The following is a 72,089-nucleotide window of genomic DNA, read 5'->3' on the forward strand; positions in this document are numbered from 1 at the left end:
ATATATAGAGTTAAAGGTAAACACTAAAAAAAAAAATTTAGGGAAAATTTTATATGCTTATTTGCATAATTAATTATGAAAACAATATAAACAATTAATTTTTGTCTTATATATTTGATGCAGAAGTACATGAAATTGCTGATAGTACACTTAATTGTATGTAAACTCAGATGCACCCAAATATTCGGAATTCTACTACACAGTCTGCTTGTGTGAGTGGCTGTATAAAAGAAAACATAAAGTTCAAGGAACCCACACTTTAATATTTTGAACTTGAATAAGATAAAGCAGATAGGCTAAAACCATGTAATATTACAGTTTTAAGTAGTTTTAGTATAATTCTTAATTGACCATCCAGTGTTCCAACTTACCCCATACCATGTTCCAACTTACCCCGATATGGGGGTAAGTTAGAACGTTTGCGATGGTCTTGTTAAAGGTGGATTTTTTCAGTAACCATAATTGAGTTAAAAGTTTTATGGCGTACATTTGAAGCCCTGCGATATATGCTTCAAGCTGATATACTGATTGTTTCTCGAGTAAAGTCTATTTGGATTTTACCGCTATTTTTGTCAAAAATGTTCCAACTAACCCCGGTCTCCCCTACCCTTTGGGATAAATTCCTGAAGTTAGGAGCATGCGCAGTATGGTCTAATAAGCAGGCAAGGCGCGAGATTCAAAACCACTAGCCCAGCAGCCACCCACGGCGCCCGCGCCCAACGATACGCTGGGCTAAAAGTTCCCGTAAATTGCTTTCACATTGCCAAAATACCTGCGACCTTGGAAAAATCCCCGCGAAAGTTCTCGTAATTTCGCCAAGTACCTACTGTTTTAATAGCGGGTATTTTCTTTCGGGGAAATTACGCGTAGTTTGCTTTCACATTACCAAAATACCTGGTATTTTCTGATCGGGTAAATTTCCCGATCAGAGAATACCTGGAACTGACGAACTTCGAGGCGGTCTGAAACCACCTTATGACTACATGATGGTACTTCTGGGTGTTTTTTCATTATGGAGAGGTTTACATTTGGCAATCTCATATGCTGGTATGATCGAGGACCTTTTCAAGTAGTAGATGTACTTTTGTGACTTGCATGACACATTTTGAGGGTGTTTTTCAATTTAAGATATTGTCAAGCTCGATTAAAAAAGTGCCAAGACCCCCCCCCCCCCCCCCCCGGGGGGGGGGGGCAGTCAAATGTATTGCTGTACACAATCATGGCCAAATTATTTCCAAACACCCCCTAAACAAGTCTTTCGCTGGCTTTATTTAAACATTTTGCCAGAATATGACACCGGGGAAAAAGCTTGGGGGAAAAAAACATACCTTATAAAACACGTTTGGCTAGTACATGCACGGCCCGCATCCAAAACTGAAAAAATACCCCTTTAAACGCATTTTTTTGGTCACGCGTGTGTACAGCAATATATTTGACTTTCCCTTGTATCATCTTAATCATCTACATGTAGCAATGTGTTTTTCTTTCTTTTAAGAATTTAATGTCTCATTACATATTTTACAGTACATTAATAGTACATTCAATTTGAAGAAAATGCAATTTTTTTCTTATTGTTTGCCTCTCTCTACCCAGGAGTGATGATGGAGAAGATGATGATTCTACATCAGCCAAGCTATCAAGGTTAGTGAGGAATGCTGTACATATGAATGTAAGGTGTTCCATAAATCTGTTAAAACAATGCTATATTAAAGCAAATGGAAGGAAACAGTGTTTGTGCACTTTGATGTTTTTGAAAATTTGCACGCTGACTGTCTACTCCCTTTTAATGAGTTATAAAGTCTGGTAGAAACTGGCAACCCATCAATTTTACATGATATGATGAAGGTATAAACAAATGAAGTTCGATATTTCATGAAGATAATGTTTCATTCTGTCATAAAATTTATTCAATAACTGTCAACTTTGATGTTCATGATGCAATGTAAATATTTGTTAGAAAGGTTTGTGAGTAATATTGGTCCTTTTCACATATGAATCTTGAATCATCATTTTAATGATGATTGCAATTCATCTTTAATATCATTGGACCTTTCACATGCTCACTCGAAAAATGTGATCTGAATTTGAATTCCCAAGCGAAGGCGGTATGTGTCCTTCGTGACTTGTCAAGCAAAGCACTGCATAGCAACAAACTACGATGAGTTCATGACAATTGTATTGTATACGGAAGTGCTTAAAAGGTCACATAAGCTCCGCCCCCAAAAAAGATGTTTTGGAGGTCAAGCCTTTCACACGCAAAATTCATACTGTAATGTGAGTGAAACTTATTCCTGGAATTCACCTCTGGAGTAGAATTTGAATTCGTGATTGTGATTAGCGTGTGTGATTCCAATAATGTTCTAGTTTGGTTTCACACATGCTATTGAATTCGTCATTAGCCTTATTTTTCACTGGAATCATTATTAAGTTATGATTTTTTTTTTACCGTGTGAAAGGGCAGATTGTTTCTAAGGTGCATTATAGATGCTAGGATCATTGAATTCAAAATCTTCAGTGACAATATTTATTATTTTTACTTGTTATTGTTAGGATGGAAGATGACAAGCCTGACAAGGAACGATTTGCTCGGTAAGAGTGAAAATAGATTTGGCTTGATTTCACTACCAAATTTTCAAACTCTTTATCTAAATCTGAGCTTACCTTTCTTGAGTTTAGAAAATTTTAATAATTCATACGGAACTTTCAGTAGCAGTAGAAATTTTTCCGGCAGTCTGGACATTGAAACTATTTTTGAAATAAAAATCACAATTTGTATCACACAAGAAGAATATTTGTAGGAAGTTGACATTATTTTTTTTTACTCAAGTTTATTATTTTTGTAGTGCAGTCTTGATTTGAATCAGTATCTTTCAGTGGTTTGATTAGATTAAAGCGATTATGTGGAAGCGTTGTGATGTAGCCTTTGGGACTCTTGCCTTGTATTCAAATCCCACTATGGCCTAGCGTCCTTTGGCAAGGCATTACTTTGCGACTCTCCACCCAGGTGTTAAATGGGTACCCGGTAGGATGTGAAAGCCTATATAATATGCCTAGCAAACGAGTCTTGGATCCCGATAACTTTGGTAATAATAATTGCAATGTACCGGTAAAGCACTTAGAAACAAAATATATTGAGTGCTATTTAAATAATTATTGAGTGTTGCTCATTCTTTAAAAAGGGAAGCAAATAATGACACCCTGTGTCATTGACCTTGTGTTATAAAATAGCTAGTCTTGTATACCTTCCAAGATAGCAATTAATAGCTCAGAGAAAAAATTAGTCAATAATAAATATTGAGAAACAAAAATGTTTTTAGAGGGATAGTACTTGTTTAGCTAGTTGGTTAGCTACGTGTTATTTGCGGTATAGATGTATTGTGTAGTGAATTAGTGTATAATCATTGAAATAAGCTTACATGTATATTACAAGAATACATAGCTCAAAATGTTGCATTATGAATGATCAATTTGACCAGATTTAAGTCTTTAGGTGGTGGTATACAAGACTGCTAGTTCTCATTTGCTTTAAAAGAAAATTTCTTAGGATTTTATGAATATTATGATTTCTTGAAGAAAACTTTCCACTGCCAGTTTTTACCAGATTTTTTTCTCCTGAACATGCATGAAAGAAGTTTAGTCCTAAAATTGAATTGAATTTATTTGAATGTGAATTTGAATCCAAATCTGAATCTGAATTTGAATTTGAATTTGAAATTTGAATTTGGAATTTGAATTGGAAATTGGAACATAAATTGATTGGAATTAGTATTGAATTGAATTGAATTGAATTTATGGTGAATTTTGGATAGTGTCACATTGGTATCACCAGTAATTTTGCCAAGTTAATATGTTTTGTTTACATGTTTTTTTATGAAGCTCAATGATAAATCAAATTAAAGAGATGTTTATTTCAAAATTTGTTCTCTTCCTGACAGAGAGAATCATAGTGAGATTGAAAGAAGGAGAAGGAATAAGATGACGGCTTACATCACTGAGCTGTCTGACATGGTACCATCGTGTAGCGCCCTTGCTCGTAAACCAGATAAACTTACAATTCTACGTATGGCTGTTTCACACATGAAGTCTCTTAGAGGTATTATTAACAGCCTCTCCCAACCACCCACCCCCCCCCCCCCCCGGAAAAAAAATCAGTCTAGTATGTATTTATATAAAAATAACTGTTCCCCTAATCTATGAAAAAAATTAAATTAGATGCATTGTTCAAGGGTATAGTTCTCAAACTTGGCATTTTTATTGCAGTTCTTTATTCAGTATCTTTTGCCACACCTCCATAAATCTCATTCACGAAATCTATTCTTCTTTCGTGTCTCTAATACAAACCTTTAAATTGAATTTAAAAAAATAATACTCAATTTTTATATAGTGCAGATTACAATTAAGCCTCTTGGCGTTATAACAAGTTTTTGTCTTTGAGCAGGCAACTAAAACATGACAAACATGCAAGTATGCAACCATTGTCTGCCCGGAGAATACATACCCATATCTGGTTATGACATTTGACCCTTATCAAAGCACATTGTATGAGGGGAATACTGCTCTGTGGTCGGATGTCATTCCGGTTTGAGCTGACAGAAATGTCAATCTCAGAAATGTAACTACAAACAATCTGGTTTCATTGAAATGATTGGGTCAAACAATATTAAAATTTATGGGAACTTTCTGCTATTTTGCCCATATATGTATCTAGCCTCAGAACTGAATGATTTGTATGATAGGAGTAAGCTTTGACTATTTAAAGTGAGATCACTATAAAGAATTTTTAATTTGCATTTTTTAAGCATCTTATCTCTTCAGGGTGGTAATCAAACTGAACCATTTTGAAAAAGACATCTCTAGCATTGGCATAATGGATGAGTTAATTTTCTCTTTCCCAGTAACATGACCCTCATGTATGTGGACAATTTAAAATTTTTTATGCCTTTCTTTGTAACCTGTTTGACCCACCTCTCACTAATTCTCTAGTTATTCATCCCTCTATCACTGTTTTGTTCCAGATCCTGTTTGATGTTGCCTGCCTCATTATCTTAATCCCTCTTGGCCTTACTTACACTAACTTCCCTTTGTGTCTGCCTACTCCTTTTCTTTCATCCCCTTCACTAACCTGATTGGTCTTCTCTACTCACTAATGCCCCTTTTGTCTCCTTGTTTCTAGTGTTGCTGTAGCTTGTTTGTGGTCTATATTATGGTTGTTCCACTTAATACGTTTGTCATTTTGCCTCCAACGAAGATTCTGCTAGGATCGAAAGCTTAGGCCCCTTTTTGACTTTCTAATTTAAAATTCAAATAGATTTAGTGATTACAACTTTTTAATCTTTATCATTGTCTTATTTTGTTCAGACTTACATGTATTTTTCGTCTCTTATTTTTGTTTTCTCTTTTTAAATAAATTTCCATTTTAGATGAATTCCCCACTACAAAAAGTGTAAATAAAAGTCATGATAAATAATAGCTTCAGATAATAAAAGAGGGTCAAAATATATCTTTTTGAGAGGGGGTCTAAACCAATGTATTCCTAAACCAGACAGAATGAGAACCATGGAATTATTTAACTCCATGGAAAGACCAATTGTTAATTTTAAGTGATATGGGAAACGTTCCGGAATAGCATAGGTACATATTACTGTACTATGTATCATTTCAATACACTTCAAATGTACATTTCCTTCTGCATCAAATAGGAATAAGATACCTTTATTATTTATAAGAAATGCGCAGTCAGATTATTCATTTACTCTATGGCATGGAATAATATTAATCAATGAGTTTGCCTTACTGCTATGTGTTTTTTAATGTTTTTTTCTCATTCATTTGCAAATTTTTACTTAAACTAAAAGATTGGAGTCTTAACAAGCAATTATTTCTTGAAAAAGTCTGTAAAATCAGTTGTCACCATATTATCATAGATCTAGATCTAAAAGATTAACATCAACTTAACCTTGTAAAATCATGAATCTTAGCTAAATACTTTCCAGTCTGAAGATCACTAATATAACACAGAAAAGCATATATATGTGAAACAGTGGTCTGATATAGCTGGGAAAAGACACAACATTTTAATGAATGCCATGCTTTTTTCTAATTTCTCAACAATTACACATTTTCTTTGAGAGCCATTTCGCACATGTTTTTTTTTTTTGCATACAAAAACTTTGGTGGTCATTAATATAAGATTTTGTTCAAACACATTTTTTTATTGTTAGGATATGTTTGTCTTCATGTTGTTGGGAATCCATTGACAACAGTATCTTATTTTACAGATGAAGGGGGCCAGCTAAAATAACACAAATTAATAAATATGCCAGATGATTTATGTAATTATGTTTTCTGTTTGACCTGATACATGATACGTGATAATTTCTTTCTTTCTTTTTTAGGCACAGGGAATACAAGCACAGAGGGAACATATAAACCATCATTTTTAACAGATCAAGAACTAAAGCATCTTATTCTAGAGGTAAGTATTCTTGTCAAGGATCTAATTATAGTGTTATTCTAAAGGTTAGGTTGATAGTACGAAGGTTTGTTAGATTCCAACAGTTTTTGTCTCACCTGCGAAGCAAAGTGAGACTATAGGTGCCGCTTTTCCGACAGCAGCGGCGGCGTCAACACCAAATCTTAACCGAAGGTTAAGTTTTTTAAATGACAGCATAACTTAGAAAGTATATGGACCTAGTTCATGAGCTTGCCCATAAGGTTAATCAAGTATTACTGAACATCCTGCCTGAGTTTTGAGTCACATGACCAAGGTCGAAGGTCATTTAGGGTCAATGAACTTAGACCATGTTGGGAATCAACATTAAAATCTTAACCTAAGGTTAAGTTTTTAAAATGTCATCATAACTTAGAAAATATATGGACCTAGTTCATGAAACTTGGACATAAGGTTAATCAAGTATCACTACACATCCTGTGCGAGTTTCAGGTCACATGATCAAGGTCAAGGGTCATTTAAGGTCAATGAACTTTGGCCAAGTTGGGGGTATTTGTTGAATTTGCATCATAACTTTAAAAGTTTATTGGTCTAGTTCATACAACTCGGACATAAGAGTAATCAAGTATCACTGAACATCCTGTGCAAGTTTCAGGTCACATGACCAAGGTCAAAGGTCAATGGACTTTGGCCATGTTGGGGGTATTTGTGGAATTACCATCATAACTCTGAAAGTGTATGGATCTAGTTCATAAAACTTGGACATAGAGTAATCGAGTATCATTGAACAACTCATGTGAGTTTCAGGTTACATGACCAAAGTCAAAGGTCATTTAAAGGTCATTGAACTTGCTGTCATAACTTTCAACGTATATAGATTTAGTTTATAAAATGTGGATATAGGGGTAATCAAGTATCACTGACAAGTCTTAGGTTGCATGATCAAGGTCAAATGTCATTTATTGTCATTGAACCTTACTCTAGTATTCTATCATTATATGAATGGTGTGTTTTTGTGAATAATTATTTTATAGTAGTTTTCAAAGTCAGCACTGCTGCTATATTGAATCGCGTGATGCAGGTGAGACTGCCAGGGGCGCTCCACTTGTGTTAATCCAGGTTTGGCAGGCTGAAAAATAAAGTAAGGTTCATATTATTCATTGAATATTTAGGTTCTAACAAACCTCATTTCATTTGAGACTATCAAACTTTCAAATAATGAACCACATTTCTTTTCAGGCTGATGAGCCTTCAAAATAACAAACTCTATTTTTTATTGGATTAAAAAACTTTGGAATAATGAATCTTCATAATAATGCCACAAATTTTCAGAACAACCAACCCTTTTACTTTTTCAGACTAACAAACGTTTGGTATATGCAATGTACATGTATCTGTTCCGGAATAAGGAACCTTTAGAGTGAAGAACCTTCAAATTAGTTGGGCCTATCCATTGCCAACAACTATAGAGCCGTAATATCTAGAGCGCTTTATTGCTTTGATAAAGGTTCAATGATAATATGAATTATATTCTCTGTGATAATTTGAATGGTATGTTTGAAAAATCTTTAGTGCTCTCTTTTCTTCTCTCTCTCTCTCTCTCTCTATTGGTAATGTTTTTATTATTCTTACAAAAATGACCCCTTGATCACTCATTTTACATGGTTCCCAGCCATCAGGGAAATCAGGTATAATTGTTTCACTTTTTTCCAGTCAGGGAAAAATCAGGGACCTGATTTTAAAAATACCTCAAATCAGGGGAAAATGCCTTAAATGAGGGAAAAATCAGGAAATTTTGATCAGCCTAAAAGTCGACTGCACGGTAGTCTGTTATATATATTTTGTTGCATATCAAAACAACATCCATTGAATGACTGGTTATGGTGGTACTAATTAGTTTTACATTATTGTTTTTATACTGAAAATACATGTAATTCACTGCAACAACTTAGAAAACTTGCGAAACTGGGAATGGGTTTAAATAATTATCTGGGAATTTTTAAACTTCATCAGGGAAAAATCAGGAAATTTGGTTTTCTTGAAAAGCTGGGAACCCTGTAATACCAATTTAGTGATTGCATATCAGAAAGCTAGAAGCAAAGAATAAATCTTTAAACATTCAGCCAATTTCATGCTTAAAGATTATTTTATTATTAGTATTGGTTTGCTCTTTAAGGAGTAGCAGCACCATCAATTTTGAAAATAGGGTGTTAAGGACAACAAAAACATATCTTAAAAAATGAAATGTATTTATTGTTTGTTTTTTTGTATTTATTTCCATATAAAAATAATAAAATATATACATGTTCAAATTTAACGCATACAATTATGAAATATGGAGGATAGCCCATTTCAGCGGTATTTACAAAATACCACTGTTCTTCCATGGGGTCCTTTATGTAACAACTTTAAGAAAATATGCTGCACTTTATTCAAAACCCATGTCATTTTCATCAAATTTTGCATGGTTGTAGAGAAAGGTATACTGAAGAGGTGTGAACGATAAAAATTGGGGTTTCATGTGCTTGTTTTCAAACTATCGGCACTTATCTTGGTGCATATGTGCTTTTAAAAACACAAAAAACTTGTCAAAAGGCTTGTATCTACATAAAGAAAAATTCTACACAATTATATCATTTAATCGAACTCGAGGTCATATTCATCATACTTACATGTAGCAGTGCTGCAGAGTAAAGTATTCTATAGAGATAGAGCCGTTTAGATTATTTTCAGCTCATAGCTTCGTAAAATAAAGACATCAAGATTAGCTGTAAGAGTACAGATAACTGGAAAATATCAGCTGATACCTGTAGCTGATTACTCACCTGTTCATTAATTGTGACGTCAACGCACTTGGGGAACGTCCTTAAACTAATATAAGTCAAGGTCATACTGGTATATTAAATTGCATAATGCAGGCAAGATTGCCAGAGGCATTCCACTTGTTTATACTACATAAGGACTCAAAATGAAAGTTTTTATTTTGATATTTCAAATAATAAAATGCATTAGGTTTGGATGGTATCATTAGATTCCACCTCATTAAACATAGCACTGTTGTGCATACATTGTATTGGTAAAACAATCAAAAATCGAAAATGTCATAACTTTGTTGTTTTACATCTGATTAATGAAATCTTCAGTTTTATAAATGTTTTATTTTTTCATTATTTTTATTAAACGTAACTTTTAGTTGAGATGAACTTACATGTACCTAAGAAGGAATGAAGACTTGAAACTGATGATAAAATTACTTATGCCTTAATTCTACACAGATTTGCATGCACTGCACACAGGAAAGCATGTATATGGGTGGGACTACACACTCACTTTCAGCTATATTTTGTGTTGTTATGAACATTAGGGCATTTGAAGAGCAACCCTTTGCAGTGCATCATTTTTTTTCATATTCTCTGTAAAATATTGATGGAAGTAATTATTTTGAATTCTCTGAATAACAATTTGCATTTTTTCCACCAATGTGCCAATATTTTTTCAAGATTTTCCATGATATTCTCTGTGTAAAGTATGATGGAAAGACTTAATTTGATAACTGTTTTTCTAAAATGATTTGCATCTCTGTATTATATCTGTATGTAGGCTGCTGATGGATTCCTCTTTGTAACCTCATGTGAGAGTGGAAGGATTATTTACGTCTCTGATTCCGTTACTCCAGTCCTCAACCAACCTCAGGTAGAATAATCCCTTCATTTAAAGGCACATTCCCAGCTGTATGTATGGGTTGAAGGCATGATGTCATTCATCTGAGCTAATGTCATCTTCAAAATTGATTCAGCATGCATATTGGAGATCTGATTATTTTTATGCCTCCTCCACAAACTATGGATGGTTGCCAGAAGTATTACGCTTTTTGGCCATCCCTTCATTTTTGTAGTAACTCAAGAACCAATTTTAACGGACCAACTTGGTGCAAGTATGCATATAGGAGGGATGGTGATCTTGGATTGGAGGAGGGTAACAAGGTCAAAGGTCAGAAGTCACAGTGGTCATTTACCAGAAAAAAATATCTAAGGAACCATTGTTGAAAGAATTCAACTTCAAACTTGGTTCATGTATGCATATGAGAGTGAAGATGATCTGATTAGATTCTTGTTGTCATTAGGTCAAATTCATTGAAAAAAAACTTATTCTCATGATAACTGGAGAACCTGTTTAGGGATATAATGGTCATTCTAAAGAACCATTGGAAGGGATAACTTCAACCTTAGCTCATGTATGCATATTGGAGGGATGATGATCAGATTATATTGGGGGTCATGAGGTCAAAGGTCACTGTGGTTATTACATACATCCAAATATCTTGGGGATCAGTTACATACTTGGCTCATGTATGCATATGTGAGTTTAGATTATGTTTTGGATGGCATTGTCAAATATCACAAAGGTTATTATTTAGTTATTTAAGGAATTGAGGTGTATATACCTTCTTGGTCTGGCAATGGAGGAGACATTGTGTGCAGTCATGAATATGTAGATTGAGTCAGTGTTAAATGCCTCAGAGGTCACATGGTCTGATTTTTGTCCCTGCACAATGATATTAAGAATTATTTGCATATAAAAGAGTCAGTGCAAGGGATGCAACCTCCTCTCTGTTATTAAATCAATCAAATTAAACAAGTCATCTTACCCTTGCAATCGAAGTACCTTGTTCATTCCCTCTTATATTTGTCTCTCCATATTGATCTTGATATAGAATGATTGGATAGGTGGGTCTATCTATGATCTTGTTCATACTGATGATGCTGACAAAGTTCGTGAGCAGCTATCAACCTCCGAACCACATAACAGTGGGCGTATCTTAGACCTCAAGAGTGAGTATGATTGGTCAAACGATCACCTAGCTTCATATACCATTCATTTTTCAGGGTTTTTTTACAAATGAAATTTGGTACAAATGTGTTATAGATGAAATTGAGTTCAGGTTTTTATACCCCTCCAAATGAAGTTTGAAGGGGGCATATAGGAATCAGCGTACGGTCGGGAGGTCAGTCGGTCTGTTGCAAATCTTGCGCATCGAACTTTAACCTATTCTCATAATATTCTGCTCACACATAGGTCTTGAGTAAAGATGGGCAAGACATATTTTTGCATGGCATGTGTTTAGAAAGATATCTGAGTGGGGATCAGTTACTTTTGAACGATAATCTCCCTCAATATCTGAAAATGTGTTGGGTTTTTTTCTTCCCTGCGACATTGATACATTGCCTTGGGGTATGATCTTTGGGAGGCTTTGTAGCAAATAAGACCAATTTAGACAAGTTTATTTGTAAATTCTAACAAATTATAGAAACAAACTAATTATCAATGTATGTTTGATGTCTCTTCATAAATTTGTGGCAATTTTGAAAATCTTTGTGCCAGGCATATCATGTGTTACCACAAGTATTTTTTTTCTTTGTATTCCCAGCGGGGACAGTGAAGAAAGAAGGTCATCAATGTAAGTATTGTTTTCATCAAGAATTCTGTTTAGGATATCTCAGTTTCTGTTAAATATTATATCTGATTTTCATGTACAGTACTTTATGCATGCTGTATTTGGTATTACCAATCAAAAGTGTAAATTCCTTTCATATGTTACAACAACAACAAATGTTTTTTGCATTATTATAGCACCAAATTCAAAATGAAATGAAGTTGACCCTGGGATAAATATCTCTTGCTTAAGATCAGTTTTGTAAATTGAAGGTCAAGTCCAACCCAGAAAAAGGTAAATTTCAATTAACAGAGAAAAATCAAACAAGCATAATGCTGAGAATTTCTTCAAAATACGAAAGTTCTGACATTTTGAAGTTTTGCTTTTTTTAACAAAACTGTTATTAGCACAACTCGGTGATAAGCAAATGAGAGAGTCAATGATGTCAATCATTCACTATTTCTTTAGTTTTTTTATTTTATTTTATTTGCCTACTTTACCCGGGGTAGCCTGTTCATTGATGAAAACACTGTTGTCAACCAGGGCCCTGCACATACATATATACATAGAACAATCATGAAGGCATAACAAATTTGTGTGCAATTTTGTTAGCATATACCTATTTTGTTTGAATTATACAATATATCAATTTCTACAGATTTGACAATAAGGACCAACTTCATTAAACCACCAAATGTACTAATGGTATTTTCACATGTTCAGAGAAGAATAAAACTTTGTTTCTCATGACAATGAGGAGAAAATTCAAATATTTCAATAAAATACAACTGAAATACCGTAAGTAACGGTCTATTAACCGCACCTTTTTCTCGGCGGGATAGCAGCAAAAGTCGGGGGTGCGGTTTATCCATGGTGACGGGTCTGAGCCAGCCCGCCGTAACCCCTCCCAAACATGTAAGACGTCTGCCAGTTCACAACACATTGAGTGGCCGGGCGTAGCCGCCCAGGGCAATGTCGTTTAGAGGGGTATGAGCCGCGGGTAATGAGAAGCGATTATTACGATCTTATCAAATATTGTCCATAACAAACGCACCCACCTTCATGACACTAATTTCGACTTTATTCTCGGTTCAAAGCAGCGAAGTTCCCTGGCTAAGTTCAAAGAGAAGCCAAGCATACTCGGTAATATTTTGTCACAGCTGAGCGAGCGCTAGAGTTGAGTTAGCTGAGCTAGCTTGCGTTGTATTGTGGTTATAGTGCGACTTAAGCTGGCGTTATTCATTTTAACCCTCGATCCCCTCCAAAGTCCCGTTTCGCGCCAGCTTATTTTTTCTTTCCCGTTTGCTTTTCATAAGATACAATGTACACCACGCAACGAGAGAGACGGCACGAAGCCGTCAAAACAACTGTAAAAAATGGCAATTTCTTTGTTTCTTGAACCTTCCTGTAATCCCATATCCAAAATTCATGCTAAGACATCGAATGCTAGACAAATTCTGAAAGTGATTGTGAGTTTGTGATGCAAGAAATGTGAATGTTTCTTCCTCCTACGGCGGGAAAGACACCGATCATTATTTGATAAGGTGTACTGGTACCGTATCGTAGTTTGCAATGTACAAGAACGGCAGGGCTGTGTGTGTGTACACTGTGACTGTGAGGTGAGTGAGTGTGTAAGTGGCCAATATTGTCGGGACCTTTCTTTCTTGCAAACATTTGTAGATGAATTGATCAAGAACAGCAGATTTCCGCATACCGGTAATCTCTTTGGATACTTCGAAATCTTTAACTTAGTTTTTGTTTCTTCGTACCTCAAATATAATGTGAGGATTTTTTTTTTTTTTTTTTTAGTCCAAAGTTGGGGGTGCGGTTAATCCACGGGTGCGGTTTATAGTCCGTTACTTACGGTAGTGAGTGGGTGATGTCATCAGACCCCTCATTTACATACTGGCCAGGAACATATAACTGTTTTGTGAAATTAAGTGAAACTTTAAAGTGTCATATAACTTTCTTATATTACATCTGATTTTGATGAAATTTTCAGTGTTACGCTTGTTTGATATTTCTCTTTTTATTCAAATCAGCTTTTTGTTGGGATGGAGTTTGTCCTTTAATGTTAGGTATTGAGGCTAGAAAAGATTTAGCCCCTCACACCAACATTAACACTCAACACTGGATTTGAAATCAGCCAATTGGTGTTATTCTTTGACTATACACAGATTTTTCTTCTTCAAATGTTCAGAACAAGGAAAGGTAAAAGTTTACAAAATTAAGTGATTGAAGTGACCAAAGTGATCATGTTGTCATTTTTTGTGTACATTTTTTGTCTCGCCTGCATAGCAGAGCGAGACTATAGGCGCTGTTTTTCCGACGGCGACGGCGTCAACATCAAATCTTAACCTAAGGTTAAGTTTTTGAAATGACATCATAACTTAGAAAGTATATGGACCTAGTTCATGAAACTTGAACATAACGTTAATCAAGTATTACTGAATATCCTGCCTGAGTTTCAGGTCACATGACCAAGGTCAAAGGTCATTTAGGGTCAATGAACTTAGACCATGTTGGGAGAATTATTTTCAAAATCTTAACCGAAGGTTAAGTTTTTGAAATGACATTATAACTTAGAAAGTATATGGACCTAGTTCGTGAAACTTGGGCATAAGGTTAATCAAGTATTAGTGAACATCCTGCCTGAGTTTCAGGTCACATGACCATGGTCAATGGTCGTTTACAATGTAAGGTCAATGAACTTTGGCCGTGTTGGGGATATTTGTTAAATTACCGTCCTAACTCTGAAAGTTTATGGATCTAGTTCATAAAACTTGGACGTAAGAGTAATCAAGTATCACTGAACATCCTGTACGAGTTTCAGGTCACATGACCATGGTCAAAGATCATTAAAGGTCAATGAACTTTAGCCGTGTTGGGGGTATTTGTTGAATTACCATCCTAACTGAAAGCTTATGGATCTAGTTCATAAAACTTGGGATATAAGAGTAATCAAGTATCACTGAACATCCCCTGTGAGTTTCAGGTCACAAAACCAAGGTCAAAGGTCAGTTAAGGTCAATAAACTTAGTCCATGTTGGGTAATTGTTGAATTGCCATCATAACTTTGAAAGTTTATGGATAGAGTGAATGAAATGTGGACATGGGTGTAGTTGACAAGTCTTAAGTCACCGTTCAAATGTCATTTATGGTCAATGAACGTGGTATGTCATTATATGAATGGTGTTTTTGTGAATGATTATTTTATACTAGTTTTCAAAGTTAGCACTGCTGCTATATTAAATCGCGTAATGCAGGCGAGACTGCCAGAGGCGTTCCACTTGTTTACATTTGAAACTTGGTGTATCTTTTGCAAACTTTGGGCTGAAAATTGGGAAAACTTGCTATAAAACAGGAGGTTTGAAAATATCTGGAGGATGGGGCAACTTCCCAAGCCCTGCTGCATACGGCCAAATTTTATTCAGGAACAGATAGGTTTATGGTATGATAAAATGAAATAGGTTAGTGAAACAGCACAAGAATTATGTAAGACTGGGAGAATAGATTTATGAGAAAAGAAACAATGGTGTCTTTGTTCCTTGTTTTTTATTTGGTGGCAGGGGGTGTTGTGTTTTTGCTCTCTTTCGTATTAGAATTGGAATGAAGTTATGATATTATGACTTATAAAAGTGCCAAACTGGCTTAATGAACTGCTCAAGGTGCATTTTAACTCTTTGTGCGCTGGGCCATGAACCCCCTCTGTGCTGAATTGTTATCAAGGAGACATCAGGAGAAGTAAACAAAATACACTTGCTTACTTCAACTTGCTATAACTTTTTACTCCAACATTTTTATTGAAAATGCTTCACAGCAAAATTGTAGAAAATTTCACAGGCTTTCCAACTGTATCAAATTTTTGGGGGAAATTGGTATATAATCCATAATTTTATAGAAAGATGATTCTATTACGGTAAAGGATGTTCAAAGCCTAGAATTTACGTAACCATGTGTTCAAATAAAACACTGTCCTTATAGAGTGGATCATAAGCTTTCCATTGATACCAAACATATACCATGTTTCTAAAGAAAAGTAGTAATAAAGGAGAAAAGAAAAAGAGATGATTAGGGTTGAAAGTGTGTCTTATTGTACTCATATCCTGCCCCCTATTCAGAGTACATGACCATGCGACCCAATGAACTATTGTATCTATATCCTGTCTCTTTTCTCTGAGAGGGGCCTTGAGTGCATTTATTGATTTTTTTTATTCTTTGGCATCTTATAATACCAGGTCAAGATCGTGAAACATCATACATGTTATGGGAGCCAGTTGCAGGGCTCCACGCTAACCCTTTTTTTCTAACGGTTCAACCTGTTCATGTCAGACCAGTAAATACCCGGTTTTCCATTTTTTTACTGGTCCAAACCTAAAATTTATTGGTCCCCAAAATAAAGAAAAACATTTTAAAAAGAGAAGAGTTTATTTTGATGTCTTTTCTTGTTACCCCCCCCCCCCCCAGAAAAAAAAAGAAGAAAGAATGAAAGAAAGGAATGAAAAAGTAAAATGTAAAGAGAGGGGAAGGAAAAAAAAGAAAGAAAGAAGGAAATGATGGGAGGAAAGAAAGAACGAAAAGAGAATGATAGAAAGGGGAAAATTAAGAAAGGACAAAAGAAAGAAATAAAAGAATTAAAGGAATGAAGGAAATGATCAGCATGCAATAGAGAAAGAATGAACGAAAGACGTAAAGACAGTACTGAAGGATAAAAAGAAAGAACAAAAACAGAAAGAAAGGAAGGAAGAAATATAAAAGAAAGAAAATGTAACAAAATTGATAGATAGATAGAAGGAAGAAAGAAAGAGCAACGGAAATGGATAAAGGAAAGAAAGAAGGAAGCAAACAAAAAAAGGTAAAAGGATAGATGAAAGGATTGATTGTAAGAAGGAAGGGAAATAAGGAAAAAATAAGGAAGAAATAATAAAAGGTAAAATGATAGATAGACGGAAGGCAAATAATGAAGGAAAGAAGGAAGGAAAGAAAGGAAGCAAGTAATAACAACTAAAGAAAGAAAAGGTAAAGTAAAATGATAGATGAGAGGAAGAAAAAAAGAAAGAACGAACGAAAGTCAGAAAGATAGGAAGGAATGTTCTTGTTCATTATCATTCTGTTCTTGTTCATCATCATCCTCAATCTCACTGTCCGAATCTTGAGTAAACTGTTCATCTTCATTGATATCCAACTCGCCACCTGTATTGCTATGGGTGGGACTGCGTTGAGATGACATGGGCTCATCATGCTCCGACTCAGAATCTGAATCCATGACAAAAGCAGGTGACTCCGAAGAGCCCGCCAGTATAAGTTCACGAGCTTTATCTACGGAAAATAGCCTCCTCGGAGCCATGATGGCAATACTAAAAGAGCTGTAAAAAAAAGTGTTTTTCTCCAAAATTTGCAATGTAAATCTATAGTGAAAACGACCGCATACGAAAGCCTTGTGAGTGTGCATAATAACCAAAGCTGAACGAAAACCGCCACCTCCGGGGAAATCAACACAATTCGCACAAATACAATGGACTGAATGTTTGAGCGTGAAATGCGAAGTTCGCGCGGCACCGATCGTGCATCAGTGCGAAGTACGCATTGAAAGAGTTAAGCAATAATATATTTTTAAAATGTATATGTACTAAGCTATTCTGAATACATGTATAATATGGACTAAATTATTGTTTGTGCAGCTTCAATGAGGTTCTGCATGGGATCACGGCGTGGGTTCATCTGTCGTATGAAGTATGGTAATGCCCAGGTAGATCCTATGACCATGAGCCGCTTCTGCCATCTGAGGAATAGAAGTAGTCTAGGATCACCCAAAGATACAGAACAGTATGCTGTGGTCCACTGTACTGGTTACATCAAGAATTGGCCACCATCGGCAGGTATGACACCATGATAGATTTAGAATGTATTTACAACACAGAAACATATTTAATGTGAGGTTTGAAAGAATATAGGTACTTTAAGAGCAGTATAGCGTGGTTCACTGTTCAGATTAGATTTGAAACCAGTATATCAGTATGCAATCAGGCTGAAGTGTATTTAGAATGTACAGGAATGCATTCACGGATATAATACGAGGTATATAGGATATAGACTGTTGAACATCATGAGATGTGCCATAATGTCAAGTTGAATACAGCAATCATTGTCAAGGTCAATATGTATTTAAAATACAGAAACACTATCAGTCATATAATTAAGACACAGGAATGCCATTTTGTCATTAATTTTGTGCTCTAAAATTTGGAGTTTGCAGTTGTGCACTGTACAAGTTACCTCAACTTCAACAAGGCTCTCACGATTAAGAATGATGATTGAATTCAGGAATGCAATCTTTTCATGTTCAGAATGTAGAGTGTGGGTTCAACACTCAACTATGCTATTTAAGTAATGATGTATTTTAAAGGTAGCCTTGATATTGTAATGATGTATTTTATGTAGGTATGGTGCCAGTGATGGAACAACAAGAAGGAGAAGGTGAGGCACAGAGTACCAATCACTACTGTCTTGTAGCGATTGGTCGTCTTCAAGTGACTAGTACACCTAACTGTGCTGACCTTGGTGGAGCAGGTACTCCTAATGAATTCATCTCAAGACATAGTATAGATGGAAAGTTCACCTTTGTGGATCAGAGGTGAGTCATTATAGTCCATTTATATAGCTCAGCTACTATTGTATACTCCAGGTGTAGCTGTACTACCATATAGGTGCTATAGCATTCAAGAAATAGATCCTACAAGGTACCAATTTACTTCACCCGAGTCAAGTGTAGCCAAAAGATATTTATTTTACTGAAGGAAATGAAGTCCTGGTGTAGGATGTAGACCAACAAACACTCTGATTAATAGTAAGAACACTATACACCATGATGATTCCACTATAGCTTTAATCAGAGAATTTGGGGTTCAAATCCCAACCATATCATTAAAGGGATGATCCGGGCTGAAAATGATTTAAACAGATAAAGAAAACTCAGACAAACAAAACACTGAAAAATTTATCCAAATCGGACAACGAATAACAAAGTTATGGCATTTTGAATATATGCATTATTCCGGTGCAACAGTCCTAGTCATGTCTTCATGAATATTCAATGAGCAAATTGATGATGTCATGATCACCACTTATTCTTTTGTATTTTTTTTATATGAAAAAATTGGATTGACAACTGATTTAGTGCATTAGATATTCCTTTGCTGCAACTTATTTCATTATAGAGGAGACACATTATTCACACATGTATGGAAAAATTAAACAATTATGATTTCATGTACTAACATAAGAAAAAGGAAGTGGGGATGTGACATCAGCCCACCTAATGAATATTCATGATGATGTGCATATAACTATTTTCACAAAATAATACTAAACCTTAAAATTCAATAACATTATTTGTTATCTGATTTTGATGTAATGTCAGCATTTTGCTCTGTAAATTTTACTCTATTTATTTAGATATAAATATTTTCAGCCCGGAGTACCCCTTTAATGCCTTCAGCAAGAAATGTATCCACATTGTGCTGCACTTGACCCGGGTGTAGTAAATGGGTACCTGACAGGATTTTTCGTTGTTTTCAGAGGAGATTGGGTGCCTAGATAGTTGGTTGGCTACAGTTAGTGTAAATTGTGGTTTCTTGGCATTCTGTGCTTCTGCTTTGGGTATACTAAGCAATGTCTTGAATTACATGTAACCTTGGAATGAAATTCACCTGTTATATTTTAAAACATACATGAAAGAAATGTTTTACTTAATTTTTTTTTAGAGTTACTGGAGTACTTGGTTATCAACCACAAGAGCTTCTTGGTAAATCTAGTTTTGAGTTCTACCACCATGAAGATCAAAGTCATCTCAAAGACAGTTTTGAACAAGGTAAATCATTGGAATTCTGTTCGGTGAATGTAGGAAAATATCACACATTAGCTTCGGGCAATTTTGCCCTTGAAATGATCAGAAAAGCCATTGAAAATGAAAATTAGCCATGAAAATACCCATTCTTTGCAATGTTAAATATTTTCCGATGTTTCAGATTTAAGTAGTACATTGTGAAAAGTTGCCCCCAAAAATGATAATAAAAAAACCCATATTTTTCCTTTCTTTACCTACTTTCTCATGATGTAGACTTACATTGTCACATTTTATCAGAAATTTTCTTTTTTTTATAAAGCAAACTATCCTATGATGTGAACCCAGGTAGATTTACTCAATCATTTTTTCACCCAACACTCTTCAATCAGGAGTAGCTCCTGACATTAAATTTGCAGGACTAATATCACTGAACACAAATATACCCGTAATAATTTTCTGTCGTTGTGTTTACAGCTGTAAAGTTGAAAGGTCAGATGTTATCTCTGATGTATCGATTCCAGTCTAAGAGTCGTGACTGGGTCTGGCTTCGTACTAGCTGTTTCAGTTTTCAGAATCCATACACTGATGAGGTGGAGTACATTGTGTGCACCAATACAGCTATCAAGTAAGAACCTTGCAAAACATATATTTCCCAAAGTAGTCTATTTAGCTCTAAGTCTTGGCGAGGGCAATATGGTACTTCTTAGGAGGAATATATATATATATATATATATATATATATATATATATACTAGAAGAGCTCAAGGAAAATTCCACGGGCGCTACCTGTATAATAATTGTTTTCCTTTATTACTTGAATAAGATGAGTGCTGAAATCACTCAGATGATTTTTCTTTTAAGCATCAGAACACCTGTTTTTTCATCATGGCATTCTCGAAGAGAATATTTTGAAAAAAAGGAAGAGGAATAGAAATAATGAACTGATTTGATTTGAAGAATAATTGATCAATTTATTTCAAGTAGTTGATTATTTAATTTTTCGATATAAATTGTAAGCAAAATTTCAATTTACTGAAAAAAAAATGTTTATTTTTTTATAGTTTCAATGTTTAGCTTCCAATTACTATTTTTTGTAATGTCAATTTTTCTTTTATGCAAATATTATTTTGCTTTCCTAATATGGAATGAAAATTGAATTACATGTATTCATTCTGTAATTCATCCTGTAATACCACTCTTTTCCAATGATAAGAGGGGTATTACAGAATGAATAGTCCCAGACCTCTCTTATTTGTTATCATGTCCATCTTTCTTTCTTCACCCCACATCCCCCCTTACCACTATGGTAAAAAATTCTAGAAGCTGGTTATCTCCTTCCCCCACTTTAGCCCCACACCTGCAAATTTATTGAAAATAAAATGAAGACCCTTTGATTAATATCGCAATATTTAGTTTTATAAGCCACCCTGTACAACGGCATGTCGTCTTCCTTGCGCATATCCATTATATAACTATCCCTATGTTATTTCCACAGCCCTATTATCTTCTTCCTTCATTGCTTACAGTTTTCATATTTGAAAACCTATTAAAGATTAAAGAACATGAGCTTTTTTATCTGCATAGGCCTAATACACTACGCAGGGGGGGGGGGGGTCATTGCCATCGGACAGCATCTGTGAGAAAAAACAGAAAAAGGTTTCTTTCGCGAATAGGCGCGTAACGCGAATACAGTGTCAGAAACGCCAAAAATTAGAAAAAAGCCCTCTGAATTACAATGGAATACACTTCATTATAGTGAGTAATTATCAAATCTGGTACATCTGCATAGAATTCCTTGAATCCTTGTTTAGGTTCATTTTTCAGAATGATACTCGTAGATGCTATCCACTCTTTAATGGCAGTGACCCCCTCTCCCACCACCCATCCTTCCTCCCTCCCCCCTGAATTCTTTCCTCAGCTTTTCCTTACAGGATTACAGCTGGATGTGAATTATTTTTGCTTGGCTACCTTTTATAGATTTTTAGCTTATTTTTGCCTCTTTCTATGGAGGCTTTTATTATTCTTAGGTTTTATTCTGCCTCTTCTTTGCTTTGGATTGATCTGGGTAGATCTAGCATAAGTAGATGGATACATTACGATTATTGAAGTAAAATGTGAATATACCTGATTTTCTTATTAACGATCCATCTGCTATCCCTCCTCCTATCCCCTTGCCTTGCATGGCAACATGTCACTACTGCAAGGACTCATAAAGAGGATCATTGATGCTATGGTTCGCGTGGGGTTGGTGCATTCAGAAATGTCTGGATATGGTTCACTGGAAGATAAATGAATTTGTGTACATGTATTCGAAGGCCAGTTCATAAGATATAAACTAGCATTTATAAGTAGATGGATACATCAGATTATCTCATAAATAAGAAAATCATGTATTTTCATGATTTATGTCAATTCATAAAATGTTCATGGTTAATTAAGTAATGTTTCAGTGATCTTTGCAAACAAGTGATGTAAATGAATTTATTTTTTCATTTAGAAATATCCAACAACCCCATGCTGGTCAAGAGATGGATGGGGCAGTGAGCACTAAACTGAAGGCACCTGGTGAACCCGTAGCAACCATGACAGCATATGATGCTTACCCAACCACTGCAACCGCTCCAACAGATACCTTGACAGACCGTCTACCTGACAAGGCTAGTACTAGCACCAAAGCTGATACATCTATGACAGGTATGCGGATGAACCAGGAACCTTCTGCTGCTGGAGGAATGTTTGCAGGGGGTGGAGGACTCCTTACCGCCCAACAAGCTCCTCAGCAGAATATCATGGGCAGTGATAAGGCAGGGCGAAGTAGCCATGTGGCAGGAACATCTGGATTCTCCTCTGGCTATCACCAGAGAGGTCCACAGCTGTATGGTCGTACTGGAGCAGGGGAAGAGAGTAGTAATACTAAGAGTTCACTAGGAGGAGCTAGTAGCAGTGGAGTAATGGAAGACTCTGCAAAGGGTTATGGCTCAGGACAGACAAGCTGGTCAGCATCACAATATTCCTCTCAGATCAAAGTAAGTATTGGTGCCTTCTACTATTTGACTAAGTCATTTGAAGAAAGTTTTTTTGTAATTTGATGCTAAGCTCTATTCTTTGCACAGAGGTACTTCAGCACCTAAATATTCCAAATATGCAAAAAATAACATGGGTTCATGGGCTTGATTTTTTGCTATCGAGCTTTGAAGTTCTTGAGAAATACATATTCACAAGGTTTAGACTTTTTTAGACATGGGATCACTACATTGAGTATAAACATCTATTACTCAGTCAAAATCTACATATGATTTCATCAAATTTCACAGTATAATTCAGAACTGTATGATTAAGATGGATAATCCATTCATATTGCTATTTGATTGCCATTTTATGGCTAGCAGCAACTTCAGTTAGAATGTTGCGAAAAGAACACAAAAACCTTTCTTAAAAATTTGAAATTTGCAAAGTACAATAAATGCTGCAATTTTTTCAAAAGCCATGTCATTTTTCATCAAAATTTATTAAGTTGTAGAGGAAGGTATACTTAAGAGGTATAAACATTAAATAATAGGGGTTCATGTACTTGTTGTTAAACTATCAGCACTTTTGTTGGAGGGAATGAGCTTTTTAAAACACCAAATTCGCCCCAAATGCTTTGTATCTATGTGAGGGAGTATCTCAAACTGCTCTACCGCTTATTCAAACTTGAGGTCATATTCGTCATACTTTGCATTAATGCAGAGTAAAGAATTCTGAAATTGTAGAGGTATTCAAGAAATGGTTCCATGGATAGTTAAGCTAATTAGTTTCATAAAATAACACATCTTATATGTCATTAGAATGCAGATCAAGTGAAAAATCCACTTGTACCTATAGCTGATTAATCACATATTTATCATTTGTGACGTCAAAGCACATAGCGTAAAATATGAGCAGATCATGGTGCGCACAAACTTAACTATGGAACGTCTTTAAGTGCTTAAAATACTGTTGTATATTAAAAAAATTGAAACATTACCGAGAGAGGGCGCTAGATTTAAATTGAAGTTCTTATGGTGGGAAAAATGTTATATTTAAATTCTGGTTGGTAAGATATGCTTTTGTAATATCTTAATTCTCAATGATACTAACATTACTAACCCTTGACCAAATCTTTGACAGTCTTTAAAACTGATTTTTTTTTTTTTTTAATTCTCTATTATGTATAAATCTACCATGTCATTTTCCTTTTTTTGTCATACTAAAAAATCTTGTTTAACAGAATACCCAGAGTGCTTTGCCAGTGAGCAGTCAGTCCGGGGTACCCTTTACAACCAGGGCTAGCGGAGCAATGACATCATCACCGACACCTTCATACACCCAGCTACAGTCTGGAGGAGGTCGGGGCTATGGATACCAACAAGATAAAACATTGCAAGGTAATCACCCTGTACGATGGCATTTATACATATCATAGAGGTCTACGCTCTCCCTAAGTATCAAAATAAGCTCTCAACAGATGCAATTAGGCAATCCCACATTAACAGTATAATTCTGTTATCTATTTTATCAGCATCCCATTACCTGTTTGTACTTTGCCTTTCTTGTAGCCATTCGATGCTCTGAAAAAGAAAAAAATTCTTTCATGTCACCAATTCTCTAAAAACACTATAGGGTTCTGATTTTATTTAACCTAATTAACAGAAAATTTTGATAGTATTTATCATAAAAGGAGAATATCCTATTATAAAATCAAATTTGCATTATAACTATGGTGATAATAATGGCCCGCTGGCTTTATGTATTAGCTGTTTTTACTCCGAAAATTTGGGGATTTAGGACTGTTGCTCTAATTTTCAAGTGAGGTGATCAACCTTATGATGAATGCCCAATTGCTTATTGCATTCAATACGTATTTAATTGAATTGAAAGTATTCATTGTCCTGTGTAGGAAATTACTTTCACATCGGGTTTACAAAATTACAAATTCATATGCACATAGACAGAATGAAATAGACTTACAATACCGTGGGATTACATACACATACAAAATGCTGTATACGTTATTTCAAATATAATAGAATAAGTACAATTGCAGCAGATATATAAATTAATTAATTATTAAAGTATTAATTGTTTGTGATTCCATCTCCAGCCCGAATACTTAGGCTGGCGGGGAGGAGGGGGGGGGGGGTAGAACGAGTATTGTGAGGAAGGTAAATTGAGGGTGAAGGAGTATTAGAAAGGGGAAGGGGTTATTACCTTTTCATAGTAAGCTAAGTGCAATTCACCATTCTATCTGATAACTACTATTTAACACATGTTGAGAATTGGGGACGAATGACTGCCTAAAACGTACTCTGTTAATACGGGAGTCACAGAGGTGAACACCAGACCTGTTGAAGTTATAATAGCAGTGTAGAGGTTGAGATGGGTCTTTTAAGATAGCCTGAACTTTAGCCAGTAATCTCTCGTTGTACAGAGCTTCAATGGGGGGTAATTCAAGACCGATTATTTTCTGGCCAATTTTCCATGGACGTTCTGTTTGAACTTTGCCAGGGAACTTTGTTGTATTGAGGAATCAGAAGAAACTGCAGTAGAATCATCTCCCATAAAGCAAATATCTATACTTTTCCCAGGGTTATACTTCACCACAAAAAATTATATTCTGGTATATAAAAAAAATGGTAAAATACTGAGAGTTGATGCTTCTGAATGCTTATGTGCTGACCTTCCTAATCTGACTACAGGGGATCATGTCTTTTGATAGAGATAATCATTTTTCACATCATTTGTAATTTTGAACCTAAAATCAAGCTAATTCTGTATGTTAAAATGACTTTTTTTTCTGAAAGATACAGAAATCAGTCTCATAGATGAAGGTTTGTGGTCTTAAAAAATTCTCCCAATTTAATACATGAGGAAGTAGATGGAACTGAATTTGATAAATGACTGAATAGAATGATCAAGTAAATGATTGATGTTCACTAGAGCTGGTTAAACTTTCATAATTGATTTTTAATGGTTGTGGTCATGGAAATTATGGAAAGCCAAACATGTCAAAACCTCTGTTTACTCTGTATTTTTGTGAAGTTATTGGGCTCTTTTCCCACACTAGCAGACTGAAGAAAAACAATATTACCAGTAGTTATTATGTGCTTAATGACGTAATTGATGAGTGCCAAATATGCTGATGAATTTAATATCTTCTATTAGATGTTTTTGTCATATTTGGCTTTCCACATTAAAGGGATACAAGAAATAACATAGTTATGATATTTTAAAGTTTTGTGCAGTTTTATGCATGTCTTCAAGAATATCTTCATAAATATGCAATGAACAAGCTGTCATATCCTCACTTATTTTTTTCTATTTTATTATATGAAAATGTGTTTGTTCAAATGTTGTTCACTAAGAATGAAAATGATTGGATTCACAACGGATTTTAAGTGTGAATTAATCATTGCTGCAACTTATTTTGTTGCAATACAAGAAAGATATATCAAACTCGCATGTATGAAAATATGAGAGAAGAAAAGGGAAAGTGGGGATATGACATAATCAGCCCATCTTATGCTTATGTCTTGATTTCACAAAATATTGATAAACTTTAAAATTCTGACATTGCGTTATTTGTAATCAGATTTTGATGGAATTTTCAGAGCTTTGCTTGGTGAATTTTAACAAGCAAAACCCATTTGTAGATATAATTATTTTAAGCATGGAGTACCCCTTTAAATATGAGGATTTTTTTTTTAATCTTGGCTGTAAGGTCCTTTTTGTATCCTTTGTCTGTGATATGTTGTTAAAATTATGCCCTGAACAAATTGCCCCTGAAAATCATTGATAAGTGCTTTAAAAAGGGAATTACCATCCCAATTCTATTCATTGTACTACATGTAATGCATTTAGAATCTAATTGATTTTTCATTTATGGATATCTTGGAAGTATCTACACAATTCTTATTATCATATTTTTCTATGCAGGTGTTTATGTCCATATGGATACATAAGTACAATACACATCAATGTTCAGGAATTTATGAACAAGACCTTTGTAATGCTTACCAATGGCTTTAAAATTAATCAGAGTTGAATATTTCTTACCTTCTCATACTAGGTTCCCAAGCTGGTCAGATGGCTTACAGTGGACGTAGTGACGACTCCTCAATGGGACGGAGAGACCATGGCATGTGGCAGCAACAACAACAGCAACAGCAGCCACAACAACAACAACAACCACAGCAGCAACAGTGGCAACAAGCAACCAGCAGTGCCCCTCCTACAGCTGAGAACCCCAGCGGAGGTGGGCAAGCTCCGCCGGTCCAGGAAGAGTTTACAGCAGACATCTATCGGATGCTTGAGAGTCAACCTACTACCACTGGCTATCCTGTCAATCAGCAGGTGGAAGAATTCCAAGATATCTCTATGTTTCCTGCCTTCTCAGAGTAGATCTTAAAACAGTAGATTCATTTCATCCAGGTTAGATGAGAACTTGCATATGTACATCTAACCACCCTTATATTTTGGGCCTTCCTGAAGGCTTTTCTCTCTATTTTTTAGTACATATGAAAGGTTGTAACTTTCTTAAATTATCATGGCTTAGTTCAGAAATGTACACTAGTCCAGCCCCAATTCATCTCCATTTAGGAATGGAGATAAATTGGGGCTGGACTAGCGTATATAATGGTTGATTATTGGGGGATTGCCCTTGTTGAAAGTCGACACTTTCAGAAGGGATCCTTTGCCCAAAAGGGTCTGGAGAAGGATGGTACTAAGCATTATAATACATAGTTCTTGTAAAGCAAATATTACATTGTAATATAACTTCCCTATATGGTCCACATAGCTTTAACCTCACAGCCTTTTGGAGTGTGCAAGCATTTCAGGAAATCAATTCCTGCTAGGTACCCATTTAATAATAATAATAATGCAGTTCTTATATAGCGCATTTCAGATCTGAAAGGACTCTCAATGCACTTTACAGAAATTAAAATTATACAATATAAGGAATTACTTAGAATAACACTTAAACAACATCAACATTTACCTGGGCTTAGTGCAGCACAATGTGGATCAATTTCTTGCTGAAGGATATTATGCCATGGCTGGGATTCAAATCCATGACTTTCTGGTGATATTCTGAGATCCATTTTATCTTAGAGGAAATCAAATATTATATCTCTGTTAAATCAGTGAGATGAAATACCCTTGAAATCTCTCCGAATTGGTGTTCTGAGAACAATTTTATCTCTGTTTTTGAAGCAATATCCAATGAGAAACGCTGTTTTATAGCACTCTCATCTCATTCAATCAATGAAAATCCATTCTGCCAGGAGGTGTGGCAAAGGAGCAAGATCGCGTCAATTTATTGGTTTCAAATGCGCTTGCACTATACGCTAGTGAGTCTTTATAGAGATTTCTTTTTTTTTAATTACAATACTTTCATCTTTTTAATATCAATATCGCATCATCACATGCATCACTTCAAAGGAATTATCAGTCAAGAAAAATCTTATGAAATAATTCCTTATTCTACAGGAATGATGTTGAGGTGTTACTCTCAATGACTTTATCATTTTTCTTCATTTTCATTTCAACCTTTAGAGCTAATTATTAAAGGGATGGTCCGGGCTGAAAATATTTATATCCCAATAAATAGAGTAGAATTCACAGAGCACAATGCTGAAAATTTCATCAAAATCAGATAACAAATAACAAAGTTATTGAATTTTAAAGATTTGCATTATTCCAGTGAAACAGTTCTAGGCATGTTTTTTAAAATATTCATTAGGTGGGCTGATGATGTCACATCCCCACTTTCTTTTTTCTTATGTTATTACATGAAATCATAAATGTTTCATTTTTCATACATGTGTAAATGATGTGTCTCCATTATGATGAAATAAATTGTGGCAATAAATAACTAATGCACTTAATCAGTTGTCAATCCACTTGTTTTAATTCTTGGTAAATTTTTTTTGAATAAACCTGATTTTATATAATAAAATACAAAAGAACAAGTGGGGATATGACATCATCAGCCCACCTGATGAATATTCATAAAAACATGCCTAGATCTGTTTCACCGGAATGATGCAAGTCTTTAAAATTCAATAACTTTGTTATTTGTTATCCAATTTTGATCAAACTTTCAGCAATTTGCTCTGAATTTTACTCTATTTATTGGGATATGAATATTTCCAGCATGGACCATCCCTTTAATTACTGAAATGAACGTTGTGAAGAGAAATAGCCCCCACCATATTTTAAGGTTATTTTAATTTTTCTTCAAAGTAACTTGGGCACAAGCACGTCATCTCCATTTCAGTGGTTAGATATGTGATGGATATGCTCTGGATGCTCTGTCGCGTATCATCTTTAGAAACGAAAGATTAAATTTATCGCAGATAAAATTTCAAATTTTACCTGAGAGATAAAATGTCATCTCAGAATATTAATTTAATATTATGAGATAAAATGAAATATTTAAGAAATAAAATGACCTCAGAATTGAGATTCTTCCACTGGGCTCAATGCTTCACAATAGATGATAAAAAACCTAATCAGGAATCCTGCTAATAAACACATGCAATAGGGATGTTTGACTTTAAGGATGATATTTTTCAGGAGTGTGTCATTTAGCATTTCACAAGTGGTTTTCACCGTACTCTCTGCATATCAGGTGCGAAGATATCAGTAGCTTATTAAAGCTTGTTAGTGAAACCCACTGAAAGAGATCTTCTCTCTAGCCTTGAAATCAATCCTAGAACCGTTTCAGTAAGCTGTTTGTGTACCTGTGACTTGGCTAGTCACCCCTGGCTCAGTCTGATCAAAACTTCTTATTGCACAATTAAAAAAAAAATAAGATGAAATTAGGCAATTATCCTAATTTTCTTTATTGTGTATTGTATCTGTGACTGTTGATCATTTTCTTGCTAAAATCAGATTGTTAATAATATGAAATTATTGATAAATTGTTTGTGTTTCCTGAGTGATGCATGGCTGATTACTGCAATTATTCTCTATTGCATACTATCCCTCATTGGCCAATGCTAGAGTTATTCGACATTCCTTTTTTTTTTACTCTTCCTCTTCCCCAAATATTTGTTTCTTTCATATTATGTTGATATGGGAGCTTGGGGGTGGAAAGAGAAGGGGTTCATTTTGATTCCTCTCATCTTTAAAAAATGATCATTTTCGTTGATCAATTTACAGTTGAAGGTACCTTCTGTCATTATTAAATTGAAATTGAAACCTTGATTTTAATTGTTTATTGAGCAGTGATACCACAGAATGGGCCATAGTTGAAAATTTGAAACAAACGACAGAGAGTAAATCTTTGCATTGATAGTGCTCAGCAAAGAAGAGCTTTCTATTATGCTTTTAAACTAATCTCCTTGATTCACAAATATGGTTTGATTCCATGGTCTGATACAAGGATTTGTGCAGATTTCATCCAGTGATTACTCTTACGCTCCAGGCTGACAATAAAATATTCAGAAAAACAAAACTCTTGATACTTTATTTTATTTCATTTCCAGGAACACAATTAGACTCATTTCATCAAAATTTCATCAAATTGGATAACAATTATCAAAGTTTTATGCATTATTTTGGTGAAACAGATCAATGCATGTATTATACAATGTGCAGGCTGATGATATTTATTAATATACATTTAGAAAAGAAAAGCCTAACTTTCATAAAGGTGAAGTATAAATCTGAATATCTTATTGCTGCAAAATATAATAAGATTACACAGCACTTTCAAAACTAAGAGCGTTTCTGCACCCATGCAATACGCGAAAGTATGGTGCTAAGGGAGTTCCTACAACGACACGACGATATGTACCTTTGAATCAGTTTTCAGTACCCAATAAAAAAAATTTATATGAAATCATGTTCATACAAATTTTGTCCACTACGAATGAATAAAAAAATGGAGTGACTATTGATATAAGGCCCCCCCCCCCCAAAAAAAAAAAAACTGTTTACTTGGCGTAACCCACCTGACCCAAAACTATTGTTTCTAATCCGGATGGATCTGCACATGATTATTAATACCTGCATTGCCACTTGTTTAATGAGGCTTCTCAAGTTTGCAATACAACATGTTATGCACATATGCATGACAGTGAAGCTGTTCTTTGTCAGCCCATGATATGTTTTAGCCAAAGAACCATGTCACAGAATCCACATTGCAAATCTGAAGCTGCCTATTACTGCCATAATTTGATTTATTTCCTAAATCAAAACATTAAATTTTCTACACGTTCTCTTTCACTTTTGATAGATGAAGGTAATTAATGAAATGTTGGGGATTTCACTGCTACTCATTTAGTTTGTTTTGTTTACTGGTAATTTGTTAAAATAATTTATCATATGAGATTACTTTATATGATAATTGATCATTTTAGTGTTCTATCACTCCCATTCTTTATATATTCTATTATTTTATTTGTAGATTAATGAGTATGCAAATAGTCAAAGACATGTGGTTGAAAAATACAGAAATAATACAAAAATTTAAGTTTCAAAAATTAAACCATATATAGAAAGTAATTATTCCTCTTCTCTTGCAAATTGTATTTTTATTCATTAATTTTTTTACAATCAATTATACTTTGAAATGTATATTTACATTTGATCCTTGAAAAAGGCATGTGTTTCATTTGTAATTAATGTATGTATATTTTGATTTTTTTTCTCCCTCTCATAGTATTTGACTTTGTTTTTCCTCTATCTTGCCATGTTATGTGAATGTCCAAAATGATGGAATGACTATGTAGTACTGAATGATTCTTTCAATTATTCTTCTGAAGTCCTCAATTGTGTGGCATTTAATGACTTCAATCTGTTTCATGTAATAGTGTTTGAGCTATGTGTACATCAACACTTTAAAGATCAAAAATATTTTAAAGCTAAAAATCCATCAAATTTGATATCACTGCTTCATGTTTTCCTTAACGTTGTACATATTTATTATTCCATTGTCTATTGTTATGTTGTGTTTTGTATGTTTAAGCAAACAAATGAATGTTATGTATGTGTTATTTTAAGTGTAACAAATGTTACAGTGTAGATAGTCTTGCTTGCTTGCAAACTGATATTCTTCATAACGCATGAAGATGTTGGCAGTCAGTTGCAAATTTCAGCTGCAATTTTTAAAATTCATTTTAGCTGTATCAAATCAGATTGCATTCATTGTTGCAAAAAGCAATTAATTACAATTTTGATATTAAGACATGATTGATTTGTGCACCCCAAATGGATTTGCAATTGATCATATTTTTCTTGTAACTACCGATTAGTATGGGTTTTGGTTGATAGTTGCTATCAACATGATGACAAACTTGTAATAACAATAATAATTCTACTTGCTTTATATAGTTGTCACACTTACTTTATAAGAAGTCTCAAAAGTGATTTGGGGAAGGAACTGATGTTTATTAGATACAACCTGTGCTACAGTCAAACAGCAGTCTTTTGAAACCATTTCTGACCATAATTAACTTTCATCATATAGAGAAAAAAAAATACATTGAGATGCGAGGACAATTTGAGCATTTGACAATACATGTAAATGCACCAGTTACGTTCACTTTAGTAAGAGGTCTACTTTTCCGTGTAAGGTTGACAATTTTTCCGAGATAGCATGTGCTGAGAGTGAGAATTGAAGAATTATTAAACTGAATAATGAATAATCATGATGAATAATCATGACTTTTTATGAGAAATTAAACCAAGTGTTTTATTATTAGTGGAAATACAGTGAGTGTATGTCATCCATCAGCTCCATCACTTGCATCAAGGAGTTTGGAGATGTGCATGAAACTAAGCCAAAAATGAAAATGCCATGAATTATCTTATTTCACACATTTTTTAACCTTGCGCTATGCTAATTTGTGTTATATTGATTTTATTCAGCTTTTGTTGGGATGAACTTGGCCTTTAATCATTTTAAATCTTGTCCAAGTCCATCTTGTTATCATTAGATACAGTGTTATGGCTGTCATATTAATGGTTTCATTATTTGTTTTTGGCACCCCATCGCACTTTACATACCACATACTATTTTAAGAAAAACATTACAAAACATACTTACATGTAGTTAAAAAGTTTTTTGAATGAGTTAGTGCCACGATTGTCATTAATTTCTCTTTTCCTTGCTTTTCTGTCTTCTTCAAAAAGCACATATGGACACATTTTGCTATGTAAGCATGTTAGTATTATTATTATTAAGAATTTTTGGTTTTGTAAAATTTGTATGTCACTTCATTTCTTTACATCCCTTATTACAATATTTTGGAATAAGATAACACATGCTTTGCAATTTTCTTTTAATTACTGTCTTAAAACAAGTTTAGTGGAAACTAGTTTAACGTGTAATAAGAACTTTTGGGCCGGTCATTGTAGCAATCTTCCAAACCGGTCCAGAAAACCAGTTTTCAAGATCACTTTGCCTCGTTACACTGGTTTTAGCGTGAGGACACAGGAAGCTATTCTTGCATGTTTTGGGTGCACTTCTCCACACACTGTCATTGTGTGTAGAATGTCTTTGATGCGGTTTCAATTTTCACCAAAACATGTCACCTACTGAGAGCGTTCCTGTAGCAACAAGACCACTTCACGTGAAGCGGTTTTGAAAACCACTTTCAAGTGATCAAATGGGAATGCTAGCAAACCAAACGGGATTCCTGAACCGGTTTCCAGTAAACTAGTTTTAAAAAGTATGAAAATGGGGTCAAACACTATTTCTCTCTTGTTTCATTAATTAATCATTAGTTCATTTCTATGTGAGGTGTCACATAAGCCAATTATTTGCTTAGATTATATTTTTTCTACTTTCTGCAAAGTTTATTTGTCTTAAATGGCAATCATAAACGCAGACATGGGATGCAAATTGTTGTAATTTACCCTCTCCAAAAGCACCATCAAATTATATTTTTTTACAACTTGAGGCAATAATCTCCTCACCATCAAATAGTTATGTAACCCTATCTAAGGTGGCACTTCATCACAGTATCTTTGTGTGGAAATATTCAGTATTTGTTTTACTGTGAACCTCTTCATAACAAACATTTGTTTGAAAGGAGTGCTTTCTAATTTGGAAAGGAATTTACAAAAAAAAACATGAATAATCTTAAGTCTGTGGTCTTGTTGATATTATGCATCCAATTCAGCTTTTGGATTAAAATCAAACCTTACTTTCTCTATGGCTGTGTGTGGAATTGAAAAATTTGTGTAGGGTTTTTTCTTTTCTTAAAATCACTTTTTAACCATGATTTATATTGTATCAAAGATGATACAAATTGATACTGGAGATTAAAATCAATTGAAACTTAATCTCATTTTAGATGTAAATGGTATTTATAGTATACTGTAATTGCTCTTTGTTTTTAATGTTTTGAAATGAAGTTCTGTGATTTGACTTTTGTGACACTTGTGATATTGTAAATTTGTTTTTAGTCTAGTTATGATATAGATTTATGTATGTGTGTATGTCATTTTTACCAAAAGGATTTTAGAATTATGATCGATTAGCCAATTTTAGTCCTGTGTGTAGAGAGGAATTTGATGTTCTTCTATGAAAAATATGAAATATGGAAAATGATGATAGAAGCAAGTGTATTGAGCCTAGTGCTCAATATGTAAAGAGCAATTAAATGGTGCTGTTGGAAATTTGATAGTAATGTATTTTTGTCTGATTGTGTTCTTATTATGGCATGGATATTGTTACTAACATGTTATGTTATTCCTCATTCATTGTGAGAATTTAGTGAGTTGTAATTGATTGACTGAGAAGGGTCATACATCAAGACCAGAGGGGGTGTTTCACAAAGATTTAAGTATGAATTAGGTCGCACTTAAAGGCCGACGCGTACATGATATGTAGCACACAATCTCATTGATGCATAGTAGTGCGCATTGACGCAGTAGTACGCATCCTCCAGCATGATCTGACCTATGTTTTCATGCCTTTTATGCTGCGCATAACTAGACGTTTAAGTGCGACTCTTAGTCCGACCTAAATCTTTGTGAAACACCCCCTGGAGGTTGTTTTATTAAGAGTTAAGTGTGACTTAGAATCATACTGGAATTCAAATGCACATGTTATTTGTAATGGTTACTAACATGTTATGTTGATGGATACGCATTAGTGCGCGTGATCCGATCAGTGCGGTGATACATGATATACCGCATGCGCCCGGACTCTCGCATAAGAGCTAACTTGCGGACCATGCAAGCTAGCGAGAGCCCGCGAGCACCTCGATGGTATTATTACGAGGTGTACGCATGGATCGTACACTCCATTTGCACCGGGATTTCTTATTGTGTAAGTTACATCTTTGTGAAACACCCATAGGTGATATTGACTACAAAATTCATAAATCATGACCCTCTTTTTAATAGCTATATTAGGTTCATTTAAAGAGTAGCAAGACAGAAATTCTAATTGCAGTGTCAATATTTTCTATAGATCCTAGCCAGGCATAGAGCTCAATTAGTAAAAGGTATTTAAACAAAAAAAATATGTTTGCTCTATCCCAACTGACCTGCCATTTTGATTTTTATTCAATTTTTGAGAAAAGGAAATATGCCTACAGACCTTAATCTTCATATATATTTTTTTTTTAAGTTTTCTTACAACTGAATGATATTAGATGTCTTTTGAATTAAATCAGGTTTTCTGTCACAACACAATATCTAAATTATGATTTTTTTACAACATAATAGAAATCTCTAATTGACCACCTCCCCTTTATGCACTGACCCTAGTATCTAAAGCTTTCTGTCCATCCACTTTTTCACTGATTCATTCTGGGATATTATCAACAGACACTTTGTTTATTTATAAATTACTTTCACTTTGCATTTAAGAACATTATACATCTTCATCATTATTATTCATTGGCGAAGGGAGTGGTCGAGCATCCTCCATGGGGCATTTATGTCTAAATAACCCTCAAACTCCATATGAAAATAAATCAAGCTCCTTCATTGGATGTTGAGATGTAAAGCAAGAAAATTAAAATACCAGTAGTCTGGAAGAAGACAGCAAAGAAGTATTTATAAAGGATGAACAGTCAAAGGCAAAATGAAAAAGAAATACTGCTAAGAGAGTACACATGTGATGGAGAAGTGCCAATTTGTCTATTGCCAACTCGTCCACTCACCACATGGTCTACCTTCATTTGGTTTAATGCCTTTCTGTCCATCAACATTTCGTCTAACAACTATTTGGTCCAATAAATATTTGGTCAAATCATCACTTTGTCTAATCACCATTTCGTCTATGACTATTTTCTCTCATAACCACTTGGTCTAATATCCATTTAATTTTCATTCATTTTGCACAATTAACATTTAGTCCAATTAGACCAAATGGTATATGGACTTAATGGCTATTGGACCAACTGGTTATTAGACGAAACGGTAAGTGGACAAATTGGCAATTAGACTATGTGGATAGTGGACAAGCCGATGGTAGACCAAATTATAGTAGACAAGTTGGCAATTGGACAAATTGGCATTGGACCAAATGAAAATAAACCCATGTGATGAGCACAGCTCCCCTACTAACAAACTTCATGCTTTTTCATAAGTATGGTAATGTTTTATTTTGTCCAAATGTTGGTCTTGTTTCAGCTCTCTTTTAAGTGATTAAGAAAATAAGGGAAGAGGAAAAGGAGAGATAAGAGAAAAAGGAGAGAGACCAACAGTAGGATACCAAAAAAGTAAAGAAGAATAAGTACATAAAGTAAAAATATTAAGAAAAAAAATGAAAGAGAGAAAAAAGAAAGAAAGAAAGAAAGGAAAAAAGAAAGAAAGAAGGAAATAAAGGAAAAAAGAAAGAAAGAAGGAAAGAAATGAAAAAAGAAAGGAAAGAAAGAAAGTGGGCTGATGATGTCACATCCCCAATTATTCATTTTCTTTTTCCTCCAAGAACTAAAAATAGTTGGATTGACAAGTGATTTAGTGCATTAGATATCCATTGCTGCAACTTATTTCATTATAAGGGAGACATCATTCACACATAAATGAAACAACTATGATTTCATGTTATAACATAAGAAAAAGGAAAGTAGCCCACCTACATGTTATGAATATTCATGATGACTAGTATATACTAGTAACTTTTTTCACAAAATATTGCTTAACTTCAAAAAAAATTCAGCATTTTGCTTTGGGAATTTTACTCTATTAATTCAGATAAAACTATATTCAGCCCAGAGTACCCCTTTAAAGATAATGAAGATAGGTAAATGATAAACCGCGGAGCATAAAACTCGACCTTCTGAAATATTAAAACATTACATTTAAATGATGAATGATGTGATTTAAATGTTTGTAATTTGAACAACATACGTTGAGTAGTGAAATTATCCTCTGTAGATTCAGTTGAATCTGGAAAGCATTGGCCATCATGTATTAAGTTCTTAAATGCAAAGTGAAAGTGATTTATAACATATAGCCCAGAATGAATCAGCGAAAAGTTGGATGAAATGCTTTAGCTACTAGGATCAGAGCATAAAGGGAAAATTTTAGATTCCGGTTATATTGTAAAAAAATCATAATTTAGAAATCATCTTGTGACAGAGAAGTTGATTTATTTCAAGACATCCAATATTATTCAGTTGTTACAAGGAAATTGTACCAATATTAATATTCTGATTCATTTGTCTTGTATGCTTGTTTGCATGACATGAAATTTAACCTGAAGACGAAAAGAAGTTGAAAAAAAAAACAGTAGGCCCGAGCCATGTTTTCTGTAATGTATGTTAATTAATGATTAGTATGAGACAGTTCCCAAAACTTCCTGTATCAATTGAATATATCTTAAAGCCAATTCTTAATTAAACATGTTGAAACTCTATTAAAGGGATGGTCCAGGCTGAAAATATTTACCGTATATCTTAATACATAGAGTAGAATTCACTGAGCAAAATGTCAAAAATTTCATCAAAATCGGATACCAAATAATAAAGTTATTGAAGTTTAAAGTTAAGCAATATTTTGTGAAAAGTCATTATGAATATTCATTAGGTGGGCTGATGATGTCACATCCCCACTTTCCGTTTTCTTATGTTATTCCATAAAATCCTAATTTTTTCATTATTTCATACTTGTGTGAATAACATTTCTCCCTTATAATGAAATAAGTTGCAGCAATAAATATCTTATGCACTAAATCAGTTGTCAATCCTATTTTTCTAGTTCTTGGAGGAAAAAATTTGAATAAACCTAATTTCATATAATAAAATACAAAAGAACAAGTGGGGATGTGACATCATCAGCCCACCTAATGAATATTCATGATGACTGTTTTCACAAAATATTGCTAAACTTTAAAATCCAATAACTTTGTTATTTGTTATCTGATTTTGATGAAATTTCAGCATTTTGCTCAGTGAATTCTACTCCATTTATTAAGCTATATATACTTTCAGCCCAGACCATCCCTTTAAATGCACCATCTATCTAGAAGTGAAAAAGCAGTATGGTTTATTGAAAAGGGAAATGATATAAGACAAGTGTAGACAACGTTATGTCAAACTTCCTCTGTTAAAAAAGTAAATGCAGGATGAATGTTGTTCTCTAATCAGTTTCCTAGGGCTGGTGTAAGAACTGCCGACTGACAATTTCACTGACACCGTTGGACAAAATTTGAGGTTCAAATATTTTTCACCTTAGCTATTCTTATTTGCAAAAGAGAGAAGGGAAAAAAGAGCAGGAATGTGATAAAAAGGAAAAAGAGGAGAAAAAATAGAGATGGAGAAGATGAAGAAGAACAAGGAGAAAGAAGAAGAATGAAGAGAAGATTGGAGAGGAGGATGAGTACTAATGAAAATGAGAAAGGAAAAGTAAGAGAAGAGGAATGAAGATGAAGAAGAACAATCTTTCAAAGCACAGTAGTTTTTTTTTTGTTGTGACTGATGGTAATTGCATGAAATTTAGCAAGCCTTTATGTATATACAACATACGCCATCCCATTCTTTAAAGGGATCGTTTAACTTTGTGAGCAGCTGATTAAAAAAATTCTCAAACCGAGTTGAAACGTGCGTATGAGTGCCTGTATTTGTCCTCAAAAACCCTGAAACAGACCACAATATAGGATGAAAAACTCTAATTTAGATACAAGCAGCAATTTATTAGCCTGATTTTGAGAACTGTCTAGTAGACGGGTTCAGCTTATGACCAGTTTTCTCCAATTCAAAAAGTCCGTTGGCTATTTTTACTGCCTTCTGTTGTGTGTATCTCCTATACACACACTATTAGCTGCACTGTACATTCAGTGTATACCTTGTTCACACTGTATGTAGGTCATGCTGTGTTCATCTAGAATTAATGTGTTGTGGTGCACGGATTCCCTGTATACACATAGTCATTGAAACCAACTCCCAATTATTTCAAACTTTGGTTTACATCTCCAAGGTTTTAAAATTGATCCTGTAAATATAATACTTTGAAACTTTTGGTATGGTATTTTTACACTAAGCCTAATGTTTAGCCCATTTTCAGGAACCAAATGGAAATTTTTTTAAATCAGAATAAAGTGAAATTATCACTTTAATGTTATTCCTGGGCAGGCTGGCTGTGTTCTTAACTTCCCCTATTTTTTCTTTCTTTTTATTCTATTTCCAATTCAGTTTTTCCCCTAGCCTTTTAGCTCATTCCATTTAACCTTTATTCCCTGATTTTTTTCCTATTTTCTTTCACTCCCGCTGTCCTTTCCCATTCCATTTTGACATAATAATTTATTTCCCTTTCGTCCCTAATATTTTGGGATGATTTATTCTTTCTCACATGCCTCTGCTTTCTGCGGTGACAGCCCGCGAGACCAACTTTTTTTCCCCTTCATCGTGTGCCGCAGTCGAGTGGTTTAAGGTGCCTCGTTCGTAACAGGTGCCTGTTATCAGGGGGAGGGGGCAGAGCCAAATATTTTTCAGTAATTCCGTCTAGATTTCAGTTCAGGGGGCAGTAGTGGGCACGGGTTGCGCGTTCCGGGGGGGGGGGTGCAGGGAAGGGAGTGTACCCCCCCCCCCCCCCCGCGAGAAACGCGGAAGGTCCGACGTTCCTTTGAATTGTTCCTTATCTGCTCTCACTCATCTTAATACGTGGCTTTCCTAGGATTTCATTTTAGGGGGCGGTAGTGAGCACGCGAAGTGTGCGAAACACTTTCCCCCTCCCGCGCGAAGCACGGAAGCTCCGACGTTTTCTTTGAATTGTTCCTTGTCCGCTCTTACAGTCTCTGCCTGTTAACGGAGAGGGGGGGGAGAGAAAAATTTCGAATTGCGGAAACTCCGAAGTTTCTTTGAATCCACAAGATCATGAAGCAGAATTACCATAAAAATAACGTTAAATGAGTAGAGTTAATGATTAACTAGTGTCAGTGAAATTAGGCAACGTAAGTTTACTGTAAGTAGCGGAAACACCCCCTCCCTGCACCCTATCCCCCCTAGAGAGCCGTTTCGTGCGCGCAGTGTTTCGCACGATTTGCGTGCTTACCACCGCCCCCTAAAATGAAATCCTAGCAACGCCATTGATTCTAAATTTAGTTACCGGGAATTATTTGGCTCTCCCCCCCCATAACATGCAGAGAATGTAAGAGGAGCGGGAGCAGACAAGGAACAATTCGAAGAAAACGTCGGAGCTTCCGTGCTTTGCCTTTCGCGCGCTCAGTATTATGTGTTTCCCCACTTCGCATGCTCACTACGGCCCCCTAAATTGAAACCCTTCTGGACTTAGTTACCGGGAAATATTTTGGCTCTGACCCCCCCCCCCCCCCCCCCCCCGAAAACAGGCAGAGGACATATTAAGATGAGCGAGAGCAGACAAGGAACGATTCACAGGAAGGTCAGAGCTTCCACGCTTCTCGCGGGGGACATTCCCCCTCCCTGCACCCCCCCCAAGGGAGCGCGCTTCCCGTGCTCACTACCACCCCTAAACTGAAATCCTAGCTATGTCACTAATTCTTGACGGAGTTACCGGGAAATATTTGGCTCTACCCCCTCCCCCCTCTGATAACAGGCATACGCCGCTGCAACGAGGCGCCTTAAACCACTCGGCACCTGATTTCCTGATGAAGGAAAACAAAAAAGAAAAGTCGGTCTCGCGGGCCTTCGGTCAAGTGGTCGGACCGCATCCTTCCTGTTGTCAGTCATTGTATATAGACAACTTATTGTTGTCTCACTATGGAATTCTAAAATGCCCAAGGTATAGTTTTAGGCATTTAGACTGTTTCAAGATAACAAGTGTGGGCAGTTATTCTAGTGCCAAGCAAACTGATGTTCATTATATTTGATAAGATAGTGAGGTGAATAAACCATCTTGTCTCAATCAAGTTGATATGTCAACTATTTAAAAACATCATGTAAATCTTCATGCTCCTGGAATGGAATGCTGAATAATATCAGCTATAATGTAGTCCATAGATAAACAAAGTTTTTTTTATTTCTGCAAGCAGATTGTGCTCAACACATTCGCAATTTTAAAACACAATTATCACTAATATTTCCAACACTGGATACACTGTCTTTACATGGCCATGTCCACTTAACTGTAATCAATGTCAATCTAGCCATATCCTACCTGGAGAGGATATTTCCATTTAAAATAAACACAAACCAAAAATTACATCTTGTTCGTTTTTTTTCCTGTGTCAATTAAAGCGCTATCCCAGATGATATTTGCAAAGCATATGCTCACCAAATTATTGTTCATTTGAATTTTCTAGCATTTAAATTGCACCCATTGATATGCCAAATGTCTTTTACAGTTAAATGATGCCATCAATGCATCTCTTACAATCAAATCAACAAACTAGATGAATCTCGCTGGACAAACTCGTTCTCTAGTATACTTTTTCAGACTACAGTTTCTTAACCAGAGCTATCCTTAAATCCATACTATCTTTATTTGCTTTAAGACCGTCTTTCTTAACCCCATACAATTTGCTTAGCTAGGGTTAAGAAATTTAATGTGATTTGCACAGCTCATGAGTATTCATGATTTTGTTACCGTCACATTATCGGTGACCGTCTGTGTTCAATGTTGATTTTCAAATTAAAAAACAACAACGTGAATCATAATTGAAACTAAATTACAAAACCTGGACACAAACACAATCAGTGGTGCACTGATTAGCTGATTTGTTGATCGTCTATAAATTTCCCACTTTCTTTAGGGCAGCAGTTTGACCCATCACAAGAAAGGTCAATTTGACACCTGCTGGTGTAGGCTTCCACTGCGAGAACGAATTTAAAGACGTTTCAAAACTCAATCATGTTCAAAATCTGACCTGATCGCGTTTACAAACACATCTTTTTTTATATTTAAATTTTCCTCCGAATCGTGATTTTGAAGACGTTTACTTTTACGACCGGGAATGGAGTATATTCAACATACCCTTTGTTTCTCATTATATCCGTGTTTTGTTAACTTGTTTTCTCAATGATTCATGTTGCCGTTTAAATTTGGAAACTGACATTGAACACATAGCCCCGCATTTCTTCAGCCCGGCTAACACCATAGTAAGCAAACTAATCCTGCTTTTTTGCAGGATAGCACCGTACTATTTACCATGATAGTCCACTTTGCTCTGTGAAACCAAAGTGGGCTAAGCTCGGCTCAGCTTAGATCCGGGAATTTACTAGTCTGAAAAGCAAATCTCTCAACATCTTTCCATCTCTCTCCCACTCCCACCTAAATCAGTCTCTCTCTCTCTCTCTTGCTCTACCTCATTCTTTCATTCTGACACATGTCAACCAACATTCAGCAGCACTATTGATTCTAAAGCTACATACAATACCATGCCTCTACCATAATCATCTACCTAGTATATCTACCTGATATTTCAAATAACTTGTCATGGTCAATACGATTGCCGTCAGATAAATGTGTTTTATTCATCTATGATGAGGGGTACAATGCATACTGCACTGCTTCTAAAATTACACACTCTTATTCCTTGGACTCTGTCAAGTACTCAAGCACCAATTAATTTTTCATCCATTTTTTAAAATCTTTTTACTCTTAAAAATTGATCTTCCCTATCCCATGCACCATCTAGCCCCCCCCCCCCCCCCCCATTCCTTTCTAGTAGGCGACCTTCTGTTTTAAAAAAACAATCCAGTTGTTGAAGAAAAATAAATTGTTCATTTTATGTGATCACATTGTTTAGTTTTGATATGGGCAACCTCTCAGATTTTGAACAGGCCACATTTTAATGTGCTTTAATATGTATAAACAGTGAGAGTTGCAAAAATATAGGGTTTCCCATGCTTACAAAAAATGGAAAGGACCAAGAGAAATGAAGTGAAGATTAAAAGAGCTGAAATGGTGCTATAGATTGATAGAATTGCTAGAAATTTCTTCTATTCATTCTATGCGATTCTGCTTCACTGGTTCTAGTTGGGATGACCCTACCGTTCCCCAACTCTCAATGGAGTATTCTCAATCTAAGAACAAATACATTATCTTCCACACATGTAGAGGGTTCCGTTTGCATAATTCCTTGAATCTAAGCCATTCCCCACCATCTCAACTCCCTTAATCCAACTCTTCTTTTAGTTTCTTTGAAGTTAATCAAAATTCAGAAAATAATTTACAAGAATTTGGGACAGTTCATCTGAATCATGACACACCTCAAAGCTTAACTTTGAAAGAGAATAAAACAAGAATGAAAACAAAAGGCTGAAGCGAGGCTAAAATCAGACCAAGGCAAATCATTTCTCTTCAAACTCTGAATCGCCAATCAGACGATAGTAAATGTTATCAGAAATGAGATATCAGATTGCTTTTGATTTAAGAAAAAAAAAACAGCAGAGAGTCAGTGAGAGTAAAATGAAATAAAATGGAATAAAAGGCAATCTTTTAGTGAGTATGAAGCGCTGTGTTTTAATGCACCATGCAACCCTCTACATAGTTCAAATTGGGTTTGTTTGCGTATGATTTTCAATGGTGATTTTATAACCCGACAATGACAACGTTTCAAAAGAAAATCATGCAAAATATTACATATTCAGGACAATTACCAATCAATGTAACATGTAGTGTTTTTGTTTCTAGTTGTCAGAAAAGCTAGTCAATGTACATTAGCACTTGTACGAGTATAATGGGTATAGGAGTAGATGATATACATAATACAGTACCAGTTCGTTCATCCGTAACAAGAAAATAATGCAATACTCACACTTAAAATCATTCACTATATTACAGTCTAGATGATAAGCAAATAATGAAATATAAACATTTACAATACAAAGACTTGTCATCTGTAGTTCTGTAAATCAAAAATTTTAATTTTCTAGTGCATAATTTGACAATACTAAAGCACTAATAATTACACTTGCGTAATCATGAATGATAGGTGTATAAAACATATCAAGTTTTGAAGTCAATCGTTTCGTCTAAGAATTCCATATGATCTAATGTATTCTGCAGCTATAATGATAATATATATAATTAGATATTAAATTAGTATTACTTTGTACATGATTTTATTTCTTTTATAACTGTCAAGAATATTTTGTTATCAGATCATATACACTAGACAAACATATATCAGCTATTAAATATCTTCCCTTTTCTACTAATGCTTTAATATGTCATAGACTAAGTTAATCCTACAGAGAATGATAGTGTAGTCATTTTAACTATTGATACATGTACAAAACTAAGCTGTGAGTTTTGATGATATGAGTATACAACCATGCTTAGCTAGTGACATGGAAGAAAAGCTATTGATCAGAAAACATTGAAGCAAATAAAGTAGAAATCAAATTTTCAGTTTCTCATGCTCAATCTGACAAGTTTTTATCAAGAGAAATGACATGGAAACAATCAAAACTGAATTTTCTCTTGATAGAAAAAATACTAATTGAACAATCTGATGAAAGAAGCAACAATAATACATAAGTTATGGTTAAGGGGGGGGGGGGTGTAATAATATACACACGATATCAATCCATGTCCGATGTAGAAGCGACTGATCTGACAACCTTGTCACAGTCTAGAGCGCCTAACAGTCAACATCCAACCAATTCCTTTCATCATTCATTACCAAACCAATCTTGCCATAAAAAAGTTACAAATTCTTCTATAAATAACTTTTGCAATAAAATATCTTAAAAAGAACAATACTTTCCTTGCCTCCTATACTAAGACGTACAACTTAAAAAAATTACTTTGTACAATTTCTTCCGCTTTCTCTCATTTGAAGTGAAAGAAGATTTCTCTCCCTCTCTCTCTCTTTCCAAAGTTTTGAAACATAGAAACATAAAATAAAGGAACATAAATAGTGTCCAGATTTGATGGTGTGTGGGCTCAGCCAGGAGTTGGCTTTGAGGACAAAACTGGTTACAAGTGAAAATAAAGGAAGGTTGCTATGGATACGTATAAGCAAGCAAGAGGACTACTGTGTCTAGACCTCCATGTTGAGTTCTTGCAAGCAGCGCTCCATCTCCTCGTTCATCTGTCTGCACTTTTCCTTCTCACTAACCAATTCCTCTGTACAGGTAACCAAAACATTACACAGGAACCAACAGACAAGGAGTAACATAGTATGGGACAACACATCAGGAAGGAACAATAACAAGAGGATAAAAGAAAGAAAAGAAAGCAAATAGGCAAAATTATAGTTGGTGAACAAAAACCCAGGCAGAAATAGTATAAAAAAAAGGAAAGGTAAATTGAAAATCAATGAACTAGATACCCTACTTTAATTTTTCAATGTTCGTATAGCAAAGAGAAGCACATACAAACACGTATTTATACTTATACATTTTTTATATGCAGGGCACAGACTGACAGCGCCCTGAATGATTACATAATGCACCATAATATCATGACATCACAAAGATTATTCTCAGTAGTACATACAGCACTGTATGTTACTCTGCTAGTGAATGCACAGTAAAAACCAGATACCTACAGACTTGCCTACTCATGTCTACAGTATACTTACCAAAAGAGCATATGTACAGGTTCACACAGTTTTTCATTAATTTTGACTTGAGAGGAAAGAATAGCAATGTATATTTCACTATGTATCACAATAAATTATTACATGCAATGTTAAGATAGATAGCAACACACATCTCCATTACACTGTAATACATGATTAGGGATACATCGTGCTTAACAGATTCAATCGCTAATTTGTTGGGTTTTTTTTTTTTTTTTACCTAAAACCTGTCAAATTCGCAGCAAGATCATTAACATTAAATATGTATTTTCTTGACAAGACTTCAAACCATATATTCCACAATCAGTGTCACATAGTAGATACAATCACAACTGCAAGAAGCCTTAACATTGGTTTGGAATATGAAATTATAGGTATCATATCAAGTCTTGAAAAGTGAACAGATAAACTAGAAAAAAAATCACTAGACATTTTTTTTTCTTAATCAAGCATGGAATTTTCGAAGTACCAAAAAAAATTGGAATGTTATATTCAATTGGTCCAATGTTTTGCCAATGCTTGCTCCCATTGATACAATGAATTAATTTGCATTATTTTAATCTTCAATAAAATCAAACACTTCAAAAACAGTGATATGCTAGATGCTTTATATGTGAGAAGACTAGAGTGCAACAATGAGAAATGAAGATAGATTCCCAATCGTAATCTCCAGCGAAGTACTAAGTACACATGTACATCCAATCAACCAATAGTTAATGATAGAGGACTCATAAAAAACAGTTTGCATTTTTCTTCAACAAAACACAAGATGAAAATAACGAGGTCTTCTACAAAGCTTCAAGCTCCTTTAAGCATCCGTCTAATTCTAGTTGAACAGTGTGCAATTTCTCTTTCTCAGTACCTAAGTCAGCTGAAATACAAGAAAAGAAAAGAAATAGAAAATTAATTAAGTATCATAAGAAAGAGACATGAATAAATCAATACTCTATTCAGAGGACCTTTAAAGGTGAAGTTCAACCTCATGTTGGTCTTGATAAATGCAGAAATATAAAAGAAACATAAAAGTGAAAGTTTGGCACAAACCCATTTAACAGTACTATAAAGAGAATTATGAATTTTTAAGGTTTTCACTGTATGATGCCATATATGCAAGCAGCCATCCCATATGCCATGTGACATAAATCAAATGAAATGACATTTCTCACAGAATGGTTTAACATGTTGCATTCCATAATATATCACAAAACACATCACTTTACACATGTATGGACATATATTTTAAGTCACCGTAGACCATTAAACAATTTGAATTTAATAATTTATTCTACATGGGAAAGCTACTTGCAAATGTCATAAATTCAAAATCTTCACCTAATCTTCACCTGTTCTTTTCTCAAAATGTTCTGCATTTACTTAAACCAAATTATCATTTGGTGAACTTCCCCTTCAAGAAAATAAAATTTATGGACAGCTTTGAGACTAAAAACCCCCAATAAGTACTAAATTTACTTTATCACAATCCCTTCATTCTCAAGACATTCATTATTTTGTCTAAAGCTTCAAAATTCACTGTTGTTCCTAGTGTCTCATTCACATTAATGTCTTATTCAAATGAATGTTTTGAGTATAGTAGATAAATATACTCATCTTGTATGTAGCATAGTTTTGTTTGCTGGAATATAAATTCAGAAAAATAGGATTTTCTGTCTTTCATCTGAATCATGAAAGATGATTCTCATGCTTTACCCTATCTTGTCAAGTATCAAGTTGGATGATGTCTCTATGTACAGTGAACATTCAGCTCTTGAGTGCAGTTTGTTATATGATCTCCTCCCCCCCCCCCCCCCCACAAAAAAAAATTAACTAAATGATTAACAAATGAAAGAATAAACAAATAAATGAATTGAAACATTAAAAAAATAAAAATATATTAAAAATGATAACCATTCAATAGTAATAATACTAGTAATAACTTCAAAGAATGAAGAATAGTTTGATATAATATTTTTCATCTTTCTTTTCCACTCCTTGAACTGATTTTTTTGGGGTGGATTGATATTTTGAAAAAAGTATCAACAATGAATACCAAAACAAGGCATTATAGCCAAAGTAAAAAGTAAAAATTCATATTTTGCATGCTTTTTCAAATGTATACAAAACCAGGCAGGCAAAACACTGGCATATGGATGTATTGCCCGCTTTTGTTGATTTCCCAGCATTTACTACTCAATTAGAAAATGAATATTATGTATTCCACTCTTACTTATCAGTGCACATTTAATGTATATTGTCATTGACCATGCTAAGACCAACTTATGTTCGTCTTTAACTTGAGCAATAATGATCTTAGCTATAGTCAATATTTCTGATGCACAGCTCAATGACAATCCCTGTCAAAATTATATAAATATCAATATGTTGAATCAATATTCATATCATATGCAATTCTTATCACAAAACACCACACTTGCATGCCACAAAACAGAATACAAATAATGATTAGAGAAAACACAAATAATAGTAGTAGTATTTGATTCAGGGTGAACACATCTCATTTGGGGCAATTCAAGGACTTGTTTGTCAATGGTACAGATTCTCAAGTAGAGAGACATTTCCAGCCAAAACTTGTCTGGTATGTAGGAGACCCCTCTGTATTTACAACTGCTATATGAATTTTAACCCAATACTTCTAACCCTAATTTGAGATAAAGCAAAAATAAAGTTTTGCAAAATGTCCTATAATGCATAGATTTACCCTTTTATATATTTTCATGGATGCTTATCTCATATTATATGCATGGAGTCAATACAAACTAGTTCTAGTATCAAGCATGTGAGATTTAAATTATTGATCAAATGATTCATTTGCTTTTGATGACACATGATAACAAATGTTGATGGCTATAAAGGCAGTCTAAATGCTATTAGTACATACGAGTTCTCTCTTACACTACAGATCCTTTTTATTCATTCAAATTTTTACTATTGCTAGTTTTTTTTTATTTGTAATAAAGAATTTCTGAAAGTAATATTTTGAATCAGTTATGTTATTTACTTTGAAATATTTAAGCTGTACATGTGAGATGTTCTGAAATCAAACTGGAACATCTCAATTCTTGTACATCACAAACTATTACAATGAATAATATTTATCATTCACTGGTCATGAACAGTATTCTATTATTTGTTTGCTGTGATAGACACTACTCTTGCGGGTTCTTCAGTACTCAAGCCCTCACAATGTTCATTTGCTTTGATTTGACTACATACATGTACCTAGAATGTAAACTGAGAATCATTTCAATGGCACCTTAATTTTAGTTGACAACACCCATGGAACCGAATCCAGATCAATCCAAACTATTGTGTTAATTCGAAGTACCTTCTAGTGATATGGAGTCAGTTTTGTTGAAGCGATTGCGTTGTTACGATGAATGTAAGCTCAAGGGCGGGGGTGGAGGTCAATCATGGATTGATGTGGTACCCATGAATGTCAAAGAAAGCGTCAAATAACGGTCTGACTTCAGACCAATGGCAGCGTCGAAGCCGATTACAAAATTTAAGGATACATTTCATGTAAACTTAATGCCATTTAGGGGGGAATTTTACACCAACGATTACACAAGTGCTGAGAGACTGAGACAAGAATGGGTATAACTTCAGTGTGTACGTGACCCCCCCTCCCCTTCTCCTCTTGGAATATAAGCAGGTGATGCACATACCTGAAGGACAGTTCTAGAGTGAACAGTAAATGACTATGCTACTTTGGTATTTTCTTAATCTGTTCCTTGAATGTGTAATATCATAACAGCAGTAAAAAATCTGTTAAATGAAAGATCTTGAGAGCATTTTGAGTCTTGCAAAATTGTAATTTCACAATCATAGCCTGATTTAAGTGAATTCTCTTTGCAAATTGCAATGTCAAGACAATGATGACAAAATCTGAATGCACTATCCAGGAGGTCAAAGACCACAGAAGACAATATAAAATCAGAGGACAACATATGCATTATTTAACAGGTGAGACAAATAGAGATGACAAACTAAAAAGGTGCAAGTGTGGATCAGAAAATTTATTGGGATGAAATCCCATCTGCAACAGGGCTAGAAATATGCATCAATGAAACTCAATTAAACATCTATTTTTATATCATTAACATCCAACAGAGGAGAAAATACATGTAGTATGACAAAACTCTACATGCTAAGACACAGCTTTGCTACATGAATATAAACAATGGTACTTTGATATAACGGCAGAGAAGAATCAATCAAACTTAAAATACCGCGAAAATAAATCTGATATTGACTAGGGAATAACTCAATTTGGCAATGAGCAACGGGAAAAGATACATGTAAGCAAACAAAATCAAAATCATAATTGAAATATGACAAAGCACAATGATTTTTCTTATCACAACAAGAACTAAAGGTCTGCGACAGGTAATACGTGCCATAAATTACCCATCTCCATCAGGATTAGAGGAGGAAGAGGAGATCTAGCCTAAATGGCCATGAGGTCTATCTCAAGACGTTCCTGTTTGTCCAATGCTTTGTTACGCTCGACTCTCATTTTACACAGTAATTCTAAAGAGATCACAAAACATTTGTATTAGTACAGCTTTTATATACACTCTAAATAGTACATATCACTTCATCAGGGGCCTGAAACGTATATCAAAAGATGACAGAAAGACACGTCTGTTTTGCAGGTGTGAAAGACTAGCACAGCAGAAAATAAATATATCTTTGGTTTGCAATTGTCAACACTGACCAACTATTATACAAACTGACATTGGCTATAACAGGTGTACCGTATGTGTATTTTCATATTTATTTAAGTATAACAGATTCTTTTGAGGATAGAGATTTAATAACCATGAAAATGTTCCTTTTTGCCTACAATCATAAATATGCTTTGGAGACCTCAGTTTTTTTAACCCAGGAATATCTAAAAAGCCAGTAACTTATTTTGGTTTCAGACCGTCTTTCTTAAACCTACACTACATGTTTATCCAAAGCTGGGGTGAAGAAATTCAAGAATATTCACACTAAGCATGCCATAACCTTAGACTACTGTAAACGCTGTTATTTTTCACGGGATTAATTTTTCGCGCTTGGCGGCTTCAAAACATATTCGCGGGTTCTTGAATTCGCGCTGCACACTCCATAATCACAATGTCACTTCCTTCTTCCCCATCTGTGAATGGTTTTAATTAACGTTTCAGCGATGAAATTGTATTTTCTGATCATAATTCTAGCTCTAAAGCGGCATAATTCAGCATTGTTTTGATCCAATCATGAGCTTTTGTGACATTTTGCGCAACTTTTCTTTGCGGAGCGGACATCAAGGAAGGGAAAAGGGTCAAAACGGAGGTGCTGCTGGCCTGGTATGGACGGCCCAGCACCGGGTAAGGACCGGGGGATTACGGCTATTCAAAGTGCATGGGATCAATCAACATACCTGGGGGATCAACCCAACGTCTTCTTAAAAACTAAACACTCACCAATCAAACAGCAAAAGCAATTTATATTTCAACCAAAATCATAATTTAAATACCAATGACTGTTAAAAAAATGATAGCATTGCTGTGGAACAAATTCTCGCGATGCATATGATTTTGGAGCTCAAGCTTGCTTGCTTGAATGTCACCCTCTATAGGTCAAATTATGCAGTCTCTTTGCCAGGCAATTGAACCGCAATTCAAAACTTGCATTAAAATAGATGCTCATAAATTCGCGTGTTTTTAAATCGGCGCTTGACGATCTTGCCGCGAAATCCACAAAAATTTCCACTTTTACGGTATCACATAGCAGCTCATGAAGTTTGTCTAGGATTTACTAGTTCTTAATCTGGTTTAGTTTCAGACTGAAACTCTTCGCTCCAAAATTGCCTAGTAAGCATCGGAAAAAGCCAGCTCATCCTGCTTTTCAGCAGAGCTAGACAGTACCACACAATTTGCCATGCTCGCCCTTTATGGTAAAATGTTACAAGTTCATATTTGAACAATGCCAACATTTCAGCCACCAATGAAATCCATTTATTACCAGGATCCTACTTAATTATTATCTCATGGATCTTTTCTAATCACTAGCATTCCTGATTAAAATCTTAAACAGCCAGATAGCTATGCAAATCGTATGAATTGCAATATAGATAAACATAATCCCAGCCTCTAAACATACAATAAACAAGTGAAAGAAACTATGATAATACTGGTTAAAATTATTTCAATTCACAAATTATATTGTCCATATCTTAAAAATTGTTTCATACTTAAAAACTGTATTATCTCTCTCAGGGAATAATTTTCCTGGTATCGCATCGCAATCTGCTCCACATTTTTGAAAGACTGCTATGCATAAAGTCTTTTGTATAGCATATTTTTACATAGTCCTGACTGTACATTACTTAGTTGAGAGCTTTTCTCTTGTGACCAAAAATGCTATTCAAATTTGTAAAGCAAAATTATTCTGTCTCTATACCTCTTTTCCCCCATTCCTTCCTTCCCCCTTTTATTTCCCTTTCATTTTACCTCCAGTCAGGGTAGGAAAGAATTTTTATTGGGGGGGGCCATTTTTTGTCTACATTGGGGCGATTGCTGGGGGTTTTTTTTGGGGGGGGGGTTTTCGGGGGGCTATTTTTTCGCACCCAGCAATCATGCGGTAAATGAAAAATATCATTATGTTCAATAAAATCACTCAACAACAAAAAACAGACTTAAAATCAATTGCGATAATTTGTATCACAGGAACCTAGTGATTGTAGGATACATTTCCTGCATTGTTGAAACCCACCACCCCCTGTTCCCAATACCAATCCCTGAGTCAGAGTTTCTAAATAACCTCCAGCCATCCTGTATACATCCTATCAAATCAGAAACAGTATTAAAGCAACAGTATACTATCATACCCCACTAATAAAAAGGATAAATGTCATTCTAACAATTTTGATAGAGTAAAAGCGTTGAGTGGGTAATCATTTGCAGGTTATGTATACTTTGAGTGAAATATATTTGGGAGAATAACTTGTTAACATGATTATGAATGAACTATGATATCTCTGCAAGGGATACATTCAGTTTGATATTTTGAAGCAAAGAAAAAAATGAAATGGGGGCTTGGGCTAATTTGCCCCTGAAATTCCCCCTAAGAGCCCTGGAAAACTAATAACCAATACCTGAAATTCCCATGAAGTGCAGTGTAAACTGTAATATGCAATATTGTAAATTTAAGCCAGTAAGCTCAATAAAAGTAGCACCAGAAAGGATTTTCAAATTAATTTTTGCCTGTCCTAAAGAAAAAAGAACTGCATAAAACCAAAAGATAGGTAGTGGTGAAATAGTCCAATTCAGACAGTGGAAAATGATGGATAGAATTAAGAATGATGTTGTTCAGCTCAAGGTCATTTCATGTAACCTTACTGTCCTAGAAAAATGTAATAATCAAGTTGCATACAAAGAAATGATCACCTTGTCATCAATGTTAACAATGTTAAATAGCCATTCAGAATCAAGGATTCCATGTTATCATTAAAGATAAAATGCCAGTTGTGGTAACAATCTCAAAATGACTTTTTACAGAATCCAATATAATGATCACCCAAGTGCCTGTTTGTATGAATAAAAATATATGCCAAAGGATTCTGGAAGAAATTGTGTAATTGCTGAGAAATAAGCATAATAAGCGCAGATTCGGGCACTTCCATCGGGTCTTTATTCCAGCAATAATAATATACACTGTCCCACGTGTGCCTATCTTTGTTGGCGATCTTCAGTGTGATCGTTTTTTCAGCTTAGATTTTACAATTTCACAAAGTCCAGTTTATGTAACTGTACCAGATCTAAATCCGAGATGATATAGTAATACTTAACCTTGGTTTTACAGACTTTCTCATGAAATCAGTGTTTGACTGCAACTACTTTCATTTAGCTTTAATACGAAAGTTATCATGATAGTAATTTCTTTAATATGCAATAGGGTCAGGAAGAGCAACTGGTGGAACATTCTAAGACTTTCTGTACATAGATGACTAATGTCTTCACAAAGCAGTGTCCTTTATACTAGTATGAAGTCTGTTTATATTGCAAGCAGGATCACCACAATTACATACAAATACCTGTCCATGCAAACAATCAGAAAAATAAACAGTTTTACAAGTTACCAACAGGTTTTGAAATAAGAGTGGCTTTACATCAGAAAACCCAACGATGTCAAACAATAACAAAGCAAAACAAGGATAGAATGTCAGAATTTAGCAATCCCAAACAGCAAACAGATTACAAGGGGTGTGAATAAGCTCATTTCATTGAAAGAATATAGATTTTGTGTCCATCTAATCTTAATGATTCTTTCTCCATGAATTATCAAGAATCAAAGATAGCATTACAAATTTACAATATTTTATATGATTACATTGTCCATCATCAATTCGTAAAAATATAGAGTTAATTCTAAGCTATAGAAAGGAAGTATGTTAGCCAGTGTACAGATAACTTGACTGTTGCTCTTAGGGTTGTGATAAAAGGGGGTTTATTTTAAAAATATGTATAAAAATATGCAAAATCAATTTAAAATGCATTATAAAAACACGTTTTCGTACCACACCTGCAAACATGTATTGTAGTCTACATGTATACCTATCTACAGACATGAACAGTCACTGTTCAGTGAAATTATTCTTGGAGAAATATCAAATGGTGTTAACACACAAAAAACATAAAAGCCTGGTTAAGTCTTCATTGTCTACATGCAAACTAGATTAAATTTCTTCATTAATGTGGCCTGTGAATGTTTTCTAGGAATATTTGAACACTATTCATTCAATGCATCCATCCACAAACCGGTGAAGACATGCTGCAACAATCCTTACCAGTTCAATGGTCCGCCGCAGTGATAAAAAGATCTCTTTGATGCTTGCAGAATAGTCCCTGTTACACTTAGGATGCCACAATAACCATGGCTAAACATGTCTGGGACACTACACATAGACCTTGGTGGCAATGACTTGTTATCCACAATGAGAACTGAGGTATATCGTACAAGCAAGTGGAGGTGTGATAAACAGGATCTCGTGCATGTAACCAACTTCATGCCACAAAAAAAACACGGCTAAATCTACTATTAATGGTCAGCAAGACAATTCTTTTTCCAACAGCATAGTAAAAGGCAAGATAGTCCACTATCAACTTGAGAAGACAGAATCATGTCATCAAAATTTATTTAACAAAAAGGGGGCAACCTTAAAAAAACAAGGAAACGTACATACAACAGCAAATTGGTTGCATGCAACACATAACTATTCCATGAACAATGAAACGTGGAGGAGGGCGACTCTAAATGTGTCTAAAGATGAATTCATTTAAACCTGACTTATTTTCAGTAAGCTCTAGTATAGTTTCTTTATTCCGATATTTGTCATCATTGTATGCTCTCAATAACAAAATCTAAAAAATGAGAATAAAATTGATTCTTTTTTTTTAAATAGTTCAGAAAAAATATCTGGCTATAGCAATGTGCTTTGAAACATGATCATTTTTCAAATTATCATTCCAAACACATTTATTTGAAAGAGGATGCATTCTGTTTGAAAAAAGAATAACATTGTCTTTCCCTCAATCAGTAGCTAAACAAACCATAAATCAGTAAGTTCCTAGATTTTACTCTGTCCCAATTAGTTAAGACTGCTTGTGTTTTATTTCCAAACATTACATGTAGGTATGAAATGAATAGATTTTTCATCATGAGTGAGGTACACATTTTACAAAGACAAAGACATACACACTCTGGTATTATTAGTTATTAGTAATGAACAATACCAAAAATGTTTACATTATTACATTTTTACATTATGTTTAATATAATTTTTTTTACTTTTTATAATTTGGTTTACTAAACGTTTTCAATATATGTATGTGATTAATCTGACAGACCTGAAAAAAAAAACCTAAATCCAAGTGAAAACTAGCTCAACTTGTACTGAATGTACAGTTTATAAGATACAATGATTTCAAAAAGCAAATTACCGTAGATGAAATGGATTCTGAATATGTAATCGTATCATAGCAAATGAGTGAATGACTATGATTCTAATCACTTAAGATCCAGACCGATACTTCAATTAATTTTACTTCAAAAGAATATGCAAGAAGGACACAACGCTAATAGCAGTTTAATATCCAGCTAATTCCCTTCTGATTCTAACAAGATGGTACACTGATTTGTTTCCATTTCAATCACATGATCAGATTATGAGAAATTTGATTTCAAGTGCTACTATGGACGGATTGAAGGAGGTGCCTCTTTGTTTCTCTCTCTGTCCCAATGTCATGTGCAAGTATAGGCTATTAAAAATATATTTTGTTGAGTGATGCAGTTTACTTTGTCACAGCTTTTGAGAGATAGAATGCTATCTTTATGTCACATACGTGTACAATTGTGTCACAAGACCAGATGTAGAGACAGTATAGTATATATTTTACAACACTTGTGGATATAGTTTTTTTCAATACTGTATGTAAGTGGTAAAATGAAAGAACCTCACCCATTTTTTTTTATCCAATCCCATTTCTACTTAGTGTAATAAGTAAAATCAGTATTGTTTTACTATTACATTTGCTAGTTCTTTCTTGTCATAATTTTATTAACAAACTTATCAAAATCAGACCATCAAAACAATTTTTTTCATTAGATTGCTCAAGAGCTAAATAATGAAATAGTTTCAATTTTGGGAAATTTGTTAAGTGTGTTTAATTTTTATATGGAGAAAAGTGTCTGATTACTTTTTGATAGTTCTTTTAAATAAAAACGCTTTTACCAATATCATTACCTGTAGAACATTACTTACATGTGGAAGTCTCAAATAAAACATTTTAATATGGTAAGCATCTTTGAATTTTTTTTGTAGATAGATAAACTCTAGTCAGTTGCATTTAAACATTTTGTCCAGCACTACAAATTTGACATTTTTTTAACCCTTCCCGCAACTTTCTATTTGCATATTTTCTTTTCATACGATGTAAAATGATGACCCTCAGATTATCCAACTAGAATTTTTAGAAAGCAATCAATAGTTGTCTGTTACATTGAAATTAAGTTTACAAATATATATATGTGTGTGTAGTCCCATACATACATTTTTTGTGTGGCGCGGTTTCTCCTATTAGGAGATGCGTAAGACAGATTTAATAGGCTAATTTGACCCCCCTTTGTATTTATGAAATTCCACATGAGTTTTAATTTTTAAAAAATTGATCCAAATTTGCAATAAAGCCAATATAAGATTTTGGAAAATGACCACTTTGACTTGGAATCGCCATTATATATTCAGAAATACAAGGCATTTGAAAATGAGAGAATAATGTGAGATTAAAGTCTCTTTCGGCTTTAACTTTCATGCATGTTAGTGCAAATTGAAGGAACAGAACATGCTTCTTCCACTCAGTATCTCATGGTTAAATTATGTATTAGAATGAGATGCTTGAATTCACTTAGTGTCTTGATCATTTATTGGGGAGAGAAAGTTTGTAATTTGCATGTAAATACCAATAAGCAATTCACTTAAATCTCTGTGGTATCTGGTTTTTGTGCATATATCTTCTAAGCTTCCATATAATTTGACCTACAAAGTCCCTTCGATCTTGTTCTAATGCATACTGAACATTGTATCGATAATATCCTGCTTTATACTGATTTCATTTGAGCTTTAATTTGTGCCTTCCTACAATGGCCAACAGTTTTATATGCTGAGAATAAAATAAAATAGAATTAAATTTGTAAGTCTATTATAAAAAGATCACTTATTCACCTTAGATTACCATTGCTGGTAACTGAAATAGACAGCACTATTCCCTATAGCAATTTGACCATCTATCCCTATGCATATTTATTGGACATTCAAAAATTAATTTTTATCATTTTAAAAGGGTTTTGACAGAACTAACTCCAGTCATCCCAATTATTTCTCTTCTCAGATAAGAAAGGTAAATCAAAGTGTCAGAAGACAAAGAGCTAAGAATTTCAAATGAATTTCTTGACGTTAATCATACAGCTTTCATACAATTGGAAACCTATGTCAATGAAAGTGAAATAGGAATAAACTAGGTATGCAGTATTCTCTAGTTTCCCTTGCCACATGTTTCCTTGAGTACAATATTTCTCTTTAAAATGAGGATGCCATAATACAGGATTTTAAAAAGAAAGGACTGTGATCTCTACTTAATGAATAGTCTGACTGCAATAGGAATGGCAGCTTTTATTGTAACCACTCACTAATCATTATGGCAGCCTCTATTACCATTAAAGAGAAACATAGGTACTGACACAAAATCTGGGGGAAAATAGAGAAATGCCACATGTGGCATATTATGTATAGGATAGTGCTGTCTAGAGAAAAAATTAATAGTAATGATAATACAAAAGTACTGTCACACCGTTCAATGCAAACCTTGCGTGTGACTTGTGGGTTAACTCACCCGCAAGGCTTGCACAGAACGATATGACAGGGCCATTTTCAGGTGGGATTAGGAGAGAGACCCGTCTTACCTTCAAGATTATCTACTTGATGTTGTAGAGACTTGACTTGGCCTTCAGCTCCCTCAGCACGGTTGGAGGTCTGTAATCAAACACAATATATTTTTGTTTTTGAAAATTGGTGATGGTGTTTGGGCAACGCATACATCAGAAACGACACCAAGCTTGAATAAGAGCCGGTGCCTTGATTTCAATGAACACAATTGGTATTTCTCCAGAGATGGTTTGTAGCTTAGTTGAGCAGCTCAATTCAATGCTCCCTACAAAACAAACCATAAATGCACCAAGGAACCAATAATTTCAACTTGACATCATCACTAGAATGGCAATGATCTAGACTTATGTCAAAAGTCATTATAACTGTAATTATAAAAGAAAATTTATTAATCAGTTTGACATTGTTATGGACAATATAAAAAGAGCATTATAGGACAAAGCTTAAAAACATTCCTCACTATGTTAAAACACAATGAGACTATTCAACTGACCCTAATTTAATAACCCTGCAGTGTGATGTATGAAGTATTAAGAAATATTCATCTTATGGTATTGTTAAGATGCGACTATGTCATGAGATTTTCTGCCCAAATTTGGGCAGATCATATTGTGCTTCATTCTTTTTAAGTATTGCTCTGCAATTTGATTTTTTTTTGCCGCCATTCAACAATGAAAATCCATTGCCTCAGCAGAATCATTTGGATGCCTCATGTCCTTTAAACTTCACACAGAAATATGTTGCTAAAACTTGTCACACAATGACTGAACCAAGTATTAAGGGTTACTCTGGACTGAAATTAATCATATCTAAATAAATAAGACTCAAATTCACCAGGCACAATGCTGCAAACTTTAACAAAATCTTATATAAAAAACAAAGTTATTGAAGTTTATTTTTCAGCAACATTATATTTCATATTTTAATTCATGAGAGTACGTATGATATGTCTCCCTCACAACAAAATATTTATCTTACACATCTAATCAGTAGACAATCCAATATTTTTTTATTCTTGGAGGATGAAATTGAATAGATCTAAATTCAATTTAAAATAATACAAAATAATATAAAGTAAAGATACATGTATGACATCAGCTTGCTCATTGCATTATTCATGAAGATCTACATGTATATGTAGAAAACTATTTCACCAAAATAATAAAAACTTTAAATCATAACTTTGTTATTCTTTGTCTGATTTTGATGAAATTTTCAGTGTTTTCTTTGTCTGGGTTTCTGTTTAATTCATGAATTACTTTAATTTTCAGCCTGGATTGCCCCTTACAATAAAAGGAAATCAAACCTCATCCAAACTGTCCCTCAATGACTTGATTTGACATTCATATTTCTCCTCCCGCTCTGTTGATTCACGATCCTGGGCTTCCAGTGATTTGCAGTTATTCCTCAAGGTGGTGATCTCATCAGTAAGCCCTGATACTTTGCTGTTTGTAGAAAAATAATCAGACAAAAATCATGATATCACAATAATAATAACTGATGATGATAATATGCATCTATATAGCACCATCTATCTAGAAATCATCTATTCCGAGGTGCACTATTATTAGCTCAAACTGCCTCCTAGCACTCGGTGCACTCAAAGAATTAATCCTGCCGGGTACCTGTTCACCTCACCTGGGTTGAGTACAGAACAATGTGGGCAAATTTTTTGCTGAAGGAAAACACGCCATGGCTAGGATTCAAACCCAGGTGCCACTGATTCACAAACCACTAGAATCATAACTACCAGACCATGACATCCCTGCATACATAAACATGGTTTCACTGGGAAATTGACTGTAAAACAGCACTGAAACTGACACAAGAGTAGGATTTTGCACAGAAGCTTCAATTTGGAATTGTTCTAGCCATGCTCAGATAACCATAATTCAAAACTGAACATCCAAGCCCTTTGGAAACACATCAGGAAATAAAATAAAAATGTGAATTAAGTGCTATACATGAACCATGTACTATCATTATTATTATCTCAAATGCACTTTTTAAAATTTTTTAAAGTTTGTGAATTGTGACCAATTTTCTAGATTATAGAAAAGTAACTGTGTTTTAAACCAGATATGCTTCATACCTCTGATTCTGAATCAACATAATTGTGCGATGATGATATATTCATGACGCTTTTTACTATTAATTCCCCACAAATAATCTTAGCAAGTTCAACAGTAAATTTCAAAATCACAGGTAGAAATATAATTTCACGAAGACTGGCAAGATAAACTTTTCTCACAGAATACATAATATAGCAAGAAACTTACAATTAATCACAAGTTGATTTAAAAAAAATCAATCTTAGTCTTGCAATTGATGACTCCATAGTTTGCTCCTTACAACAGTAAAATATACAAATTAATTTGCTATAATGCCAATTGCAGATTCGCGAATAAAACTTGTTTTTAACAATAGCTTCCTACCTTTCCAATTCTGTGTTTTTGGCTTCAGCAACCTCGAGCTGTTGCTCTGTCATCTGAAGCTTACGCTGGGACTAGTGGATAAAAATTCAAACAAAAGTTACAATTTCTATACTTGCCTGGCCATTTAAAGTTTATGCCCTGAAGTGAACTTATTTGGGATGAAATAATTTCTCTTATTAATCAAAAAGAAAACACCAATATTGCACCTTCCACTTTTCAGAAAATGTTTGGTACAGTGATAAATTTTAAACTAAAATATTTCTCCTGTTAAAATATTCACAAATTTTGAAATAAACCCTTGAGTGTGGATGATTTCAAGGCTTTGTTGAAATGTAACATGGACATAGAATATTATCTTGCCAAGAAAAAAGATAAACTTGCTCTCTATTTCCAAAAGTGGAGATTTGCAGTACCTAATTCTTTTAATGTTTCACTCCCGGTTGCTTAGTGCATACAATTGTCTTTGGCTGTTTTTTCCACCTTTTTTTCCATGATTTGTAATTTTGTATCTGTAATTATTTTCTTGATTTATATCAATAAATATTGAAAGATAAAAAAAAAGTTCTACCAAGGCAAATGCAGGCCTCATATAAAACTTACAAGTAATCTTGAACTGCCATACCTGTATTATATCAATCTGGGGACCCCGTCTTACAAAATGTTTTAATTGACATAGTCAATATCATAAAGGTCCATCAATATTTTTTTAAAGGAATGTACAAATCTTCTAAGAATTAATAGAAATACCACAGCACAAAGAAAAATTTGCATGTAAAGAGTGTGAATCATACTGTTTGAACCAACATATGCATTTGAGCTATTTGTATCACTCGCTTTCCATAAATGTAATTGATCAGATCTATTAAACTCTTTGTAAGACAGGGCCTAGAACTACCTCTGTAAAATACATAAATTCAAATTTCATTGATATAATGGATATCAATTTCATTTGTTTTCTTGAATAAAAGATACCGATAACTAACATTTGAAAAATAGTACTTTGTCGATGAATCTGAATGCAATATTTGATTTGATTGTTTATAAAGCAATAAAGCATTAAAATTGAATACAATGAATAAGATTTAAAAAAAAAAAAGAAATATGTTCCTGAAAATAATCCAAAGAGTTAAAAAATACCTCTGATTGCAGCTGGTCGAGTTGTTCATTTCTTAGTAAAAGGTCTTTATTTCGAAGCTCTAATTCACATATCTTTGAGAGGATAACCACAGCCATGCACATCATTGTGAGAAAAGATTTTGGAATCAGAAACAAATCAAGGAGAAAAATTGAATGGTTAGAATCATTTACAGTCAACAATTGATTAGTATTGATCCTAATTGGCAAGATCTCTCGGATCCATCTCCTATCCCCCTCTCTAAAAGAAAAGGATGAAATTGTGGAAATTCTTGGTTTCAAGAAAGAGGCGGGACCTTATCAAACTCTCAGATGGTTTGCTAAATTATTCTGCTCAAGAATATTTTTAAAGAGATATTTTGAGGAGCATTATTAGAGTGTGACTAGAGAAATCAAGATGGATGATGATCAGAGATCTTTCCTTAGAGGTCAATGCTATTCACTTGATGACCTGACATCCTTGAAAGTATTTCATGAAACAGATAGTCCGTAATTCTCACTGACTTTTATAAGCCACTGTAAATCCTTGGATCTGATTGGCTCAAAATGAATTTATCAGTGAAAAACCACTAAATATTTGCTTCATGAAAAGCTCTCCCATGATACATTAAATAATACCTCATCGTATTTGTGATCTGCCTCCTCCTGAAGAGTTTTGGATGATGAGAGCTGGCTCTCAAGGTCTGTGATCTGTAGCATGTCCACCAAGGGGTTTACACCATCGGATTGAAGGTGCCGGTGAGGTGTGAGAATGGGGTCAGCATTGGGTGTCAGTGGTGGGGTAACAGTGTGACGGGGTACACATTATGGTACACAAATGATAATACAGAGTAATGGGTTGAAACAAACAATAGACGTGTACAGAGAAGGGGTCAGTGAAACAGGGAAATTGAGGCAAATGTGGATACATGGCAATAAGGCAACAGGAAACACAACGTGTAAGATTTGGGAAAAACAGAGAAGATGGAGAAAAAAGAAAACAAAAAAGGAGATATTCTGTGAAAGGATGTGAAAGAGAATCTAGAAAACTACATGTAGTCTTGTGTCAAAATACTTATCTACATTGTATATACATGTGTATGTACCTGTCGGCCTACAGGCATGTATGAAATCAAAATAAGAGATTATTGGGTCAATAGATTGCTATCATTCTTTATTCATCACTTTATTCATCACCTTCTATAAAATAATGAACAAGTTTCATATTACATTTACGGTATTCAGAAACATGGATTTCGTGAGTTATTAAAGAACAAGCTTGTTAGAATAAATGGTTCAAATGTGAATGGAGTATTATTAGTATCAAACTAAAAATTATTAACACAAATGCAAATTATATGAATCAAAGAAAAAAAAAGAATATAGGTATCATCCAATTCAGCAGTTTGTAATCATGAAATATCAGGTCGTTGGGAGCGACAATGTGAAATTTTAATCATTTCATATGTTTTATTGCATTACAAGTACAGACAGGTACACAAAAAAATTTTATTCAGTATATGTTTCAAAGTACAGTGGCAAATACTTGTGAGTGTTTTTTTAAATCATAATTAATATTTATGTAAAATGAAAGTTAGTTGTGTTTATAGTTAGTAAAGATGCAGTAGAAATAGACAAAGTCAAATCATAGATTCTAAGGTACATGTAATACAGACAAAAGGAGCAAGATGGAGTAATAATTAGACAAGACATGAAATGATTTAGAAAACAAAAAAAAAGATGCCGATAAATTGATTGATTGGTCAAGATGGGAGGAATAGTCAAATGGACATACATAAAGGAAGAGGGTTGCAGGAACACACATTGATAGAAACCTCAGAGGCATGCCACAGATCACAGCAAATTGGTCATCACATACATGTCATTAACAACATAATTTTGGTGTACATTTTGTCAGCGGTCATCTGAACCGTCGTATCACACATACGACGGTACAAAACCCATTTCAGAGAAAATCGACTTCAAAGTTTACTGTAATTTTCATACTTAGTTCCCCAGCCTTACAACATATTCATTGCTAGAAAAATACATGGTTGGAAAGACCAAGACCATAATCCATATTGGTATATTCATTTTTACAAGGATCAGAGAAAATATTGCAAAAAAGCTACATGTTTGTAATTTCGGTTTGAGCGATTTAACAAAAACGCCATAGGCGATACAACAACCCTGACCACGATTTCAATGCACGCAGTCAGTCAAAACGTATCGCTTTTTCACGTGCAAAGTCAATGCAGTGCCGATACAACGGTTTGACTGACCGCGCATTTGCATATTAAATGTGCGCAGCTTTTGTTTGCTTTGCTTCAGTACAAGTTTCCTATGGGATCTGCGCATTTGCTCTTTCAAAAGAGATTCTTTTCGGTCAATAAAAACCCCATGCTACGTACACTCGGTTAGGAATTTATCAATGAAATGGATAGGAGATAATCATGCCTTCTCTTTTAAGAATCATTCTGACTGCACTCATGAGAACATAAAATTATTAATGTTATATTAGAATATAAATTTCATGCTATGAATAACCAATTATAATAATTCTCACTTAACAGAATTTATTAAATCTACATCTTAATATACATGTAAAATTTTTATTCATATAAACATCATTAACATAAATCTGAATTAGGGGATGAAAATAGGCAAATTGTAATATCGTGTTTTTTGTAATACATTCCTCTCTGTACACTTTATAAATTTTGCATTAAAAACTTTTTCAACCCAAAGAATCAAACAAAATTCACTTTTTTTGTTTTGTTTATGATGATATATGTAATACTCACTTTGTCGTCATCAGAGGCACTGCGTGTCTCCAGTACTTTCCTTGCTCTGTAAAGATAAGAAAATGAAGTAAACCATGATCATAATGTAAAGTGTATTATCTTTTCAAAGGGTTCAATGAAATTGACCATTCACCATAATGATCTTAAACTTGTAAAACACAAAGTTATATAATCAGCTTTCCAGGGTGATGATAATAATATACAACATAAAAAAGCACTTTATGAAAATATTCTAAGCTCTAACATTGCTCTTTTGTGTCTGATAGATTTACGACCATAAAAATCTTTTAAAATTGCATGGCAGAATTAATAATAGTAATATTAGAAATAACAATGATAACAATAGTAATAATAATAACAATAATAATAATAATAATAATTATAATGATAATAATTTAATAATAACGACAATTTAAAAAAGGCCTCTACATCAATTTTTTCTATCACTTGCCCTGTCAGGCAAGAGATGAAAAAATTTGCTCACCCGATAGAAAAAACTGCTTGCCTAATTTTTTTAATGATTCTTTTGCTCTTTTAATAATTATTCTTTTATGACAGTATTACATTTAATTCTAAAGGTCAAGAGAAATAACAAATGAGAATCATGTACATTGTAGTAAACACACGTACATGTAGGTTGATAAGTTCATTTTCAGCTAAGTCATGACATCAGTTCTAACTGCCATCATAGACATGGATGTGCTCATTTTTACTCAGTTTCACTAGTAGCTTCACTCAACTACCTTTGGAGCTATAAAACTAAGTCACTGCCGATCGTGATGATAAAAATCGCCAATTTTAGTCTGACGACTCATTATTTAAAATTTGGGTACAATCACGAATCTTGAGGCCGAGCCACAAAGTTTGCAGCGAGCTCGAGAATCAGCTGGCTCACTCATAATGTAGCATGCGCACATGGCAAAATAATGGGTTTCCCGGCCTTCATCGGCAAATTGCACAAGATAGTAGCGCATGCGCACAGTGTATTTTAAAGCGCAAGATGGCAGCCCCCATAGCCGTTCTTCGAACGAGTTACATGTACGGTACCTGGCGATAAGTTATCAATAAATTGGTGCTGATTTTACAAGTTTCCACTGTTTTTTTACTGGTTTGTTGACATTGTACAAGAGATTATAGGCCAATAATTGTGATTTATCCAAAATTTATTGAAATTTACTGTCATTTAATTTTTTCTTATTTTCAAAACAACCACTTGCCTAATTGGGCAATTGACTAAGAAAAATGCTTACATGCACATAATTTTCACTTGCCCCAGGCAAGCTGGTTTGTCGCGCCCTACAATTATGATGATGATGATGATAATAATGATGTTTATGATGATTACTGGATGTATAGTCTAGGGCTTTCTGCCAGAGGATAGAAATTACAATTACACCAGCTCTTGCTCGAGCTACCACTTTAATCAGCAGCACTCAGCACAAACAAGGAATGAATCCTATCAGATACATGCACCTATTCACCTCACTTGGGTCAAGTGAAGCAAAGTAATAGAGGTAATAACAGCAAGTAATGTGCAATGAAGAATGAAAATAGTAAACAAATAATCTTCCATGGATACAATTTCCTACATGTTCATTACAGTTTTGAACTTGAAGTACAAGTTTGTTTCATTCCATACCTTTGCTTCATACAATATACACTGTAACCAAAAATGTGAACATTATTCAATTTTGAAGTCAAACATCTAGCTTACAGAGCTCTACTATTAACTGCCTTCTCAACATACACGTACTTGTACGGCTCCATCAACACAATTAATTACAACATATTTTGGAAGTATTACGATAAAAACAAACAATATCACCTTGTTTTTATATGTTAGCGCATTTTATACATGTAAAAGGTGCTTTTTAATAAATATTGTTAGTAAAAAGAAAAATTATGTTCGAGGGTATCTACTTGGCCATAGCATTCAGCTGAGCTTGCAACTATCGCGCGCGGAATCTTGGTACAGGGGACTTCGGAAGAGAAAAAAATTGACCTCTGACGTCATTAAAGAGGAGAAGTTCTCCGGTTTGCTTTCATACTGGCCTCTTCACCGGCAAACTTCACCGGTGAAGTTCTCCTGTGTACCTTTCATACTGGACACTTTCCCCTTTGCTGGCGAACTTCGCCGGTGAAAAGCACAATATGAAAGGGGTATCAGACAAAATAAAGCCCGAAGCAATTGTTGCCAGAGCAAATGTTGTCACATGTACATGTAGGCTAAGTGATAACTGCTATTAGCAAGCATACACACATGTACATGTATACATGTAGGCCTACAAATCTATAATTCGCACTGGTTGCAAAGTTTGACTTGACATGTCTTCCTTCAAATCATCTGAGCTTTGAAGATATATAATAGCTCATCCCTTCCCTCTTTGTATTATTTTTCAAAATCAGAGTCTAAATATAGCTGGTGCAAATATTAGCATGCTGAGTACAGGCTTGACCGAACATAATATGCTGTGATGCATCTGAGCCTGGTGGGGTCCTCGAGGGTACAGGGTGGTTTATAGGAAATGGTGTTGTTTCAGACAAGGTACATGTACTGCATCAGGAGCATATTTCACACTATCATCTAGGCCTAAATCAATGTAAACTAAAATTTTGACCAACATGTAGTACATACTGTGCATTTCAATTAATGTTGGATTTTTCTTTCTTTTTTAATCAAATCAACTTTTTGTTGGGGTGGACTTGTCCAAGTCATTGTAATTTACAGATTTTGTTTTTATTTGGGCAGGTGTGAAGATACATGTACCTAATGCCTCTAGACATATTTCATTTCAGGTTGAGTGAACACCAGCTTTGGCAATCTATGCCATTGCACTTCCTCAATTAAATTTCAAGAGACCATGTAAAGAAAAAAATAAATGCCATTAATTCTTGGTTCACTTCTACTTAAGAAATGTCAGCCCTAATAAGGTCTTTGATAATGATTGTTTTATTAGTCATGAGGTACATTGTACTGTACATTCACATCTCTTAAGCCTGGCTAACACCTTTGTAACACAGCATGTACTAATTACAAAGATGATTGAAAAAAATTCAAACTACCGAGCTAGAATTGACCAGTCACATTAGCTTGTTTCAATTTGTTTTACTGCGTTTTTCTGCGTTCATGCAATCTGCAGCTGAACATCCGCAATCCCAAAAACCTAGCATGTGAGCAAGGCTTTATGATGAGTCAGTCCTACTACATGAAGGCCTTTATAGTTTAGTGTGCCATATTTAAAAGAAAACAAAAATAAGAAATTCAGTAATACATTAGCATACATTTGTGGAATTCAAAAGATCAGTCAAACATTACATCCAATTTTGTAGCATATTAGAATTACTATCGAATGAGTCACACCAGACATGTGGACACAAGGTCGTACATAAAGAGACCTGGCAATGTACCCAATGCAGTAAAAAGACCTCGTAATCCTCAATAAAAAACCTTTGCTCTCTGTATTTTCCAATGAAATGACCTGAATCAGATAAGTGCTTACTATCAAAGTTCACTTCATATATTACAGTACTTGCACCTCTTGACAAAGTATGAATACATGTATTTTATATATTAAACAGCAACAGCCTACATGTACATGTACACATGGAGGTTAAGAAAACTCCCTGATGCACAGTATGCCCAACTGTGTATTATCACTAGAATATATTCGTAATGAATGCGCTTTATGCCAGTAGACTTCCTGATGTAATATCCAATTTCATTGTGTTATTTTCTTATAGCTTTGACCATTAAAAACTTATTATACAACACCTACAGCTTGTTGTATGAAAGCAAATGGGAGTCAGAATATTATCAAACATTTGTACACGTACAAGTACCATCCAAAATTGCATTATCTTGACCTCATAATACAAATCAATTCATCGTGCTCAGTAAATAAATGCAAGTGCAATAGGCACAGGGATTACTGGCTAAAAAAATGCACATTGCTGCACATTTCATACAGTAGAAAAATATAGGGACAATAAATCATTGTTTGTACTTTTGTTAACTTCCAAGGCGTTGTACAACACAAATACCAAATATTCTTATTCTTGTAATAGAGCATCTTTCTTTCACTCATGTGAAATCTCAGACAATCACACTTGTGTCTATACACAATTTCTATACCACACTTAATCTACATGTAGGCCTACATGTAATTACAAAGATTCATCAGGATTGTTATGATTATGGAAATAATAGTAATAAAATATAGAATATACATGTACATGTACATGTACATGTAGCTGCAGTTCCCTCTGTATTGCTGGTCACTGACCAAATCTTCTCAAATTCATGTGATCTGTAATCTCCAAGCTTTGGTAAAATTAAATCAAAACATAAAATGCATATGCCTACACGTACATAATCTATCAGTGTAGATGTTACCTTGAAAAGTAATATCTACAAAGATTGGCATGTTGGACTACATGTCGTACTATTTTGGACCTTATTCTATTAAAATTTTCTTCTCCACAGCAATATCAGCTTATAAAGGGTAAGCTGGATTATATCACCACCCATCCCTACCTCCCTTGATATTTTAATGAAAAATATTCAGAAGCAATAAACTGGTTGGCTGGCATATCCTGCAGGTTCACCTCCTCTGTGCTGTATAACAGTTCCATAATGATATGATCCTGGCTAATATCACACTGCTCTCCAGGCCATGCCCCCAGAACATTGCACACACATTTACACACACATGATACAAGCCAACAGTGGCTAATCATATGAATGCCATTCTTTCCATTGTGCTTTTTCGTCAGTAATAAGGAGTATGTGTCATCAAATCTCATTTTCAACTAATTTTTATTCAGCCCCCCCCCCCTCCCGGAACCGGATGGGGGGGGGGGCTTGGGGAGCTTCAGCCCCCCCCCCCCACCCCCACATGTACAAAAACATAAAAATTTCCATCTGATTGTGATTTTTGCATAGTTTTTTAGCCCCACCCCCCCCCCACTTTCAAAACTATTCCGCGGCCTCTGATATAGCATCAAATAATGCATAATTTGTACCCCAATATGTAGACTTATGTCAAAATTGTGTTTCAGACATTACAAGTCTCATGCTCTGGGCATGAGACTCCCGCCTTTGGGACTATTGTTCATCTCCCAAAATCTCTATCTCACGCCTGTATCACAGCTTATCCCCATCTACGCATGTCTATGATCTCACAGAAAATCTCAAGCTTAAAGCTGGTCATTGAACTTGGTAGTTACAGATCATGTCTTTAATAAGTCATACAAGTGCTCTTGCATACATGTACATGTACGGGCCTACATGTACTGACATTCTTACATGTACAGTAGGTGCACAACACAATTATGGTATTTTGGTCCTGTGTTCATATCACATAAAAGGAGGCATACATTTTATTAGTTAGGCCTATACTTTTTAATTCTGGACCAATCCTACATTGTAGGCCTACAGTGTACATGAAAAAACAAGCAACTACATGTAATTCCCAGTTGCAATCTCAAAGTTCACACCTGAATGGCTGTGTTTGATAAACCATTAGTTCATGGTTTCCAGGCAATGTTGCCCTACATTATCTGCATCAATAGGCTTCCAAACACTACATGTACTGTACATGTACATAGGAGCTTCCTGAAGAATCAAATTATAATCCCCCCCCCCCCCCATAAAGAATAGAGATCATACAAATCACATAATGGTACAGTACATGTAGGCCTACTTCACAATGTCAAAGGAATATACCTACATGTAAAAGTTACATGTACATTGTATACCCAGAATTACATGTAGGGGAGATCGGGGATAGTTGGAACGCGGGGTAAGTTGAAACATTGTAATTTTCTTTAACGCCTGTAAAATAAATTTATGCAATACTGCCCTCAACTTATTGCTATTAATAATACAACAGTGTTGTATTATGTAGTTCGAGATGTTCAGAAGGGTGTGAATGCAGAAAAAGGAATTATCTTGTATTTTGGGGCCTGAAAATAAATAATAAACATGCAGTTATTCTAGGCCAAATGTAAACGCTTTGTGAAAGTGGTGCTACATACCCTTTTACCATGATGATTTTGATGACAGAGACCTTTATGGCTTTTGGAAATCATTCTCAAGGGTAAAGTGCACTGATGTAAAGAATTTCATACAAAGTAGGCCTACAATGTACATGTACAGTACATGCAGGCCTAATACAAATGTACAGCAGTACAGTATAGCATGAAGAGGGTACTGTACATTAGTGTAAATGTACAGTATGCACTGTATGAACAGAATGTACTTGAAATGTGATCTACTTCTTTGTACATGTGAATACCTGTGAAATTCACAGGTTCCAATGGCAATAAACATGCATTAATATGATGCATACTGTAGGCTGCTTGCCCTCACCATGAATGTGAGTGAAGATAATACCCACATACTGTGTCGGCCTATTACTTCAATGCAGGATATGAATACTGGGAAGTTACCCTTTAATATTAATAGCAGAAATAAGGAAGAAAAATATACAGACTGACGATGTTCATTTATTTCAATTGTGTACAGTAACCTGAAATGAAATTGTGAAAATCCTCCTAGTCTTATCCTCAATATACATGTATGTATTATGTACTAGACATACATGTACATGAAGATGTAAGCCTATTCACCAGTATGCCCACATGAATAGATCTGTAATCTTAAATAAGGTTCTGAAATATGAAGTATTTAGCCTTAAACTTTGTGACATAACATTTAGTTGAAATAAAACAATATTCAGAAAATCGTATAAAACATAATAATTTCATATTATCATGAAGGTTGCCGGCTTTATAATCCTGTATTAATTATGATTAAATCATGGACCTACATAAAATTTGTACAGTACATTGTAAGTCCATGGTTTAATACTGTTCATAAGAAAGCACACGAGATGGGAGAGAAGAGAGAAAGAAAGAGCAGGTGGATTTCGACTCGATATATTCAACGCTTTGCCATAGGGATTAGACAGACAGACCAACTGTAAACTGCTTACTAAATAGAGCCTCTTTGGCATGCATGGTCAATGCACACATGAATCAGCATACATTGGGCCGCTGTATTGATAAAACCACTCCCCTCTTTCAAAGGCTTCTCTCCTGTTATCTGTGAAACGTGTGTGGTATTGAAGACAAGGTATCACTGTGTTTGTGACAGTGCCTTACTGACTCATTCAAAGAAAATTATACATGTACATGCTTCACATTTCTATCCATTGATGTGTTCCCTAGTACAGTACTATTCCCTGATACAGTACTACATGTATCTATATTATTGAGAGTAGAAATGCAACCTCACCTAAAATACTGAATAAGCTGTTATTTTTGCGTACATAATTTTTTCGCGAATGGCGGGGGTTCCGACATTTTCACGGGTTGTTGAATTCCCGGGGGGGGGGGGGGGGGGGCACTCGAACAAAAAAGTAGTAGGGGTGTGCCGCGGGCGAGATAAAAAACGGGGGCCTTGGAGCGGGCTTATTGTAAAAAGGAGGGTCCTCGGAATGGGCTTTGGAACTACAAATGTTTGTGAAAACGGGGGTCCTTGGAACAGATCGCCAGCGTGTGAGTGCGTATTATGCATA

General features: G+C 34.6%; 3 protein-coding genes and 1 long non-coding RNA gene across 5 annotated transcripts in view; 1 reads left to right on the forward strand and 3 right to left on the reverse strand.

Moving 5' to 3' along the window:
- Positions 1-1,598: 1,598 nt before the first annotated feature.
- LOC129260717 (aryl hydrocarbon receptor nuclear translocator homolog) lies at positions 1,599-28,126 on the forward strand. The gene is made up of 14 exons (XM_064114153.1): positions 1,599-1,641; positions 2,551-2,589; positions 3,936-4,093; positions 6,396-6,475; positions 10,052-10,144; positions 11,166-11,283; positions 11,880-11,909; positions 17,567-17,764; positions 18,327-18,519; positions 19,649-19,755; positions 20,206-20,356; positions 22,229-22,757; positions 23,981-24,137; positions 26,819-28,126. Exons 2-14 carry the CDS (start codon positions 2,552-2,554, stop codon positions 27,148-27,150), a joined length of 2,184 nt encoding a protein of 727 aa, XP_063970223.1. The 5' UTR covers positions 1,599-1,641; position 2,551; the 3' UTR covers positions 27,151-28,126.
- A 14,460-nt stretch (positions 28,127-42,586) lies between these two features.
- Positions 42,587-51,698, reverse strand: LOC135157706 (uncharacterized). 2 transcript variants are annotated; one of them, XR_010296679.1, is made up of 2 exons: positions 50,096-51,698; positions 42,587-46,541 (listed from the first exon to the last, which is right to left on the reverse strand). It is a non-coding gene; the product is annotated as an uncharacterized LOC135157706 (long non-coding RNA). The 2 variants fall into 2 exon arrangements; XR_010296680.1 differs by having other exon boundaries at positions 50,086-50,218.
- A 3,819-nt stretch (positions 51,699-55,517) lies between these two features.
- LOC129260957 (tropomyosin-like) lies at positions 55,518-66,276 on the reverse strand. Its single transcript, XM_064114573.1, has 6 exons — positions 66,224-66,276; positions 64,510-64,555; positions 62,345-62,416; positions 60,593-60,663; positions 59,464-59,602; positions 55,518-58,244 (listed from the first exon to the last, which is right to left on the reverse strand). The coding sequence occupies exons 1-6, from the start codon at positions 66,274-66,276 to the stop codon at positions 58,143-58,145; spliced, it is 483 nt and encodes a 160-aa protein (XP_063970643.1). The 3' UTR covers positions 55,518-58,142.
- A 5,762-nt stretch (positions 66,277-72,038) lies between these two features.
- LOC129259998 (tropomyosin-1-like) overlaps positions 72,039-72,089 on the reverse strand; it is an 8,538-nt gene continuing 8,487 nt past the window's right edge. The window contains exon 2 of the mRNA XM_054898098.2: positions 72,039-72,089. This exon is cut by the window's right edge and continues 2,718 nt beyond it. The gene's annotated coding sequence lies outside the window, so the exon portion shown is untranslated.

The sequence above is a fragment of the Lytechinus pictus genome, unplaced genomic scaffold (assembly GCF_037042905.1).
Source record: "Lytechinus pictus isolate F3 Inbred unplaced genomic scaffold, Lp3.0 scaffold_19, whole genome shotgun sequence".
In the NCBI taxonomy this organism is placed as follows: domain Eukaryota; kingdom Metazoa; phylum Echinodermata; class Echinoidea; order Temnopleuroida; family Toxopneustidae; genus Lytechinus; species Lytechinus pictus.

Bases quoted from the DNA above. Each gene is read 5' to 3' on its own strand.
- LOC129260717 (XM_064114153.1), top strand. From the start codon at position 2,552: ATGGAAGATGACAAGCCTGACAAGGAACGATTTGCTCG. The intron at 17,765-18,326 runs GTATGACACCAT...TATTTTATGTAG, and splicing joins GAATTGGCCACCATCGGCAG to GTATGGTGCCAGTGATGGAA. The intron at 24,138-26,818 runs GTAATCACCCTG...TTCTCATACTAG, and splicing joins ACAAGATAAAACATTGCAAG to GTTCCCAAGCTGGTCAGATG.
- LOC129260957 (XM_064114573.1), bottom strand. From the start codon at position 66,276: ATGGAGCCGTACAAGTACGTGTATGTTGAGAAGGCAGTTAATAGTAGA. The intron at 64,556-66,223 runs GTAAGCTAGATG...TTATCTTTACAG, and splicing joins GCAGTTAATAGTAGAGCTCT to AGCAAGGAAAGTACTGGAGA. The intron at 60,664-62,344 runs GTATTATTTAAT...TTTATCCACTAG, and splicing joins CAGATCACAAATACGATGAG to TCCCAGCGTAAGCTTCAGAT.